Here is a 72089-nt window from a genome sequence, read left to right as displayed (position 1 = left end):
CCATATGTGTAAAACAAACATCCCATTTCAGTGAGTATATTATAAACAATAATACAATTCTCTAACGGCATAACATAAGAAAAATGGAATCCCACCTTGTTTTTACATCTTGACGAATATCCCTTCTTCCAGACATTCCTAAAGTATCAACAATGTCCAGGAACTTTTGTTTTCTTACTTGGGACTTTTTAAGGGACTTTACTGGTTGTCTTATCTTAAGCACAGCTGGATCAATCTTCTCAAGTCCTTCTTTTACAATAAAAACTAAGATGTGAGCACAAGAACGTACATGAAAGTATTTTCCTCGTTAAACAGGATCTTCTTTGCAATAAGTCTACTCTTCATAATTCTAGAACAAGCTTCGTTATTTTTAGCATTATCCAAGGTGATCTTGGATACCTTGTCTTCAATTCCCCAATCTTCTATCATTGCAAATAGCTTAGCAGAAAGGTTTTTGTTTGTATGAGATAGTGAAAAGGGGAAAAGTTAAAGTAAGTACACATAAAATAAAATATCTCAAGACTCAAGTAAATGCTTCACCTGTATGAGGTGGTGGAAGGGGACGAAAATTCAGAAGAAACTTCTTTAACTCCCCATTTTGATCAAGAAAGTGCACAGTTAAGCTTATATATCCGGTGGTCGTAATAGAAGTCCACATGTCTGATGTTAGAGACATCCTACCTGTAAGGGTAAGTCACACACATCAGTTATTATAATCAATTACCCATGCATAAAAGTATAAAACAAAACATATATATGGGTGATGGGACTCGATAGGATTTGAAATTGTGAATCATAGCGGGAGCAAGTTTCAATCGGCTTCGAATAACTTCTTTTTGTGCTTTATGTTTTTTGACAATATCGACTTTCCTAGTATTCCTTGGTATTGGTTTAGCATCCTCATTTAAATAACTACATATATATGTTCCTAAATTCTTGCAACTCCACCAAAGCAAATGGAAGATTTCTTGAAATGATTAATGCTGAAAGAAAATCCCGAAATTTCATATGATCAACATTGCGTACGCGGGTAGACAGCTGGATATTATTTGCAGATAACAACAACTTCCCTACGTCATGAAACTCACGCTCAGGGCACTTATGACTTCTCATAGTTTAGGTTCCACCTTTTTTGCTATCATATTTATATCCCTGTCCAAAAGCTTTGCACACTCCCTTCTTTGAAATATCTTCAGAAACTATGAGCTTAAAAAATTCCGAAACACCAGATCTAAGTTTGTGTTTATTTCCACCTGATGAAACTGATGCAGATGCAAAACCAACAGCTGCATAATCATTCACAGAGTCTACTATCTCAACATCATCATCCTCACTCTCATTTATAACATCGTTATAATGATCTTGTTCTTGTACATGTACACTTGACATCCTGGGACTTGGATTGAGCATTAGAGCAACAAGAAATATGTCAAAGACTCAAAAGTCAGACAGCATAGACTAGTCACAATACTTCACAGAATCAGAAACAAATACTCATACACATTGCATATTCAGAATCAGAAACATACTAAACCAAAACCTGATTAAGAACTCATCTATAGTGGGAAACTTCACACAGCCAATAATTATGATATCAATTAAAAACTAGATTCAAGAATTACTTTCATGACATAGAACACATATTTGTTAACTCAAAATTACTTTCAAAAACCCTCTCATATCATATATCAGTTCAGAAGGATTCTATCAGCTCACTCAAGCAAACAAATAATACGCAAACAATAAAATTCACATGGATTTTAATTTTAATCTACACAACCTTGTAGGTGAAAACCGTTTCTACTGATTTTGGTAATTTTGGGTGTGTGGATGAGAAACGAATCTAAACCCTAACAATGTACTGCACGGGAGTACTTTTGATTTGAGAGATCAATCTGTACAATCTTGGCCTAAACCAAGAAATGGTCGTTCCAGGCTTGCTTCAGTCACAAAGTGAATGAGAAGGGTTGGTATTAGGTAGGGAAGAGAAGAGAGTGTTGAGACCAGAATAGTTGATTCTGAAGGTGTGGTTGTTTATGACTTGTATATGAAAGTAGAACTGGCGAGCAGAATGGAAATCTACCAGGTGATTTACAGACACTGTGTTGTTGCCGACCAAAACTTGTTGTTTGGTGAAAATAGGTGAAGCCTATTTATACAAGTCATATTGAAACATACCCTGGTGTCGTAGGAAGTGGAAACGATTGAGTGGTGGAAGAATGGAGTAACGTGTAACGTGTAACCGTCAGACGTTATGCTTCCATGATGAGGGAAGTGAATTCGTGTAACCGTCAGTCATTACGCTTCCATGATGAACGAAATAAATTGTTTACACCGTTACTTTTACCATCACTAACTGTCCTACTTCATGACACTCTCTTGTAACGGACGCATTGCACGCCGCGAGCTGTAAACCGCCAGATCATTATCATGATGAGTATCCCCAGTTTGTGACATGTTTTATGTCTCGAGTGTTTTCGTGGAAAGCGTGTAGCAGGTTGCTATGTGTGGAAAGTCAAAGTCAAGAGACTTTTCCACAAGAAAATAGATTATGATGCTATTAGGCTTGCCTTGGTCGGCTGCCTAAAACTTTCCACAAGTCCGTCAGTTTGGTGGAACTTGAATGGCTGAGATTACATCTCATGAGTAAGGGTAGCCGTTGATTATGGCCGCATCTTGTTGTACAGCGAACTGGCGCCATTGGCATAGTAGCGCCTGGTGGATCCATGGCATAGCGGTATGCTAGTGGCATGCCAGTGGCGTAGCCATGGCATAGTGGCATGCCAATGGCGTAGCCGCGGGATAGTGGCATGCCAATGGCGTAGCCGCGTCATAGCGACATGCTAGTAGCTGTGGCATGGTGGCATGCCAGTGGTCGTGGCATAGCGACATGCTAGTAGCTGTGGCATGGTGGCATGCCAGTGGTCGTGGCATAGCGACATGCTAGTAGCTGTCGCATGGTGGCATTCCAGTGGCCGTGGCATAGCAACATGCAAGTAGATGTGGCACGGTGGCATGCCAGTGGCCATGGCATAGCGACATGCTAGTAGCCGTGGCATGGTGGCATGCCAGTGGCCGGCATAACGACATGCTAGTAGTCGTGGCATGCCAGTGGCCGTGGCATAGAGACATGCTAGTATCCGTGGCATGGTGGCATGCCAGTGGCCGTGGCATATCGACATGCTAGTAGTTGTGGCATGGTGGCATGCCAGTGGCCGTGGCATAGCAACATGCTAGTAGTTGTGGCATGGTGGCATGCCAATGGCTGTGGCATAAAGACATGCTAATAGCCGTGGCATGCCAGTGGCCATCGCATAGCGACATGCTAGTAACCGTGGCATGGTGGCATGCCAGTGGTCGTGGCATAGCGACATGCTAGTAGCCGTGGCATGGCGACATGCTAGTGGCCGTGGAATAGCGACATGCTAGTAGCCGTGGCATGGTGTCATGCCAGTGGCCGTGGCATAGCGACATGCTAGTAGTTGTGGCATGGTGGCATGCCAGTGGCTGTGGGACAGTAGCATGTCAGTGGCATGGCCACTCCTGTAGTGTTGTAGCATGGTCAAACTTAAGATTTGGCTTTGTGACCAAAGTTAAGGCTTGGCGGCATGGCCAAGCATAGGGCATGGCCAAGGTTAGGGCTTGGCGCCGTGTCCAAGGTTAGGGTTTGGCACCGTGGCTGAAATTAGGCGCCCTAGACAAACTGGGATTTGATGCCGTGGCCAAACTTTAGGGTTTGGCGGCATGGTCGCTCAAAAGTTGCCACAAGCTTGTTAGTTTGGTGGCGAACTTGGATAGCGGAGATTGCATCTCAAGAGGAAAGGTAGCCGTTGATTATGACTACCTTCTGTTTTGTGTCAACTCATGAAATTTCGTAATCAGAAAATTTAGATGTGGGACCCTCACTAAAATCGTTGTAGAATTTTTGTCTCGGATTTTGACGGTCCACCCCTCCATTATGATCGGAAAAGAATTTCCTATCTCTCCACGCAAGAATATCTAGGTTTTGATCCCGTTTAGGAGGTGAAAACAGCCCGACAGTAAAACTCAGGAAGAATTTACGAGGTATTCTGACAGTTTTCAGCCATGACCTAGCTCGTCTTTTATGCTTTATCTTTTAGCTCGTTACTCCGATTGGTTTGAATTTTTAGTATGTTATGCTAGACATCCATACAAAACTTTTGGAATGTAGCTCATACTAAAATTGTTTACCAAACGTTTCAAGTTGTTTGTACAATCTTTGGGAATCCGATTTGGCATGGTGACCACTTGACGCAATTTCCATCCTTTTAAGGCGGTGGCAGGTTTAGACCAACCTGATTGGTTAGTGAAAGTAGGGGTCCGGCCAAGCATAGGTGTGGCTCCCCTTTTTGGTGCGCGTGACCGGTTTAGTGCGACCTGATTGGTCGATGATAAATAGGGCCGACAAATATTGGCCCAGCCACAACTCATTGGGAGTGTGGCAGGTTTAAAGCGACCTGATTGGTTGACAAAGTAACAAGGGACGGTTGGGTATCATGGGGCGTGGCCAAGTGGTGCCGGCTAGCTTATGGCATGGCCGCGCTTCCCTCGTTGTTGCTCCTACTTCGCGGCTCTGTTTATTCTTTGCTTTCTGGATGAGTATTTTGTGCAAGGGACTTAACCTTGGTACTTGGAGGTCCGTGCACGTGAACACAAATCCGTCATGCCATACCAATATCATGGTACTTGGAGGTCCGTGCTACTCTGATGTGAGTGAACACAAATCCGTCATGCCATACCAATATCAAGGGTTCTGCCGGGGAATACAAGAACAAGAAAAGTACTCAACAGGCTCCGGCATTTTATGAGTAATGCAGTTAGGAGCTTATACACTCATTAGGCTCTATACTAGTGAAAAATTCATCTAGGAGCTTGAGTTTCAATATAACATGAAGACAGACATAGGCATATGTTCTCCAAATTCCCTGCGGAATACAGACATATCAATGTCTGTTACATCTGATGTCGGGTCAGGTAGATAGACTTTTACAAATTTAGCCCTAAACTAAAAACCACCATCAACACCAGGCTAATTAGCTTATGTCTCAACATCATTTCAGCTCAATCTACAATACACAACTAGGATAACTCTAATTTCATCTTCAACATGTACTAACCCCTGTAGATCAAAATAAACCTAAACCACAACCATATGTAGTTCTATTCCATATCAACTCAATTCCTACCTTCATAAGCATTCCACAAATACTCCCTAATTATGCAGATTAATCTCACAACAATCAAAAATAAAGTGATAATATCATAAGTAATCAACCCACAACAAAGTAATATATTACATGATAGAGCATGAAAACCTAATTAGAATCTTTGAAAACCTAATTAGAAACGTTGAAAACCTACAGAGAAGGATGATTGCAAACAGTCATGAGAGAAGGTAATAAAGAATTCCACCTCAATAGATGTAAAACCCTATAAATAGAAAATTAAGAAGAAAGTAAAGAGGAGAATCCAATTACCTGCCTGCTGATAAGTGCATAATTCATATGATTTTAGTATCCATTCCATACTTCTTTAAGCTATTATTCTTGCATATTTTCGTAGTATTACTCTTGTTTCCTATTATTTGTATATATTAGGTGAATCATCCAAAAAGTATCCACAAAGTGCTAAAAATATCTAAGAATAGAAGTACTCCAAGTATCCAAGTGCCCAAGTCCAAGAGAAGTGGAAGAAGTGCGACGAAAATGAGCAAAACACTGAAAATCAAGAGACGGGATAAAGACCAAACTTAACTCATTCAAATTCAGGATTTCTAATCACTATCTTGAAGATAATTGAAATAAGAAAAAAATGTAAAAACAATGAGGTCATTCCGAGTTCGGACGAAGAAGTTGTGGGGAAAACAAGTTTTTATCGAATACCGAAGACATGAAAAGTATGCAAACGGATTTTCAGTATGCAAATGGGTATGCATACTTATTTCCCTATATTTAACTGAAATTTAAGTATACAAATGGGTATGCATACTATTGAAGGCCAAAACTCACGGTTATGGTCTTTATTTCGTATTTTCGGGTCGGGTTCCTTAACCCACTAAGATACTTGGAGGTCAAGCAATGTAAACATATATAAATAGGTATTAGGCCTTTCAAAGCAAGAGGTTATCTTAACATCCCGTATCACAAGATAGGGTTCTTCAACATCCAAACCTACGGTTTACCGTTTTAGGAGGAAACCACCATTATCCATCTTCTTTGTAATATTAGTAGCTAAATCCTTTGTTGATTAAGGATGAATTCAATGTTCTAAGCGTGAAGCTTTATTATTAATACAAATATATTGAGAGTTTTTATCATCATCGTTTGTTTTTTACCATATCTAGGGTTTATGAGTGATTCTTAGATTGATTTGGGATACATACTAGATTGATCTATTGATTGTTCTATTGCTAGTAAAAGTTATGAGATAAGTTATCGTCGAATAAGTCTCTATACAAGTAAAAATCGCGAAACCTTACAGAGGGATTCTATGGAGAAATCGTGTGTGAAAACAACACCAGCAAGTAAACCTTGAGCTAAGAGTTTAACTACTGGGATTAACCGAATTCAAAATCTTAAAGCGTTCGATTGGATTACACCTCGAGTGAGATACTACTTGGTGGTTCGCTGAATAGAATCTGATATTGAAGAGCTATGTACCCGTAGCAAAAGGAGTTTTGGGGATAATACTGATATAACAGTTATTCTACGGTTGGTGATGAACGGTTCTTACGAATAATAGATAAGTATACTAATCCAGTTATCACTTGGTAACAACGAAGGATTCCTTAATCATATATTTTCTTTATTATTGTCTTTATATTTATCTTACAACCAAAACCCTCTTTGTATTTTACTTTATTTTGGTGATTCAAATAACCTATCAATTACACAGCTCTTTGTGAAAACGAACTCTTACTACCGCTATATTACCATTTAATTAATGAGAAATATATTTATTAATTTGTTATGCCTACGACAACCCATATATATGGGCTACGACAGCCTTTGATCTTCAGATCTACAGATTTTTCAAGCTTATGTTTTGTCTGTCAGGAGACTCGGGACTCAGGGAAGGACGAAAAAGAAGAAGACGAAAAAGAAGAAGACGAAAAGAAAAAGAAAAAGGCTGTTAGGGTTTTTAGATTTCATAGGAGGGAACACGCACAAACGTTATACTGAGGGGAGTGGGACATGAAAAAGCGGAGGTCTAACAACACCACCCAATATTTCGCTTAGCAATCTGTATGGACATAACTCGAATATACTTTTAAGAGAATCAACAAGACTCAATCAATTAAAAGTATATCAACGAGTTTATATATGTCTTCTTGATTTGATTTACTCTAGCAAGAACTGCGAGTTCTAATCAAATGCAAGGAATAACTTGGATGGTACGAAAGACCAATATCCAAGGATCAATCAATGATAATCAACAACCAAAGGTTGGATTACTCTAATTGATGATCTAACGCACAACCTGTATTATTTCAATTATAAAGATAAAACAATATAATGCGGGAGTAGAAATAATACAGACACCAGAAATTTTGTTAATGAGGAAACCGCAAATGCAGAAAAACCCCGAGACTTAGTCCAGATTGAACACACATTGTATTAAGCCGCTACAGACACTAGCCTACTCCAAGCGAACTTCGGACTGGACTGTAGTTGAACCCCAATCAGTCTCCCACTAATCCAAGGTACAGTTGTACTCCCTACGCCTCTGATCCCAGCAGGATACTGCGCACTTGATTCCCTTAGCTGATCTCACCCACAACTAAGAGTTGCCACGACCCAAAATCGTAAGATTTGACAATAAACAAATATGTCTTACACAGACAAGTCTATCAAAGGACCAATCTGTCTCCCACAGATAAACCCTAAAGGTTTTGTTCCGTCTTTTGATAATAATCAAGGTGAATAGGAACCAATTGACAATCCGGTCTTATATTCCCGAAGAACAGCCTAGAGTTATCAATCACCTCATGATGAGTGCTAAAAAGTGCATATTTTTATACCTTTTTTATTGGCATTTAACTCATCTTTTATGCACTAACGCTCCATTTTATCCCATATTCTGTGTTTTTGTTGTTTTCAAGAATAAATATTTTTATTAATTAATTTTGCATTTTTAGGTTGTAAATAAAGTTTGGATGAATTACGGAGCAAAAAGAGCAGAAAAGTGGTGGAAGCCAAGAGGAATCACACAAGGAAGCCGCGAAGAATGTTTTGCGCAAGACCAAAAGGCTAGAACTGGGCTTGAAGAGGAAGAATTGTTCTTAAAGAAGATATGGGCTTGGCATACCCAAGGCCCAAATCCCTCACCCAAACCCATTTCCAATATCCATAGACCACTTCTCCTGTAGCCGTCAGATTGGATCATCTCAGCATCCTACGGTCGCCTCATCGTCGTGCATCAAAATCTGAAGATCCTGCTTCACACTACAACACCTAACTCTAATCCGCGCCGTTAATTTTGATGTATTATACATCCAACGGTCGCTAAAAGATCCCTTCTATCTCGCCATCAGATTGATCTATCAATTCCACATCCAACGGATGAGTTTCGCAAATCATCAAGCTTGCTACCCCGCCACACACCCAAGCACCTAATACCTATACCCATCAACCAAACACTCCCCTCCTTCTTCTCCATCGACTTCACCTCCCTCACCCCCGTCTGCAGAACCACTCCCCATCGCCTGCACCACCATCATCACCTCCACCACCTTTCTCAACCACTCCACAACCAAACCAACTACAACCCATCTCCTTTCCCATCATTTCCCTACCTCTCTACCTATCTATTTCATCAATCTCTCTTCTTTTCTTTCTCTGAAACCCTAGGAGAGAAATTGATGAATTAGGTCGAGTTAGAAAATAAATTGGAAGGCATGGAGAGGAGAAGGAGAGTCAGAAGAAGAATGGGTCGACGCATGGAGTAGTTATCATTCCATCAAATTAGGTAAATCAGTAACCCTAATTTCTCTGATTTGGGGAAAAATTATTGTAATCCTAATTGAGTGCTTGTAACTATAAATAGATGTCGTAGGTGTGTGTAAAAGATATGCCTGGGCTAGCCAGTGCTTCACCCAAGAGGACTGGAATAGCCAGTGCCTCAAGGGTTAGTTCTTAGTTTAAATTATTTTGTAAATTTCAATTGTATTTGTCCCATCCATGCTCTGATCTTGTTGTGCTTGAACTGTCTAGGATTGAATATCCTTTTAGGTTGTTAAAACACTAAGAAAGCTTCTCTGCGGGTAGTTGCAGTGTGAGAGCCCCAACTAATACTAGGATTAGATTCATCTTAGTGTTCTTAGTAATCTTTCTAGACCAACCCTTAGATTAACAGCCGGCTTTGAACCGCAACTGTCATCTAGTTATTCAGAGAGCCTAAAAGCTGACTGATAACTAACAAGGGACAAGAACATAGTTGGAGGACTTAGCTTAGGAAAAGGGTGGATTCAAGATCCTAGTCCCTTCTATACTTCACTGCCTTTGTTTCTTTATCACTGCCTGTGTTACTGCCTTGGTTTCTTTGCCACTATCACTCTTTGTCACGCACTGTCACTGTCATCACTTAGATTAGCTTGAATAGCCTATAAAACTTCAACTTACACACCCTAGTCCATGTGGAAATGACCCTGCCTTGCACACTCACTACAACAGACCCTGTGCACTTGCAGGTATAACATGTAGGCCTTTCTGTCTCTCCTTATCCTTTGATCTTGTTTCTTATACAATCCATGGCCTACCACCTCACAACAATATTAATCATATGGTAGCGAAACAAGATGTTGCGGAATCACAAACAATGAGACGAAGATGTTTGTGATTACTTTTTATATCTTGCCTATCGGAGATATCAATCTCAAGCCAATCAATCTGATTGTACTCGTACGATAGAAGATGCAAGATCAGATCACACAACTACAATAAAAGTAGTATCGGTCTAGATTCACAATCCCAATGAAGTCTTTAAGTCGTTAACCTGGTTTTAGAAGAAGAAACCAAAGGTTAAAGGTGAATCGACTCTAGCACGCAAACTAGTATCACATGTAAGGTGTGGGGATTAGTTTTGCATAATACTAGATGTCTTTTTTATATAGTCTTTCAAATCAGGGTTTTCAATCAATGTTAGCTTAGTAACAAAGCATTCAAAATTCATCGTTATATGAAAACCTGATTTAGATTCAAGCTAATATTTCTCAACTGTTAGATCGAAAACTTAGCTTGTTACACACACTTGACAATGCACGCTTCTAGGTTTGTTAACCGTACCCAAACGTATGCACATGTTGGTTCAACAATAGTTAACCAAAAGGTTAGCCATATGAGCATTTCGTATCAACCATATTCTTCTTCACCATAACTAGTTCAAATGACTTCAAATGAACTAGTTAGAGAGTTGTTCAATTGCAAGGAAATTTTATGTACTACACAAGACACAATTGAAGCAAAGATGACTTGATTCACTTGAATCGGTTCATGAACTTTTATAGCCACGGTTTGCAAACTGAATTCCTTAGTATTTTTAAGTTTAAGTTCATAAACCATCTTCAGATATATATCCTTCTCAAGTTCTCATACTAGGTTCGCGGACTTAAGTTACCGGGCAGAGTTTACAAAATCCAGCAGAAATTCTCGGGTATGAGAACTTCGCTGGTTCGCGGACTTAGCTTCACGCAAGTAGTTTGTCAATTCCAGCAGAAATTCTCGGGTTTGAGAACTTCGCCAGTTCGCGTACTTGGCTCACGCCATTCTTCCGGTTCTCTTGATCAACAAAGTTCGCAAACTTTGGTTCAAGGAATAGGACTTATACATAAATATGTTTCCACAACAATGCTTATGTCCACCATTGGTTATGTAATCTAAACTATCATTTCAATCATTGAAACATTCTTAGAGGACGTTATATAGTTGTTACACCATTTCTCGTCAAAGAAATTTTCAAGATGATTGAAACATATCATGACTTTTGTCACATGGTAAAGATAAACTTGATCTAAGCGAAAAGCTTACCAACACATATTTCGAGATATAGATAGGCGAGGTATACTCGGATCGAAATACCAAATGTGTATAATCCAAGACTATATATATAGCATACGACTTCTTGTCTCAAAGAGTAGGAGATAAAGTAGATATACTTTTGAGTGATAGATAAGTTCAAGTCTTCACATACCTTTTTGTCGAGAAGTTACACCAGTTCCTTGAGTAGTTCTTCTACTTGTATGATGAATCGCCATGAAGTCCTTGAGCTCAACTACATTTTTTATCCTAGTCCGAGACTAGCTATAATAGACTAGAAATCAAGACTTATAGTTTTGATCACTAACATTGGAAAACATGCTTGAGATAGCAACGCATGCGAGTTCGACCGAGCAATGCTCTAACAATCTCCCCCTTTGTCAATTTTAGTGACAAAACTATCAATACATATGGAATACAAAAAAGACAAAGAAACTTTAGTAGCTCCTATTCCACATGTCTAATCTTCAACATTCCTCGAAATCTTCGTCACTTCCAAGTACTCCAATGATCCCAAAGGTTGTAATTTTAGCATCATCGTTGTTGAAGATCCGTAGATATAACAATGAGAAAACGTAGTTCTCGATCATTGTTATACAGTGTCATAGTATTATTATACAGCGTCAAAGTTCAATTGTATCACAACTTCAATAATAATACTATGGTGATATGTATCACTCCCCCTTAGTCAATACTCCATCTCACATGGAAACCACTCCCCCTTACACAATGATCCGGAAACCATATGTATTTGTAGTATGAACTACATATTAATTATCCCCATTTTTGTCAATAAAATTTGCAAAGGTACAAGAACAGGATCATAATGAAATTTCCGAGAGATATATTTCATGACAAAAGGAAAAAATACATACCAACTAATTTAGATGCAATCATAAAGTCGAAGCTAAATGCATTCATCAAGGAGTTTAAAGATACAAGATAACCCTTCTAAAATTCCACAGCCACACACCCCTCAAGATATGACCATTAAGCACAAGTTCGAAAGAACTCTCCCCCATTTGATGTCATTCCCGAAAGAACAACAAGAGCGACCTTTATTTCAAAAGAAAAGAAGGATTTTTATTGGACACCAAAAACCATAAGAATGATTTTCTATATCCAAAAACTCAATCAAATTAATCACAAGTAAACCCATGATTAATTTAATCGGAATACGCAATCAAATTAAGCATAAGAGGTGATCAATTCAATTGATTGTGCTCAACATAAGTGAACTTATGGAGACACGAAAATACTCAACTAGATTAATTACAAGAGAACCCATAATTAATTTAATTGGAATACACAATCAAACTAATCAAAAAAGTAATCAATTTAATTGTCATTTGTTTTGCTCGACATAAGAAAACTTACGGAGCAATAACTAAATAACCAAACAAGATGATTAATTTAGTTCAGTATGCTCGACATAACATATCTCACGGAACAACAACTAAGCTAAGAAAATCAACTTAGTTGTATAATGCTCAACATAAGATACATTACGGAGCCTCACAGTAATACACAAAAATATGGATCAGGGATGATCAATACTGCAGAATACACAAGGATTCATTCTATCTTCAATCACTATTTGCATAACGACAATTAATAGACATAATCCTTGAAAACAAAAGATTTTAACCTATCTTCCATCAAAATATTTGACAATATAGGCTTAACTTTTGTATTTGTCAAAAGTCCATTCATTCCTTTACCAGTACGTGAATACCGAACACGAACGACTTTACTTTTGACAAAGTATTGGACAAACATAGTTCACGGATGTAAACACCAATATCCCATAACAAATTGCAATATATCAAATCATAAAGATTAATACTGCAAAAACATCATCCTCCAAAAAGTTTTTAGAATTTAAACCAATAAACCTAAAAAAAATAAGAAGATGAAAAATAATAGCTATGTGTAGTCACAATCATTGCTATTCCAAGCACTAGTTATTCTTCCAACTAAACCAAAAAGAAGACTTACTAGGCAACAAACAAACTTCTATGATGCATTTTACTTACTTTGAAAATACTTCTCAGCATCCTCATGAACATAGGCAAAGTAACATGAAGTGTTAGGATGATCTTCATCTACAAGTGTTCTTTTCCTCTTAGATTCAACAACAAAACCTTTATCAAGGAATCCTTTTGCAAAACCACCATAGCAAGATGAAGAGGAAGACATTCTTGACAGACCAGAAACCAACCTAGAGTATGTGTACGAGACTTTTGAAACTCAATAGGTCAGGTATTTATTCTTGGGGAAGGGTTTCTAGGTTTTTTAGAACAGTTGACTCGTGCCAGAACAAGTATCCGTTCGAGTACAATATTTACCAAAAAAAAAAGCCCAAAAGATACTTTTCAACAAAGGGATCGAAAACTCCATAACTCAGGAGAGCAAATTTGAGCATAATTGAAGCAAGAAACAAGAAGGAATCTTACAAAAAATACTCATGTAAAAGTGTTACCTGATAATCCATCTAAGAACGATAAGAAGTTAGCTAGATAATCAGTGTCACTTTGGCAAAGAGTATACCTAAACATTTCTCACTCAGCTAGGATTTTTGTGAGTAAGATTTCAACCTTGTGATTACTTAACACAAGTATGAGTTATTAGCTCATACATGAAAATTATTTTTGGTTATCCTTTTCCGTACGAAATGTTGGAGGAGAACTATTATGATGAGAAAGATAATCATAAAATTCATCCTTACAATAATATGACTTAGAGAATTGATTCTTACCTGAAGGACATCGGCTTCTTCCTGATGCCTTGTTCTCATCAAATGTATTATTAACTCCCCTTTTTACGGTAGAAGGAATCTGATCTTCTCTCAGATTGTTAGGACATTTGTTCTGATTCAGAACATTTAAGGAACTCATAGAACTGACTTTCCTAGAGTCTCTCATTTGTCTGACCGGTCCTTTTGAATCACAAAAAGGACATACCTCCTGAATGTTAGAAAACACTGTCTTAACAATCCGTGGAGGTTTCCTCCTTTCATGTGAAGTGCACCATTTTTGACAAGAGGGTATAGGCACATATTTTCCGCAAGAAGAGGACACTGATTTTTCTTCTGGATCTTTCTCAGTCACAATAGTTGATGAAGATGGTCTAGAGAACTTTTTGAAACATCCTTGAATTGAGAGCTTGTTCAAGCGATGTTTAATTTCCAAGATATCCCTTTCAAGACTCGCCTTAAGAAGAGATAAAGGCAAAGCTTCAGAGTTTTTGGAATTGTAGTCCCTTATTTCCCCAAGAATAATTTTTACATGTTGTTTCAATCGATGAGCTTGAACTTTAACATAATTTAACATCAGTTCACATTCTTTAGCTGTTTATCGTTCATTTAGAGAGATAGGCTCTTTTGAAGGGTAATCGGAATAACACATGTCGTAGCCTGTCTGTCTTGTTTGAACACAAAGTTCATCTATATTTGATATTGAAGAATCTTTCTCTTTAATAGAAATCGACGAGACATAACTTTTATTTCTGGTGACGCGTTTATCAGAGATAATACTCTTTTTCATAGAGTCAGATCGCTACAAATACAAACTTGTAAGGTCTTGAACGTGTTTTCCTGCTCTGATACCAATTGAAAAAGTGGGGGTCTAACAACACCACCCAATATTTCACTTAGCAATCTATATGGAAAAACTCGAATGTACTTTTAAGAGAATCAACAAGACTCAATCAATTAAAAGTATATCAACGAGTTATATCTTTCTTCTTGATTTGATTTACTATAGCAGGAACTGCGAGTTCTAATCAAATGCAAGGAATAACTTGGATGGTACCAAAAGACCAATATCCAAGGATCAATCAATGACAATCAACAACCAAAGGTTGGATTACTCTAATTGATGGTCTAACGCACAACCTATATTATTTCAATTATAAAGATAAAAGAATATAATGCAGAAATAGAAATAACACATACACCATAAATTTTGTTAACGAGGAAACCGCAAACGCAGAAAAACCCCAGGACCTAGTCCAGATTGAACACACATTGTATTAAGCCGCTACAGACACTAGCCTAGTCCAAGCTAACTTCGGACTGGACTGTAGTTGAACCCCAATCAGTCTCCCACTGATCCAAGGTACAGTTGTACTCCCTACGCCTCCGACCCCAGCAGGATACTGCGCACTTGATTCCCTTAGCTGATCTCACCCACAACTAAGAGTTTCTACGACCCAAAATCGCAATCTTTGACAATAAACAAATATGTCTCACACAGACAAGTGTATCAAAGGATCAACCATAAACCCTAAAGGTTTTGTTCCGTCTTTTGATAATAATCAAGGTGAACAGGAACCAATTGATAATCTGATCTTATATTCCCGAAGAACAGCCTAGAGTTATCAATCACCTCACAACAATCTTAATCGTATGGTGGCGAAACAAGATGTTGCGGAATCACAAACAATGAGACGAAGATGTTTGTGATTACTTTTTATATATTGCCTATCGGAGATATCAATCTCAATCCAATCAATCTGATTGTACTCGTACGACAAAAGATGCAAGATCAGATCACACAACTACGATAAAAGTAGTATCGGTCTGGCTTCACAATCCTAATGAAGTCTTTAAGTCGTTAACCTGGTTTTAGAAGAAGAAAACCAAAGGTTAAAGGAGAATCGACTCTAGCACGCAAACTAGTATCACACGTAAGGTGTGGGGATTAGTTTTGCACAATACTAGATGTCTCTTTTATATAGTCTTTAAAATCATGGTTTGCAATCAATGTTAGCTTAGTAACAAAGCATTCAATATTCACCGTTAAATGAACACCTGATTTAGATTCAAGTTAATATTTGTCAACCGTTAGATCGAAAACTTAGCTTGTTACACACACTTTACAATGCACGCTTCTAGGTTTGTTAACCGTACCCAAACGTAAGCACATGTTGGTTCAACAATAGTTAACCAAAAGGTTAGCCATATGAGCATTTCGTATCAACCATGTTCTTCTTCACCATAACTAGTTCAAATGACTTCAAATGAAATAGTTAGAGAGTTGTTCAATTGCAAGGAAATCTTATGTACTACACAAGACACAATTGAAACAAAGATGATTTGATTCACTTGAATCGGTTCATGAATTTTTATAGCCACGGTTTGCAAACTACATTCCTTAGTACTTTTAAGTTTAAGTTCAGAAATCATCTTCAGATATACAACCTTCTCAAGTTCGCAGACTAGGTTCGCGGACTTAAGTTACCGGGCAGAGTTTACAAACTCCAGCAGAAATTCTCGGGTATGAGAACTTCGCCGGTTCTTGGACTGGGTTCGCGGACTGAGTTCGCGGACTTAGCTTCACGCAAGTAGTTTGTCAACTCCAGCAGAAATTCTCGGGTTTGAGAACTTCGGCAGTTCGCGGACTTGGCTCACGCCATTCTTCCAGTTCTCTTGATCAACAAAGTTCGCAAACTTTGGTTTAAGGAATAGGACTTATACATAAATGTGTTTCCACAACAATGCTTATGTCCACCATTGGTTATGTAATCTAAACTCTCATTTCAATCATTGAAACATTCTTAGAGGACGTTATATAGTTGTTAAACCATTTCTCGTCAAAGCAATTTTCATGATGATTGAAACATATCATGACTTTCGTCACATGGTAAAGATAAACTTGATCGAAGCGAAAAGCTTACCAACACATATTTCGAGATATAGATAGGCGAGGTATACTCGGCTTGAAATACCAAATGTATATAATCCAAGTCTATGTATATAGCATACGACTTCTTGTCTCAAAGAGTAGGAGATAGAGTGGATATACTTTTGAGTGATAGATAAGTTCAAGTCTTCACATACCTTTTTGTCGAGAAGTTCCACCGGTTCCTTGAGTAGTTCTTATACTTGTATGATGAATCATCGTGAAGTCCTTGAGCTCAACTACACTTTCTATCCTAGTCTGAGACTTAGCTATAATAGACTAGAAATCAAGACTTATAGTTTTGATCACTAACATCGACAAACATGCTTGAGATAGCAACGCATGCGAGTTCGACCGAGCAATGCTCTAACATGACACGCGGTGTTGGGAATGGAACTGCGGGTTACGGTGAACCTGCGGGTTTCCCGGGCTGGTATGAGTTAACCCGTTCCCATACAAGTCAATATTTTTTCAACCCTAACCCGGCTTGTTTAGATCACCATCCAAGCCAGGGGCGGGTTTTTACGGACGGTCCAGTCCAACCTGCGGGTTTTGAGCTTGATTTCCAGCTCTACTTTAGATTTAAAAACAATTCTAAAGATCTCGTCGATACTTTGATCTAGTCTTAGTGAATATTATATCAGAAGAGAAGATTCTCAAGAATAAACAAACTAGGTGCAATCAAAGTTTCAACAACCGTTAGTCAATCAAATCAAATAGAAAACTAATAACACTGCAATTATCTAGTTTCCCACCAACGGTACTCGTAGAGATTCTTGATCCCACAAAATTATTTAAACAAGCGGTCGTAAGAGATTTCACCTAATTAGGATACTTTCCTCTCTGAATAGACGGCTCCACCAGAAACAACAAGAAATGAAGTTTGCATGGCTCTTAGGATAGTTTTCTAGAAATGAAAACTTAGGTATTTATGGACCAAGGATGTTTGGACACCAAGGAATTAACCAAAAATATTCTCAAGATATGCAATAAATGCCCAAATGCGGTTTTCCTAATTCCAATAAATTCTTGTCCAATATTTCCGAAATCTCTGAATAGAAAATCTCCAATTAGTAAATGCACATTGCTAATTTTTATTTTCTAGAGCTATAAATTAATTGCTGATAATTAAAGCATATAAAATCAAAAACCTTAATTAAAAGATGGTTAATTTATTTCGACACAGGATAACCTTGAGTACCAAGGAATATCTTTGAACAATAAATGATAATAGTTACTGCTCGTGTTCAAAGTATGTTGACAACTTTTCGCTGCAAATCCTTATTTCATATTTACATGGATTGCTTCTTGGAATCGGTTCTACCATACTTCCAAACAAGTTTAGAATTGGTTCTACCAGTATTCCAAGACTACTATGTGATCGGTCGTACCAAGTCACATATATGGGTTCGGATCGGTTATACCATCACTAGGATCGGTTATACTAAACATGGTATCTACTTGTAATCGGTCACACCAGTCACTAGGATCGGTTACACCAATTACAAGGATCGGTCGTACAACTCTTATGATCGGTCACACCAATTACCATGATTGGTCACACAAATTACAAGGATTGATCATACCATCTCATGGTGATTACTTAGGATCGGTTACACCAATTACCAGGACCAGTCATGCCAAATCATAAGTCTAGGTATTGTGATCGGTTATACCAAGATACATAACCTGAGTTAAGATCGGTTCTACCAACTCACACATATTGGTCATCCAAAGACATGCAATGAATAGCCGGACCAATAAACCAACTGATTTCCCTTTTGATTCACGTAACAAGTTCATGAATGTACTTCCTTTAAACAAATGTAAAACATTGTTTCCTAGGATGAAATCTTCACTATAACCCATACACATAATCATAAAACTATATACAAGATTATGTCGATATCATATCTACGAAGCTCAAAAGATAAGCGTTATACTTTGTAGTATAATTCCTTAATACTATGATCATGTCACATCATTAGAGAATTATATAGAATATATATAGTATATACAGCTTCACAGTTATGTTTTCAATATGCACTACTTGAAAGATATGTTAGGAATGAAACAAGTTCAAGTCAGTATTACTAACATCAAGTGGAATGATGATGTCATCGTTGTAGTTCGTTACTCTTCTCATTCTTCAGGTCTTCGGAGTAATACTTGTATGTCTTAACATTCCTAGACTTTCTAGTCTAACCTAAACGAAGATGACTCTGGTATTTAATCAAGTGACTCTAGATGAGTTTTGATACTAAAATATGACAACCAATCTTGACATACCAACGCTTGGCGAGTTCAATCGAGCTATGCTCTAAAACCATGATATCCCCCATCATTTTGTTATGATTTTTGGTTTGTTAGATTATACAACTTTTATTATATATATGGTTCCTTCATTATTTTTGAATTTCAGATACCATTAGGATCTATTGAATAACTTAAGAAACAAGTATTAAAATCTCCTTGTTACTATTGCACTTTCATGTTGCTTGTAAGTTGGGGTTGAGTCGGTCATCGAAGTTTACATATGGGTCTCATAGTAATTTTGTGGGTTGTGGCAGTCACTTTTGTTACCCTTGGCGAGAAGATCCCAGTGTTGTCATCTAAAGTACTTATGTCGGGATTCCTTGTTGCAGGTGATCTTTTTATACTACTAGATTTTTCTGGTGTTACAATTCATTACACACTCAATTTTTAGTGGTGCATGTCTCCTATTGTTGTTCTTGTTTAATTTCTTGGAACAATGGTAATGGAACCTATAACATGTCGGGTACATACCATTTATTTGTTTAGGAGAAAGTATAAGTTCATATGGATGATTCTCTTAGTGATTTCGGTTATGGCGTATGCAGCAAAAGCTTGTGCAACTTGCTGGTGACCAAGCATACAAGTGCACTAACATTTCAAATGCTACTTGTTCATTGGATTCTATTCTATATTCTTTAAGGTACACTCTCTTGATGCAATTATTGATTCGAATTTCATTTGCTTGAATAGTGTTATATTGAACTGTAGAAACATTGAAAGTTATTCAATTTTGTTTGTTATATTTCATTCTCGAAATCTAAATTCTGGGGGAAACTAGAGAAAGTTGATTTCACTTTTGGATACGAATCAAAGGCAACTTGAACTAGTTGGCCCCATTTTTTTGAGAAGCATGTGCAATTATATTTATAAATACCTCTTAGAGTGGTGTTGTAGCAAAAGTGTTTCTGCAACAATCCTCGAGATTCGTGTATGATGATGAAGTTTAAGCCGTTAGATGATTTAGCAGTATTCTTCGTGATGTTCTGTTGGTAGATGACGAAGTCCAGCTACTTGTTGAATCAACTCCTTATCTTCAATAATTTTTGATAAATGATAGTGGGGGGTACCTGCAAAAGACACTCTGATGCCTCAACGAGTAAGAGCTCTGAGCAGGTTTTATGGAGAGAGAAGGATTAGAAATACGTACCTCTCTGGTTGTTATTCCTCTTCTATTTATAGGTTGTGGAGGAATTGTATTCAGTCTAGTTTTCGTCTGGATACGTTTTGACTATGTATCTGGACAAAATGTACTCCAGGTTCATCCTGGTCAAAACTAATTTCCTTATTTTTAGGATCTACAACCTCCAGGTTATACCTGGTATTCTTCTGTTCTCCCCCTTTTTGTAAGGATCTGTAACCTCCAGGGTTTGAATATACCTGGTCTTTAAATGATTCCTCCTTTTTCTGGGGATCAGTAACCTCCAGAGTTTGAATGTATACCTGGTCTTTAGAAGCTAACAAATTAGGTTAATAACTTCCAGTGGGCTTAAACATCAACCCATGAACCAAATAAATGTCTTATCTGGGCTGAAGAGTTGTTAAGCCCACTCAACGTGAATGGGTTGAAGAGTTGTTTAGCCCGATTAATGTAAATGGTCAAAACATAGGCTCCTCTTAATCCTCAACTTGTTTATGGGTTAAGAAGAGTCTCTTTGTTCAACTATTTCGGCCTTTTAATCAGACGCCCCCAATCTACTTGTTTTAGTGATATGGTAGTCTGCTTGTGAACAAGGTTGCACTTGGTGTTGCTGGACGAGAGTTTTCCGTAGTCGAATATGAAAGATGCTTGATGATTATATCACGAGTTTCAAGTTATGTATTTGCTGCTGTAACATGTCTTCTTGCTTGCAGCACAACAATTTTTTTTTACTGTGGCAACTATTGGACTGACTTCTGTAAATGTTGGCATGTCTCTTGGATAATATATCTCGTTTTTGAGACAAGAGTTCGTGGTTTCACTGACGCAAAACTTGGTGAGATTTTATGGTTGTGATGAGTGCAAGACTTAAGTCTTCGCTTGTGATTTGAGGCCGTAGATGCCAGCACGACGAAATACTTCCTGATCGTATTGTAGTTGTTGTATAACTTCACAGTTCGGAAATAACTGGCAAATTTCTTCAGCGGTGTGTAAACCTTTTTGCTTAGATCTGTATGATGCAGTATAAATATACTCCAATTTATGTTCGATGCCGAGACATGATCTGCACCTTTTAGATGGTTGTAAAATATCACAACTACTCATGCATTGAGAGATCGATAACTGATGTTCTTCTGATGCTTCAATATATCTTAATTTTTTTTTTACTTCATGTCCAACAAAGCCTCTTCATGCAAATATATATTTTTTTTTCTCCTCGTTTCAGCTCCAAGAAAACATCTTCATGATATAATAATTTTGACTCCATCAAAGATAGTTAGCAAATCGATTTGATTTTTTTATCTTCTTTTGCTCCCGCTCCATTAAAGCTCCTTTTTGAATATATATATATATGTATATATCCCCATATATATTTTTTTCCATTATCGCTCCTGCTCCAACAAAGTTTCTGCATTTTTTTTACTCCATCCAAGTTTCTTCATTTTTATATATTTTTTTTTATTTTTCTATTTAACTCTAGCTCCATATCGGCCAGCAAAACGTTATTACAAAATATATTTATTTTCCTTGTACAATGAACTCTCATTGACCTGATAATGGGGTTCCAATGCCCATGGAACAAGGTCCTTGCTATTCTTGAGCCTGCGCTAACCAATTTAGGTTTAACTTGCTCGCAAATTTGCGCAAGTATTGACTAAGACCGTGCAAGGAATATTTTTTGAAATACCTCTAATCAAAGCCAAGTTGGTTTGGTTCTCACTGCTCTGAGATGGGGTTCAATTTCCCATGGAACGAGGTCCTTGCTATTTTTGAGCCTGCGCTAAACCGGTTTAGCTTGCACGCAAATTTGCACAAGTTTTGACTAAGACCGTGCAAAGTCAAGTTGGAATCGGTGCTGGATATGCGAGAGTCATTGCCTAACATCTCTGGCCAGTATGCCAGGAGTTTATGTCCGATCTTAGATTCTTAGCTATGCGAGTGTTATTGTTAAACGACTCTGGCTAGTATCGAAGTGTGTGCATCATGCATTTGTTTATAAATTGTGAACTTGTATGTGAATTATGCAATTGTTGTAGGACTATGAAATACGAATATTACAAACAAATTAAGCAATCGTTTAGGTTTACCTTATGAGGCGTGAATGTATCCAACATCGCAAAAATGCATCCCGCAGTCAATTGTGAACTATTTCCAAGTTGCCAAAGTTCCAAGTTTTGGGATCCATTTTGCTGATCTTCACTCAATATAACTTCCTCTTGCTAGCTTATCTATCAAGTATGGTCTTCCCTAGACGCCCCCAGTTGTTCGACTATCATGAGTAAAACTCGCAACGGCGTGTAGGTCCATTTGTTTTAAACTCGTGCAAGTTTTAACTTGCATCCATCTGATGGACCAAGGGCGAATGTGCAAGAAAGTAACTCTGGAATTGGAGTAGAGACATAATGAAGATGTTTTCCTCTGATTTGTTGTGAGTATACAACTTGAGATTGCTGATATTTGCAAGGCTAGGCTAAGAGAATGTGTGCGAACTGAATATGCTTATTGTGCTGGCATATGACTATTGCCATAAACAACATCCATGGAAATTTTCTCTTATTTAAAAGCGAAACTTTCCTTCTGCTTATCGAGGTATTCCCCCCGACTTTAGTCGTCAAGGTATCTCTATCGCTCGCACCTTTTGTTCATCCAATGGCTAGATACCTATTGTCGTTCAGATTCTACGATGGAGTGATGCCTTTTGTAGCGATCATTTTTCTTGGATAGATTACTTGCTTCGGGAGATTTCCTTTCTGATGATTCAGGTGTCATATCGTGATCATTGTGTACCCGTCGCGCTCACCAACCCTCATGTGAAGATCGTGCATGATGGTGTAGAACAATACTTTTATTACTTGTGTGCTTCTCTTATACAGTGAGGACTTCCGAACCCTCACGATTTTTTTTCTTGGAGTCGTCATCCGTATGATGTCTCACTTTGGATGGAATTTCAGTTGTCCCCTTTTTCAGTGACAACTTTGCTCTTTTTTCCTTTTATGCCCTTACATAGTTATTTGTCCTTGCATATAGTTCTTAGAGGTTTCCCACCGGTTTTACGGCTAAGGAATTGAATACCCCAAATTTATCATAAGGCAACGCATTCTTGTATGCTTCAATGATGAGTCCAGCATCAACCGCGCTGACTTCTCCAACTTCTCGACGAACCTGCTGGTTAAAAGCTTCCAGACTTTCATTTGTTTCTTGACGCAATCCAAATAAGTGACTACTCCATTTTTTTGCTTCCTAGATTGATCTTTAAAAATGAATTTGACAGCATCCCAAAGTTCGCAATTGAATTTGACTCCAACTGGGAGAACCAAGTCAAAGCTTTACCTGTCAGTGTTACAGGAAAAGTTTTGCACAACAACTCATCGCTATATCCCCACAGACTCATTGAATCTTGGAAATGTTGGACATGTTCCACATGATCGCCGCTCTTCCAGTCAAATAGCTCATTGAACTGGGGCAGCACAAAGTTTGATGGTGCGTGGAACCGCCTTATTTCTTCGACGAATGGTGAGTCCATTGACCTTTTCATTGCTAAAACTTGTAGCATTTCTTCTCTGGATTGTTTTTGAGATAACACCTGCTCGATCATTTCACTTAGCTTTCTTTTATTGAGTTCCTCAATCTTTGATGAATCTCCTTCAGTCTCTCGATGGATTCGTTCATTTCTGACTAACTCCTTGTTCTACCTAGATTTTGCTTTCTCGTGCTTATATTTCTTCGAGCGTCGGTTTTCGTCATAATACTCCTTCCTCTTTCGCCCTTCGAGGTACTCCTTTCTTCTTCGATCGTTGAGGTATTACTCCCTTTCACGCCTATTGTTCTGCCAATTGCTAGGTCCAGATTGTCGCTCCACCTCCTTGTTGAACTGATTACTTTCGTAGCGGTGATTCGACCTTCGATCCTCAGTAGCTTTCCTTTCGGATGATCTATGTCTCCTGTCGTGATCATTCCGCTCCCGTCGTTCCCGCCAACCCTCATGTGAAGGTCGTGCATGCCGGTGCAGAGTGACACTTTCCAAATGTTGGGTACTACCAGTTAGTGGTCTCTTTTCTAAAGACGCTTTCAGTAGTTTGTTTTTCGCTTTATAACTCTTGCAATCTTTCTCGTAGAGTCAAATCCACGGGTGTTACCCCTGTCCTATCCGCTTGCACAAAACGCGAGGCCAAACGAAGGCCCCTATTGGCGAGGGAGTTCGGACGTGAGTTTAGCATATTTGTTTGGTGTGGATTACCACCGCTTGGAGATATGTTCAGATTGGCACCATCACTTAAAGGTGGAGTTGCGATACGTACCCATCGATTTTCTCTACTTATCCTGTGGGGATAAGTTCTTGCAGAGGGACACCTTGATGCCGTTTTTGCTTGTGACGTTTCAACTCCTTCCTGAAGTGGGTGATAAATGTTGTTATGATTCCCTCAGACTCTTGCATCCGTATTTTCGTTCCCATTATTTTGATTTTCCTGTGATTTTTCCATAGATCTTTTTTTTTTTTTTAGAATCCTTCTCTGCCCCACGGTGGGCGCCAAAAGATGTTGCAGCAAAAGTGTTTCTGCAACAATCCTTGAGATTCGTGTATGATGATGAAGTTTAAGCTGTTAGATGATTTGGAAGTATTCTTCGTGATGTTCTGTTGGTAGATGAAGAAGTCCAGCTACTTGTTGAATCAACTCCTTATCTTCAATAATTGTTGATAAATGATAGTGGGGGGTACCTGCAAAAGACACTCTGATGCCTCAATGAGTAAGAGCTCTGAGCAGGTTTTATGGAGAGAGAAGGATTAGAAATGTGTACCTCTCTGGTTGTTATTCCTCTTCTATTTATAGGTTGTGGAGGAATTGTATTCAGTCTAGTTTTCGTCTGGATACGTTTTGACTATGTATCTGGACAAAATGTACTCCAGGTTCATCCTGGTCAAAACTAATTTCCTTATTTTTAGGATCTACAACCTCCAGGTTATACCTGGTCTTCTTCTGTTCTCCCCCTTTTTGTAAGGATCTGTAACCTCCAGGGTTTGAATATACCTGGTCTTTAACTGATTCCTCATTTTTCTGGAGATCAGTAACCTCCAGGGTTTGAATGTATACCTGGTCTTTAGAAGCTAACAAATTAGGTTAATAACTTCCAGTAGGCTTAAACATCAACCCCTGAACCAAATAAATGTCTTATCTGGGCTGAAGAGTTGTTAAGCCCACTCAATATGAATAGGTTGAAGAGTTGTTTATCCCACTTAATGTAAATGGTCCAAACAAATAGTTGAGACGAATCATTGGTGCAATGGTAGCATGACCGACTTCGTGTCAGAGGATGTGTGTCCTACTCACGCCAGGTTCACTCATTTGTGTATGTTCTTTTCTTCTTTTTGGAGACAAATTTATGCTAGATGCCTTCATATTTGGAGACAACTTGTGCTAGTTTCCTTCGGATTCAGAGACAACCTGTGCTAGTTTCCTCCAGATTTGGAGACAACTTTAGCTAGTTGCTTCCAAATTTGGAGACAACTTGGGCTAATTAGATTGATTTTTTAGCAACTTGTTTATGTTTGGTTTTTTGTTGGAAACAACTTAGGCTAGTTGCCTTCAGATCTTGAGACAACTTGGATTAGTTGGTTCCATTTTTATATTTTAACAACTTGTTTTACACTTTTTTAGAAGACAACTTTGGATGGTTGCCTCAACTTTTGGAGATAACTTGGTCTATTTGCCTCCAGATTTGAAGACAACTTGACATGGGTTGGTTCATTTTGTTATAACAACTTGTTCCTCTTGTTCCTGTACACTTTTTGTTGGAGACAACTTGTGCTAGTTTTCTCCACTTTTGAAGAGAACTTGAACTAGTTGCGTTAGATTTGGAGACAACTTGAGCTAGTTGCCTTAAATTTGGAGACAACTTGAGCTAGTTGGTTCCATTTAATGTGGATGAAACTTCAACACCTTCTACAAGTTGATTCCACCTCGTGGCGGGGACGACGGTGGTGATGCTTGATGTTGGTGGTGGTGGTGGTTGGCAGTAGTGGTGGTGGTTGTAGGTGGTGGTGCTTGTTGTTGGTGATGGCGGTTGTCTGCGTTGGTGGTGAATGGTGATGGTGGGAGGGCAGTTGTGGTTGTCGAAGGTGGTAGTTGGTGTGCAGTAGTGGTGGTTGGTGGTGGTGGTGGGTGATGGAGGTGGTTATCGATGATGGCGATAGGTAGTAGCTGTGGTTTGGTGACGTTGGTGGTTGATGGGTTAAGTGAGATTTTGTATGTAAAAGAGAAACAATATGTAGAAAAGATAATTATGGTAATGTTGTATTAAGAGGATAAGGCTTCTAAAAAGTTAAGGGTATATTTTAAGTTTGAAAGAGCATTTTTTAATGGGCCTCGTACTGGGGTATATAGATAATGTTCCCTTGTTCTCTTTGTATGAATCATGTTTTGAGGCATACAAGGTAATGATAAAATCGAGTCACTTGTGGTAAAATCAGTAACCCCTTATCCATCATATTTTTATCACGACAATAATGCCCTTACTTCATTAGTGTTGATGATAATAATTGGTATCTAATATTAATGATTAGTAGTTAATGTTAATGATTAGTGGTTAACGTCAATGATTATATAGTCTTAGTTTCGAAGACATACTTTTTTTTTTTAGAGATAGTTAGTTTGGGGTTTGTTAAAGAAGAAAAATAAGAAATTAGGTTTTTAAGATTTGTTGAACTAATAGATAATTAAGGTTTGTTAATACAGAGGTAGACTTCTTAACGAGGTTTAATTTTCTTTTTATAAGTTGAATTTGTCAAAAAAATGATTTTTTTACAACCTAGATCTACTGACCAGATGAACGGTTCGGCTGATAAACCTATATTTTTTTGAAAATATACCTAGGTTCGGCTAACAAGCTATCAGCCGAACTTCACTCTGTAACTGACGAATTTAGGTTCGGTCGATTAGAATAAAAAATTGAACAACCAATCTTCACTCTTTTAGGTTCGGCTGACAAGTTATCAGCCGAACTTCACTCGGTAACTGACGAATTTAGGTTCGGTCGATTCGAATAAAAAATTGAACAACCAATCTTCACTCTTTTAGGTTTGGCTGATAAGTTATCAGCCGAACTTCACTCTGTAACAGACGAAATTAGGTTCGGTCGATTCGAATAAAAAATTGAACAACCAAATTAAGTGTGTTTTTTAACAAAGTGAAGTTCGGATATCATTTTCATGTTTAATTATCAGTCGAATTGTTCTTCTGTAACATTAAATGAAAAAAAAAAAAGATCTGGGTTCCAATATGCATATCTGAAGCTAAATCTCTTTGTGCAACGCTTCACACGACTCATTCATATTATGGATATAATCAATTATCAAATATTTATGAATCAACAATTAATCAGCCACGAAAATAAAATCTAAACAGTTTGATTAATGATTAAATTGGTTAGGAATGAAAATAATTCTGGATTTTGGTTAGTTTAGGTTTACGTTTTAAATTTAGGTAAAGGGTATTTAAGTAATTTAAAATCTTCTGTATCTCATGCTTCGGGGGGGGGGGGGGGGGGGAAATAAAATAATTCAAAACACCCTTTAAGTCCCAAGTCTTAGTCCTATGGTTTCCAATCTAGCATTCCACGTCAGCTAGGACTACCTCTCCTATGGGAGTGCTAATCTAGCAGCTAGATTAGCAGTCCACGTCATCTTATCGTTGTTTGGTTCAGCGCTTCAAATCTCAGTCGTTAGTTCGAAAAATAAATAGCCTAGCGTTGAACCATTCAACGAAAAGGTAGTTTTTTAGCGCTGAACCATTCAGCGCTTCAATCTCGCTGCTAGTTCAACTGCGATCACATATTAGGAAAGAGAACTAGTGTTAACAAATATACCACACTTTTTTTTTTTTTTGAGACTTTTCTGCTAATCTAGCAGCTATCTAGCGCATAGGACTATAGTTTAACCCAAAAACAAACCTACATTCTTTTCACTCATATATACCGCGTATCAGTTGTTTAAGAATTTCCGTGGAAAAATACATATTACTCACCAAAACACATTACTCAACAGAAAACAGCGGTAGTGTTAGTTTTGGCGGTCCGATTATTGGCGATGCCACTAAACTGCGCCAGTTCCTGCTTAACGTATGCCTACTTCTCTCAATTTGTTTCTTCTTTTTCAGGGTTTCGGTGTGATTATCCAGGTCTTTTGCTTCTATTTTTACTTGTCTTTTTTGTTTCGTGTTGCTTTTATTGTTAGTCTCTCCTGCTTTTTCCGACTGTTGATGTTCTTTATAAATTAGTCGAATCGCAGGATTTGCAGCAACTTCGAGAAACTTGAGTTTTAAAGTGAAAGCTAGGGTGAAAACTGATCGTCTCATTTCATCATCACTGTCGACATCACCAAACATGTCCTCTGATAATAAACACAAGAAGCTGAAGCAATCAACTACAGATGTTGTTATGGTATTTCAAAATCCAACTTCTTAAACTTTACACATTTATTCTCTTATTTATTTATTTTAATTTTTTCTCATAATGTAGAAAAACGATGAAGTTTTGGAAATAAAAAATGTTAAGGAGAGCGGTTCAATTGAACTCGAAGGATTGACGTTTCATCAACTGAGAACCATGTCAAGGTAAAATAGGAATCTTAATCTTGTTTTATGTTAATATTTCTAATTGTTTATCAAAAAAAAAGTTAATATGTCTATTAGAATTTTGATTAGGTTATCTTAGAATGCTGTATGTTAATCATGGAAACTTAAGATGGGGTAAAATACTAAGTTAAATTTTTGGTAGGAGTGAACTTGTGGATATCTAAGATGGTTAATTTTTATTTTATTTTATTGTTCTACCTAGGTATCGCGGGAATATTGTAAGATATTGTCTGCTGAGGTTTTATTGGAATGCGCTTTTTGATGTCTTACAAAATTTTCAGGAATTATGGTATCCCTGCTAAAGGTTCTAAGCACGACCTTCTGCTGGCCTTGAAGGAATTCATGGATAATGAGAAAGATGGTATGCATTTTTCATTTGTTATGTAAATTATTTCTTTCTTTTATTTGCCTCACTGTATGTTTTCGGTTACTTGCTTAGTAGATTTTGTCGATACCTTAGAACATGTGGATTCTGAGAAGAAACTAAGGGACCCTGAAAATGCTGCATCAGGAAGCCAAAACACTACCCCAGATGAATCCTCTGGAAACCAACAGAAGAAGAGGAGAAGAAAAACAACCTTAGAGAATGGCGCTAATATTGCTGTTACAGCAGAAACTGTCATAACAGAGCAAAAGTTATCTATCGCAACAAATGAGGTTCCAGGTAATCTGTATTTTACTAATTTTACGTGTCTCCAATAATTCTGTGCTGAGTTTGTTCATCGTTTTGACTTAATCACGTATCAGTTTAATTGATTTTGCTGGTAGCATTCCAAGCAATATAGAAATATAAAAGTCCTCATTCTATTTCTATGATCCAACATTTCAAGTTAATTCATAAATTGTTGCTTCTTGATGTTATCTAGTCTCGACGGAAACATCAAATTTTGCTCAGAATCTTGTTCTGTCTAGGTAGTAGGTTGGTTTTTGTTGAATTATTATGTCTTCACCTATCTATTGTAAGGGTACTGACCCCTTTTTTTTCACACACACAAAAAAAAACGAATTCCAATTCCTGCATATCAACAAACTCATGCTCTGTAGATAGCACATTTTCACACTCTGTTGGGTGTAGCGTTTGTTTTGATGCATAAAAGAAGAAAAGTCGATTGTAATTTCTTGTGAACGTGGTCTAGCACAGATGAGAATTGCAAGTGAATGCACTTATAGTCTTTTGTTCATGGTAATAGATACCAAGTTTGTCAATTTAGTGATGAACCACATAACATCCTTTTGTTTATTTTCTTGTCTGAACTCTGAAGGGATTTTCTTTATATATGAGTAAAGAAATGCGTCTCTAAGATAATGCTCAAACTACTTTTATTTGTAATAATTCAATTTTAGTAACGGTGTGATGCATGGTTAGTGCTAGATACAAAGCCTTCCCGAGCTCAGAAAAAGGGAAGTACCAAAAGTGTGAAACAAGATGAAGGATCCACTGCTGTGTCTGGAAATCAGAGTGAGCCTTGGACAATGCTTGCGCACAAAAAACCAGAACCAGGATGGATACCATATAATCCAAGAACGATGAGGCCTCCACCGCTTGCAGATGGTATAAAATCTGTTAAATTAATCTCTTGGAATGTTAATGGCTTAAGAGCTTTGTTAAAATTGGAGGGCTTCTCCGCGCTGCAACTCGCGAAACGGGAGAACTTTGATGTGTTGTGCTTGCAAGAAACCAAACTTCAGGCAAGTATATCATTGCACTAACTAATATAACTTTTTATAACACCAAAATTCACCATCTCGATGTCATTTATAAATTACTATTAACTAACGGTTTCTTCGTAATGCTAAGTTTATCCTTCCGGTTGTCAGTCTTATTTCTTCATCAGTTACTGTATGAACTTATATTTCGTTGATACTTCATCTTAGCGCACCTTCTCTTTGTTATTTTTACGTTCATTCAGGTGTTTCCTGAGCAACAGATTTAATGCATTTCTTTTTTACTTCTTCATGACACCATTTAGCCATGTGACAGTGTCAATATTTCCAAGTTCAGAGTTCTTATTGCTTCATTGTGCTAGATTGATTGTGTTGACGAACTTCGGTACTAAAAACAATTCCCCAGGAGGAAATTGTAAGCAATAGCAGCCTTGCATGTGAATGTTTTACTGCCTGATAGCTCCAATCCAGCATCCGTTGCTGCTCCACTTATTAGAATTTATTTGGCAACAGGAGAAGGATGTCGAGGATATCAAGAGGTGCCTTATAGAGGGCTACGATAATAGCTTCTGGACTTGCAGTGTTTCAAAGCTTGGTTACTCTGGTACAGCTATCATTTCCAGGGTACGTCTGGATTTTGCTACTTTGAAGTCCCTTCGTTATGAGAATAGAAAATGTTAGAATTTACTGAAAGACTTGCGATCTTCACCTTATCATTTTGTTTGAGAGTGTTTGCGTATAATTTAATTATGAACTAGAATCTACAGTCCTCAAGGTCCTATTAGACCAAGGAATATATGGTTACTTGTAGGTTTTGATCAGCAAAACTGGAATAGAGAAACATTATGCAGCAGAAATATTCTGGTAAGACCATGATCCCCAAAACTTGGCCAACCCTGGATTTGCTTGTAACATATGGAAAAGTTACTTGGAGTTTTTTTTGAGTTCTGACTGAATTATCAGTCAAATGTAACTTTGCCTAATATTTGATCACATAGGTAGTATTCATTTGCTTCAAATTATATCTGACATTTGCTTCCTAATTATCTCAGTTGTAAGACATGACCTTGTCGGGGTTGTTCAACCTTGTATTGATTTTGTGTTCAACTGTCATCTCTGGTAAAGAGTTACATGTCTCCTGCAGATAAAGCCAGTGTCAGTCAGATATGGACTAGGCATACAGGATCATGACAGTGAAGGACGCCTTGTGACAGTGGAATTTGATACATTTTACTTACTAAACGGATATGTCCCAAATTCTGGGGATGGTTTGAAAAGACTGGTACTAGCTTATGTTCCTCTTCCTTCATTTATTTTCTATCTTGTTATTTGAGTAATTTTCTATGACAACATACTTCTGAACTGATGTTACTGATCGAGTACTACTTGTGTAGTCGTACAGGGTTACACAGTGGGATTCATCTCTTGCTAACTACATGAAGGTATGCCCCCTTTCTCCAATCCAGCCTTACTTGTTGGCTTTTCTACCTTGTATGTATCCAAGGATGTCAAGTGGGGAAGCTCAGCTGATTTAAAAGGCTTTATTACCTTTTTCCCTTTAGTCACTCCATTGATTCCGAAGCCGAAGTGTCTTTAATATAGCTTGGCTTAGTCTTAATAATGCGTCTCTTCAATCACACATGCAATACATCTTTTCCCTGAAACTCATAATTGCTAATTTTGAACAATGGTACTCAGATGCCGTTATGTCATTCAAGCTATACACAATTCCCTGCTGATAATAACTATATCAACTATTGATTCGCATTGTAGGAATTGGAAAAGTCAAAGCCTGTAATTCTGACTGGGGATCTGAATTGTGCACATCAGGAGATAGACATTTATAACCCTGCTGTAAGTGACTGAGCTATATTATCTTTACAAGTTCTGCTGGTTATTTTCTCATATTTGAAATTGAGAGCTTTAACCCTTGGAATCAGAATTTGTTATTATCTTAGATGTCGTGATTGCTTCCCATCTGAATTAGATTCATTCTTGTAGTTTCTAACTCTCACGCCACTGTATAGGGAAATCGGAGAAGTGCCGGGTTTACAATTGAGGAGAGGCAATCATTTGAGACAAACTTCTTGTCGAAAGGTTATGTTGATACATTCAGGCGACAACATCCTGGCGTTGTTGGTTATACGTACTGGGGTTATAGGCATAATGGGCGGGTGACAAATAAAGGTAGTTTGAGATCTCAGTCCTTGATGGTCTACTTAACTAAATGACCAATACAAAGTGCATATCTCTTGCGAGGAACATTTTTATTGCAAAAACAAGTGAATACCTGTTTGTCCATGAGTTTTTCTTCCTTGCATGTTATTTCAATATGCAAAAATTGACTCCTTTGAAATAAATCTGGATTTCTACTAAATATTGTTTAAGGGTGACAAGTATTTTGATATTGTCTATATCTGACACATCATAATGGTTAATTGATTAGGCTGACAGTTCTGTTTCTACTCAGTGTTACTATGCTTCAGAACATTTAGAGTAGTTGGTCTTGGTGTAGAATGGTTATAAGTTTCCAATAAAACATGTATTGATAGACATGTGCAAGAATGAGGTCGTCATGCCGGTTTGATAAGCTGTGGTTCTTCAAGGTAGTGCCACATGGGTAAAATAAAGAACACACGTAAAATAATTAAAGAGGTCAAACTTGTGTTTAATTGTTAGTACTATAGTATCACTTTGACGATTTTCACAAGTGGTTTCCGATATTTATCTTTAATGGTTGCTAATTTGTTTGTTACTATTATTTTTTACAGGATGGCGTCTTGACTATTTTCTGGCTTCAGAATCTCTAGCAGACAAAGTACACGACTCTTACATTCTTCCAGATGTTCTTGGTAGCGACCACTGCCCAATTGGTCTCATTCTCAAGCTGTAGGATGTGTTTGTTGGATTAAGGTATTTTACGAACTATGTGATTATACTTTAGCATCTAATATCTGCCTACACCATTATAAATGGAAAAGACCCTCTAATAATATTGGTCGGACGTTGGGTGAATAAGTTCCACATGATATGCCCAGTCCATCATATCTTTATCCTCTTCCTATGTAAAGTAAGAGAGTGCTATAATTGTAACCATACACTTCGAATAGCAAAATAGTCATCTCAGAAAGCATGTGAACTGCACTTGTCTACCGACTCCACCAGAAGTTCATTGTTATTTGTGAATGACCTTGTCACTTATTTTCAGTCAATGAACTTTATTACTAAACATCTAAGGTTTTGTTTACCAGAAGACCAATATTTTACATTTGTGATTCACGGAACGGAGTCCAGCCTTTTCTATTTTGCTCACCCAGCCTCCTGTGTTGTGTAACATTGGATTCCTGATGCATATGTTACTTATTATGGTTAGGTCGACATTTATTTAATTCTACTAAATGTTCAAATACATCATCGCTCGCTACTATGGTCAAGTGATATTACTATCTGAAAAGTATTGCCACAATTAGTTGATATGACGTTGACAAAACTTACTGATTTATAAGGCACACAGTTTATACTTCATACGAATACTCATCAAGTGGGACTGAGGCCGTATTGTAAAACTAAAAAGTAAATGTTTGGTACCTCGATTTTCACCAACGAGGCACTGGTAATTCATAAGTCATATAACTTTATTGTCTGCTCTTTCCTGAACTTTGCATGTTGTTGCAGGAAAACGTTGATCATGAGTCCAAATTTTGAACGCAGCTGTTTCATTGAACTTTTTGCTAGTCAGTGGCTGTGATCTCTATGAGTCCAAATTTTGAAATTTCGCGTGCCTGCCTCCTAATCGCGAAGATTTATATGAAATTCTCCTTCGCTGCTCAGTTGGACCCGGGACCTGCTCCATTTTGCTATAGTGAGACTTGGGGGAACTCGCTCGCTGTGCTGATCTTTGACCACTGTATTTTTCTTGACATGGATGTCAAAGATGGCTTACTCCAGCAATCCCATTTTAGGTAAATCGTTTCTTGCAGACGAGGTGCTAAGTTTTTAATGTGTCTTAGGCGTAGAGTAAGACTTTTAGGCAAGTCTTGTTGGAATCAGTCAGGGGATTTAGATGTTTAGGTGGTCCGGTGAAATGGTTTCTAATTTACAGTTGTAATCAATTCCCAATCAGAATTTGTACTAGTATTTTGGATTAACTGTGTCCAGATATGCTTTCTCCGCCTATGCCCGTTCATGTTTATTGTATTCCTGGTGTGCTGTGAGTTTGGCATTGAAGTGTTTTGTTTTTTCCAATGCTAGTAAATCCTTCTTCTAGCTGGATGTACTGCAAGCTGGTTTCAACTTGTATTGGAGGTTAGAACTTCAGGTATGTGATAGTGGACTTGCATATCGAGGGAGGAACACAGAAAATTTCGTTATTAGCCGCGACATCTTATAAGCACCCTAATCAGTAAAAGAAAATGACTGCATAATGGTTGCCTTCCCTTGGAAAGATGCTTGGAGATGGAAATGTTTTGGTGCTTGTTATAAGGGGTGCCCAAATCAGGTTGCTTTGTTTTTTTATGAGGTCCAAAATTATTGCTGACCCCAAACCAGAAAAATAAGAAATTTCCCCCAAGTAAAACCAGTTCCCATTTTAGTGTAGATATGGTTTTTCATTTTTGGGTTTTTAGTTTGTAAGCTCCGAGAAGAGCATATCATCATCATCATCATCATCAATGGCGAGTCTCATAACAACCTTGAATATTTCATTTCACAATTCATCATCAACTACTCTTTTTCACAATAACTTCAGAATTTCATTCACACCAAAATCCCTTTCTTTTAAGCCATTACTTTCTTCTTCTTCTTCTTCAAATTTATCTACTCAAATTACAACACATAATCTTCTTCATCATCATCATAAACAAAAAAAACGAGGGTTTGCAATAATTACCCGTGCAGCTCCAACCACTGCCAACCTTATTTTTGCTTTTGTATTTCCACTCACTCTTCTCCTTGTCACCATTTTCACTTCCATTAAAATTGCAGACAAGCTTGACCAGGATTTCCTTGAAGAGGTATGTAGCAATTTCCCTTCTTTTTCTTGCAACTTCAGTAATGCTTTACAGAATTGTTGTAGGTCTATTGGTAATGAACCCAATTGGGGGAGTCAGTATTGTTTTATCACTTCTTATCAGGGTTGTATGTGAAAATCCCATCCTACACAAAAAATTCCATGCTTCTCTTGTATGGGTTTGTCAGAACTAGATAGAGTAGATAATCATGGAGTAGTATGGGTCAATGAAATCATGTTCCACTTAATTATTTGGTACTAATACGAAGTAGCAAATTTTGTATGAATTATGTTTTCTTTGTTGTGGTTGAAATTGAAGTTGAAGAATTGGGTTGAGTTGCTGTCCAGGTTTAAGAAACACAAGTATAGGCATACAGTATGAGAAAACAACAAACATCATGTGATTTGTCCGTAGATGCAAGTTTAAAGTTACTAGAGCATGTTTATACACTTCAAGATAAATTTGTCTTTGATTTTGGGAGCACATTGTGATAAAAGGAAGGTTTAATCTTCATCTACATGGCAGTATCTTCCTCTTAAGCAAAAATTAGTTGTTAGGTCATCTTTATGTGGAAATCAAATCTTAGCATAGATATACTGGGACATGATCTTGTATGATATAGGAAAGGCTCGGTAAAGTTTTTCATGAGGTGGTGCATATTGTGTTCACATGATTTCTTTTGCATAATAACCTAAGATTTTTCTATTTACTACTATATATTACATGAACAACTTTATAGGATTACGACAGTACTTTCTCCGTTTGGATTGTCTAAGATTGATAACTTTTACCATTCTAATTAAAATTAGTAAGTACGGGCACAGTTCGATACATGCTCCAAACTTGAAGAAATTCTGTTTTCTTTGATAGGTAATATGAATGTTGGACCTGAGAGATCTGGAGTTCATATAAACACGTTTAGCTTTAGGAACACACGTGAAAACGAGACCTCTAAATTGAAACGCGGATGCATGCAACTCAGACCAAATTGTTTTGTGTTCCTCTCAAGTAACATTTTGGAGCTTTTGTATCATGTTGGTATGGTATTATCACATATTTTCTTTCTCTTTTAAATATTGGGTAGCTATTTGTCAACAAACTTGGATTTGGATTTGGATTTTGTAATTATCTGTTTACATAATTACTAAATCAATTTATGATGTTCAGCTTGCCATTAATCAAGCAATTATGGAAGGGAAGGATGAAAAGGAAGATAGTCGTGCATCACTGGAGGAAGAAGAACCTGCCACAGTTACAAGAACTCGTAACCGTCCCAAACGTGAAGCTTAGAAGATTCGAATCCGACTGCAGTCGTTTCTCTTACAATTTTGTGTTGTGCGAAGATTGGATAATCTACCTGCATTCGCCTTATAACCAATCTGTCTTTAGAAAAGCATAACCTGCTATGGAATTCACATATGTAGCAGTATCAAAGAATGAAGGGATTGTAGACTGTGCACACATCACTAGTCTAATGGTACTATTCTCATTTATTCGGTAGCTGAGTGTTTGAATATTTTTCCAACTTCTATGATATAGCAAGCCTTGTTGAGAAATCGTTAAACTCTATATGGATTCTGGAGGCCGCTAGTGTTCATGATTTTGGTGCATCTAACCAAAGATAGTTTACTTATTTATTCCAAACATTTAATTCCTCGAATAGTTCTATTATTCAGTAGAAATTCGGGAAAAAGATAGCGTTCCTTCGCGCATAAACTTCGTTAAACAGTGGCTCTACCAGGGTACCAGACAACCAACGCCTACTCTTTCATTTGGTAAAAGCGGGTTAAGCATACGGAAAGATGGCTGCCATAAAGGGATCTAGTCTTACTGTTCAGGGACCAAATCAGTGGATGTTCCCACTTTAAGACCAGAATATTCCAATCGGATATTCGCAAGAGTATTGGCATCATGAAACAAAACACTTTTTTTCTTTTTGAAAGTTAATGTATTGAAGCAAAAAAAAATTACAGGAGGCTATTAAGTCTGTTGGCCGCCTTTATCTCAGTTATAGAAACTGTGATATGATGAGAAACTTCCAACAAACTGTTATTCTTAGATTGTGAATACAAAGCATTTGAATTTAAATTTAGAAAACTGGAATCATAAGCTAAATGTATTGTTCTAAGTATGATCAAGAACAATTATAAAGGAATTTGAACGGAATTAAATCGGAAATAAGATAACTCTGCCGTAGCAGTCAAGAACACTTCAACAATTCATTATCTACCCCAAAAGAGAGTTTTTCTTACAGCTTTAATGCAACTGAAGAAAGGATAACCCTAAACTAAATCAACGAACTCGAGATAGCCACGCGTCACTTACTGGTAAGATCGTTACTAACCAATGATTAAAAGGCCGACATATTTGTTCTAGGCACACAGGTTTGTGCTAAGGGCACCCTCGTAAGGCTAACGGCTAACACAAGGAAAAGTCACATGACAATGCCCTCCCCATCTGCAGATCCTTGTCCTCAAGGATTGAATTTAGGGAAATGGTGTGCTATGTGAGCAGTATCTTCCCAAGTAGCATCTTCAATGGAAGCATTAGTCCATCTAATAAGCAATTGAGGGACAGAGAGACCATTGCGCAAGATAGTTCTGGAGTCTAAGGCAGCAGCAGGGACAACCAAGAAAGTACCATCAGTATCAAGCACCGTCAGGGAGGGAGATGGACTGTGTGAGGCTCTAATGTGCTTCTTCAGTTGAGAAACATGGAAGACTGGGTGAATCCTGGCCTCAGCTGGCAATTGGAGTTTGTAAGCAGCTGCACCAATCTTCTGGACAATAAGAAATGGGCCATAATACTTGGATGCTAGTTTGAGATTCCTTCTGAGAGCTACAGAAGCTTGCATGTAAGGTCGCAGCTTCAGATATACTTTGTCACCTACTTCAAAGACTCTATCAGTTCTTATCTTATCATCATAAAATTTTATCCTTTCCTTGGATTTATGAAGAGTATCTTTAATAAGTCAATGACAACATCCCTCTGTTTTAAATAGTCTTCAACAACAACAACAGATGTTGTGGCAGAGGAAGGAAAAGCTAGATGCGGAGCGAGATAACCATATAATGCTTGGAAGGGACTCATTTTTAAGCTAGTATGGTAGTTGGTATTGTACCACCACTCAGCTAAGGGAAGCCACAGGTACCATTTCATTGGCTGATGACTACACTTACATCTCAAGTAGCTTTCAAGATAAGAATTCACCCTTTCAGTTTGGCCATCAGTCTGTGGATGGTAGGTTGTACTTAAATTCAGTTGAGTTCCCAAAGCCTTGAACAAGTCCTGCCAAAAGTGACTTGTGAAAATTTTGTCCCTGTCAGAAACAATGGATGCAGGCAATCCATGAAGCTTGAATACATGTGAAACAAACTCCCTTGCAACAGATGCAACAGTGTAAGGATGGTGCAGGCCAATGAAGTGGTTGTACTTAGTAAGTATGTCCACTACAACTAAAATGACAGACTTCCTTTCACTCATTGGCAACCCTTCAATAAAGTCCATTGAGATGTGTTTCCATGCATGATCTGGAATAGGCAATGGCTGAAGCAAACCGGCAGAAAAAATATGCTCCCCCTTGTTCCTTTGACAGGCATCACAAGTGGAGACATAGAAGAGAATTTCCTTCTTCATTGCAGGCCAGAAGAAGTAAGATTTGGCTCTCATATAAGTAGCATGCATGCCATAATGGCCACCCACAGCTGAAGAGTGTATGGATTCCAAAATTTTGGTCCTTGTAGTAGCTAAACTGCCAATGTAGAATCTCCATTTGTATCTCAAAATGCCATGCAAGTAAGTGTATTTAGAAGTAGAGCTGGGGGTGATAGCAAGCTGAGCAATTAAACTTTGAACTATGGAGTCATCAGCATAACTTTCAAGAATATCTTGAGTCCAAGCTGGTATGGAAATTGAAGTAGAGTGGCATGCAGTGGTGGAATGAGATCTCCTAGAAAGAGCATCAACTACTCTATTCTCATAACCCTTTTTGTATCTTATCTCATAATCATAACCCAAGAGCTTCATAAGCCATTTCTGATGTAATATAGTGGAAATTTTTTGTTCTAAGAAATAGTGAATGTTTTGATGGTCTGTCTTGATAATAAAATGTGTACCTTGTAAATAATGTTTCCACCTAGTAACTGCTTGGACAATGGCTAACAACTCCTTCTCATAAGTAGACAGAGCAGCAACTCTGGGTCCTAGAGGCTTGCTGTAAAAAGCAATAACTCTGTGGTCTTGCATAAGGACAACACCAATACCTAAGTCTCAAACATCTGTTTTCAAGATAAACTGCTTTGTGAAGTCAGGTAAAGCAAGCACATGAGTAGTTGTCATTGCCTTCTTGAGCTGAAGAAAAGCAGTAGTAGCAGCAGCAGACCAATGAAAGGAATCTTTTTTAAGTAAGTCAGTCAAGGGTCTACTAATAAGACCATAATCCTTAACAAATTTTTTATAATATCCTATGAGACCCAAAAAACCTGTTAGAGCTTTGATATTAGTAGGTGTAGGCCAATCCACCATTGCAGATATCTTTGCAGGATCATCCATAACTCCATTAGCAGTAACAATATGCCCCAAACACTCCAGTTCAGATTGCCCAAAACAACACTTGGAGAAGTTTGCAAACAACTGATTTTCTCTGAGAATTTGTAAAGTGGTCTGTAAGTGAAGAATATGGTCCTCCAATGAAGGACTGTAGATAAGAATATCATGAAAGAATACCAGAATAAACTTCCCAAGATGAGGTTGAAAAACTTTATTCATGAGTGTCTGAAATGTGGCTGGAGCATTTGTGAGGCCAAATGGCATCACTTTGAATTCAAAGTGACCATGATGTGTTCTGAAAGCAGTTTTGTGTGTGTTAGAAGGGAATACTCTGATTTGATGATACCCAGACTTCAAATTAATCTTTGTAAAGAACTTGGAACCATGCAACTCATCCAACAGTTCATCAATTACTGGAATAGGAAATTTAGCTTTGATGGTAATGTTATTTAGCTTCCTGTAATCAACACAAAATCTCCAGGAATTGTCCTTCTTCTTAACAAGTAGGATAAGAGAAGCAAATTAACTATTGCTGGGCTGGATAACACCAGAAAGTAACATTTCTTGAACCAACTGTTCAACTACAGACTTTTGAATGTAAGGGCATTTATAAGGTCTCAAATTGACAGGGATTGAATTAGGTTGTAAAGGTATTTTGTGATCCAAATCTCTTTGAGGTGGTAGAGACTTTGGCTCAGAGAAGACATCAGCAAACTGATTCAAGACACATGATATTTGTGGAGGTGGTTGTGATGGACCAGAAGTGGTAAAAATAGAGAATAGCTGACCAATCAACCCATGAGAGTGTTTTTGAAAGAACTTTTTCACTGCAGATCCACTCATCATGTGCAAGGATGGTTGTTGTGTGATGCTCTGTAATGTGATCTTCTTACCATGATGTTTGAATGAGATGCACAACTTAGCAAGGTTGAATAATAAGTCCCCCAAATTTCTCAGCCAATCTGCATCCAACATAATATCACAACCACCCAAAGGAAGAAGTCTCAAATCACCACAAAACTTGTGCCCTTGCATTGACTAATCCAACTTAGAACAAATACTAGAGCTGGCAGTTTTATCTCCATTGGCTACAGTGACTAGGAGACTAGCAGTTTGTTCAATGGGACATTGTAAGCTTTTATTTAGGCTAGAGTCAATGAAGTTGTGGGTACTGCCAGTATCTATTAGAATGGATATGCTCTTCTTCTTGCCAAAACCAGGAATTCTGATTGTATCAGCTGAGATAGTACCAATCAGTGCATTTAGTGATATTTCCATGTTACTCTCCACTAGGGGTTCCTCATCAGTTTCATGTTCTGTATCCATGCCAGTATCAGAAATTTCGTCAGCCTCTTCCCCTATTAACACACATAAGTATTGTTTTTTTACAAACATGTCCTCTTTTGTATATTTCATCACAATTGAAGCATAGACTTGTGCTTTTATTGCTTGCACCTGCTCAGGTGTGAGCCTTTTGAATGTTAATGATGGGTTAGGCTTAGGAGTGGCATGTGGAGCAGATGAAGTAGAAGGTGTATAAGTTGATTTAGAAGGAATGGTGGGTGGTGGAAAGGGTCTTAAGGTATTGAAAGAGTGAGATTTTTTTTTTGTATGTGGGTTTAGGAGCTTTATGTTGTAAGAGTAGTGTTTTCTCTTGCATTCTTGCAAGTGAAAAAACATTCATCAGTGTTTTTGGGTCAAACATGAGGACTGAATTTCTGAGTTCCTCCTTTAAGCTACCAATAAAACTAGCAATGAAATATCATACCATTTAATACTCAAATCCTTGTGAACACTTAGCAGTGAAGCTTTGTAATACTCAAATTCTTCAAAGTAAGCTTCTACAGTGGTCAGCTGGGGTAATTTATTGAATAAGCCAACTATATTATCATGAGCAGGGTTTTCAAAACGAGAGCAAACATGATTACAGAAGTATGGCCATGGAATGTGAGTTTTATTAAAGCAGAAATTATCATACCATTTAATTGCTTTACCATCAAGATGTATAGCAATCATCCGAGTTTCATTAAGATCTGGAATATTGTGCATCTGGAAGTAATATTCACACTTCTGAATCCATCTCTTTGGGTTGTCGCCATCAAATCTAGGAAAATCTTACTTCGACATTCGATGAAAAGAATTAAGATCTCGATTATTGTGGTGAGCAAAATAATTAGTACCTCCAGCTTGATTAGTGTAGCCACTATTAGATCCTTTGGTTTCATTTGAATCTCTGTGATTGAGATCTCGAGTAGAAAGAAAAATCTAGCTGAGATTTACTCTTCTCGGAATCAACTTTAAGTGACTGCATACTCTTCTCAATCTCCACCTTCATTTCTTGTACATCCTCCTTAGTTTATGTTGTACTAATTTGTAGAGCTAGATGATTAACCTTCAGATGTAAAGCATCGATTTCACCCTGTTGTTTATTGTTGGTATCTTGTAATTCTTTGCACGATTGAGCTACCATGGTAGAGGATAGGATGGAACCACTCTGACTCCAATTATACTGTTCTAAGTACGATCAAGAACAATTACAACAGAATTTGATCGGAATTAAATAGGAAATAAGGTAACTCTGTTGTAGCAGCCAAAAACACTTCAATAATTCATTATCTACCCCAAAACAGAGTTTTTCTTACAGTTTTAATGCAACTCAAGAAAGGATAACCCTAAACTAATCAACGAACTCAAGATAGCTACGCGTCACTCACTGGTAAGATCGTTGTTAACCAATGATTAAACGGCCGACAACTTTAATGCAACTCAAGAAAGGATAACGCTAAACTAATCAACGAACTCGAGATAGCCACGCGTCACTCACTGGTAGGATCGTTATTAACCATTGATTAAACGGACGACATATTTATTCTAGGCACACAACTTTGTGCTAAGGGAACCCTCGTAAGGCTAACGTCTAACACAAGGAAAAGTCACATGATACCAAAGTGTAGTGAATGAAAGCTGGCATATGTCTCCAATGTTGCTTGTGGTGCGCCTGATTTCTTGCTTGTTTTTCCAATCCATCAGCTACCTTGTCACTACTTCTATGGTTGAAAGAAAACCCAAAAAAAAAAAAAACTCACATGACATCGAAACCCTCTTAGCTTCAGAGATTATGACCTAGTTTCTTCATTGAATTGAGTTTTTCATCCCTTGCGCAAAATCAATTACCCCTTTTCAATCTCCTTCAATCCAAAAGTACTTACAGTTCATGCTTGTCGCCCATCTTGCTGCTACAAGAAGAGTCAGAGCTTCTGCCTCTTCCAACAAACACTTTCTTATTCACTTCAACCACAACACATAAATTGGCAACATAACCTAATCAGATGAACACTCCATAAGAATGAGAAATAGATATTCAAAGACAAACACAAATTAGATAATGCAAGACAAAATAGATATCAGTTGTAACGTACGCACTTTCCGCATGACGCATGCTCAAATATGTATCATCGAATGACATGAAGCTTCATCTCAAGCTTGTGTTGCGCGTTCAAGGCTTATTGGCACATAACAAAAATTGCACAAACATGGTGCATCACAAAAGCGAAATTGTACCTTTATGATGCAATTTGCAAGTTGAGCAGTGATCGAAAACTGGAATTGCACTATTGTGGTGCATAATATGAAACTCGGTGTCACGAAAGCAAGTGGACTTAGTACATGCCCATCTTCTTCCCCTTTTATAGTTGTAAAACTGTCAAATAAGACATATATAAGGAAGGGGTGTTAGTTGAAGGTGCATTAAGGGGAAATGCACCAATAAGCTATAAATCATAGCCAATAAATCATATATGATAGGAAAACATTTTTATATCGTGTTGCCTACTCGAGAGAGATTCATGATGCGTAGGTATCATCGTTGTTGTGTTGCTAAACCGATAATGCATCAAAAGTGATGCATTAGGAACGATGGATCAATTATGCACGGTCTCGGGCATACCTTGAGAAAAGACCCCTTGTCCTATATGGACTAGACTTTGTGTTAGAGCACTGCTCGGTCGAACTCTCATGCATTGCTATCTCAAGTATGTTTGTCAATGTTAGTGATCAAAACTATAAGTCTTGATTTCTAGTCTACTATAGATAAGTCTCGGACTAGGATAGAAAGTGTAGTTGATCTCAAGAACTCCATGGCGATCATCATACAAGACGAAGAACTACTCAAGGAACTGGTGGAACTTCATCGACTAAAAGGTACGTGGAGACTTGAACTTATCTATCACTTAAAAATTTATCTACTTTATCTCCTATCTTGAGACAAAAGTCATTTTGCTATATAGACTTTGATTATACACATTTGCTATTTCGAGCCGAGTTTATCTCGCTTATCTATTTCTCGAAATATATGTTGGTAAGCTTTCGCTTTGACCAAGTTCATCTTTACCTAGTGACGAAAGTCATGTTATGTTTCAATCACTTTGAAAATGGCTTTGACGAAAAATGGTTTGTGAATAACAACTATAGAACGTCCTCTAAGAATATTTCAATCATTGAAATGAGAGTTTAGATTATACAACCAATGTTGGATATAAGCATTGTGTGGAAACACATATATGTATAAGTCCTTATTCCTTGAACCAAAGTATGCGTACTTTGTTAATCAAGAAAACCGGAACAAGATCCGCGAACTTAGTCCGCGAACTGGCGGAGGTTCTCATCCCGAGAATATCTGCTGGAGTTTGTGAACTCCTTCCGGGAACTTAAGTCCGTGAACTAAGTCCGCGTACTTTAGTTGGTTATATCTGAAGACGATTATTTGTGAACTTATATTTATATTAACTAAGGAATGCAAATTTCAAACCGTGGCTATAAAGTTCATGAATCGATCCAAGTGAATCAAATCATTTTTGCTTCGATTGTGTCTTGTATAGTTATATACGATTTATACAATTGAATAACTCTCTAACTAGTTCATTTGAGTCATTTGAACTAGTTATGGTGAAGAAGAATATGGTTGATATGAAAGTGCTCATATGGATAACCATTTGGTTAAATACTGTTGAACCAACAAATGTACATGTTTGGGTACGGTTACACAAACCTAAAATCGTGCATTTCATTTGTGTGTAACAAGCTAAGTTTTCGATCCAACGGTTGAAAGATATTAGCTTGAATCTAATCAGGTTTTCATCTAACAGTGAATATTGAATGCTTTGTTACTAAGCTAACATTGATTGCAAATCCTGATTTGAAAGACTATATAAGGGAGAACTCTAGCAACTGGGAAACCTAATCCCCACACCTCATGTGTGATACTAGTTTTATTAGCTAGAGTCAATTCTCCTTTAACCTTAGGTTTCTTCTTTTAAACCAGGTTAACGACTTAAAGACTTCATTTGGACTGTGAAGCCAGACCGATACTACTTTCTTGTAGTTGTGTGATCCCGTCTTGCTGATTCTATCGTGTTGAGTACAATCGTAACGATTGGCTTGAGATTAATATCTCCGATAGGCAAGATATAAAAGTAGTCACAAACATCTTCATCTCATCGTTTGTGATTACACAATATCTTCTTTCGTCGCGTCGATTAAGATTATTGTGAGGTGATTGATAATACTAGGATGTTCTTCGGGAATATAAGTCTGGGTTATCAATTGGTTCATGTTCACCTTGATTTATCAAAAGACTGAACAAAACTTGTGGGTATTTCTGTGGGAGACAAATTTATCTATTATCGTAGACTTTTCTGTGTGATACGGATTTGTTTATTAAAGTCTTCGACTTTGGGTCGTAGCAACTCTTAGTTGTGGGTGAGACCAGCTAAGGGAATCAAGTGCTTAGTATCCTGCTGGGATCAGAGACATAAGGAGCGCAACTGTACCTTGGATCAGTGTGAGATTGATTTGGGTCCAACTACAGTCCAGACCGAAGTTAGTTTGTAGTAAGATAGTGTCTGTATCGGCTTAATACAGTGTGTGTTCAATATGGACCAGGTCCCGGGGTTTTTCTGCATTTGCGGTTTTCTCATTAACAAAATTCGGGTGTCTGTGTTATTTTTTTCCACATTATATTTTGTTACATAATTGAAATATCACAGGTTGTGCGTTGAAATCAATCAATTAGAATATCCAACCTTTGGTTGTTGATTTACATTGATTGATACTTGAACATTGGTCTTTGGTACCGTTCAAGTGATTTCTCTTGTATTCAATTAGACTCGCAGATTTCTATTTGCTTGAGTAATAATTGAATCGATAAAGAGAGATATAACTCTTTGATATACTTTATTAAGATTGAGTCTAGTTGATTCTCTTGAAATTATATTGGAGTTTGTCCATACAGATTGCTAATCGAAATATTGGGTGTGGTTGTTGTACCCCCGCTTTTTCACTTTGGTTGGTATTGACCTTGCAAAATGACTTACCTTTAGTTGCTAGTCTCGATACGGATGAACTACGATATTTGTTTGATCTGCTCGAGCTACGGAGTAGGGTAGGTAGGCATCCGCAATAAGTTGTAGCATTTATGGTCCAACACCTTAATGTTCATATCATCTAAATGCAGGGTGATTGTGACATTTTGGTAAATCATATTGTCTGGCTTGGCAAGAGATGATTGTTGCTGAAAATAAGAGGGTACCAGTACATCACCAACTTTTTCGTTCGACAACCTGTATGGAAAAAACCTAATACAATTGCAAGTGGATCTAAATTAAATAACCTTGAACAATATGTATATAGAGTTTTCTCTTATCTCTTCCATACTCAATATGTCTAGACAACAAAGTCCATGAACTTGATTGTGCGGAAGAGTACTTGGATGATCTCACAGTTCAATATCCAAGATCAATCAAGAGGATCTGAATTCTGTCAAGTATGAAACTTTTTATCAATCTTTCAATATATGAATTCAATAAGAACAAGTCTCGTTATTGATCACAATAAATAAAGACTTAAACTACCTAGATTGAATACGTATTACTTATGTTATTCCTGTTATAAGGATAAAACAATATAATGTGAAAAAGGAAAAACACAAGAACCATAAGTTTTGTTAACGAGGAATACTGCACTTCCAGAAAAATCCCGGGACCTCGTCCGACTTTGAACACCAAACTGTATTAAGTTGATACAGACACTAGCTTACTATTAGACTTCGCACAAAAAATGTAGTTGAGACCGAATTAACCCTCCAAGCAATTAAGCTGCAGTCGTTCTTCTTACGTCTCTTGAACCTCGCAGCGCTCTACATAATTGATTCCCTTAGCTGACGTCCTTTACAGACTAAGAATTTTTTCAACCTAATTTGCCTCTAGCATATAAGCCTATTTAATTTCTCTTTAGATTGTTTAGATTAAGGCTTTGAAATCTATTTGCAATAGACAAATCTAACAAACCTCACGAATCCGAAACACTTACACTCAATTAGCTGAGAAACCTGGATTACTAACCACCTCTCAAGAATAATCTTAAACCGATCAACAAAAAAGATTTTTCTATATTTTTATTGAGGAATCACAAAGTCTGAGACAAAGAAAACTTTGTGATTTTTATCTATCTCCTTCGTGATATGAGAAATCAAGATTCTCGATAATTAATAAGAACAAGATCAAGATACAAAAACTATTAAGGTAAGATAGTCGGACCTGACTTCACGAATTCCTAAGTGAAGTATTTAAGTCGTAAATTTGATTATGTTTCTTAAAGGAAACCTAGATTAATAGAAGACGACTCCAGCAAGAAACTAGGACACATAAGTGTCAAGGATTGGAACCCCCAGTTGTCAGAGTCTTTATATTTATAGACGTTCAAGAATATACGTAACTTTGAATTCAAGCTAAGATAACTTAAGATTCAAGAAAAAACCTTCTTAATTTAAATGAAATTTTTGTTAGGAATTCATGTAAGCATGTGATAAGTGTGTCTTGAAATTACACAGAAGAATATACACTACACTCCAGTGTTTTGGAACTATGTACAATGATAGTTCTTGGAAAATATGCCTTATGGGTTCCATCAAGACTCCCAAAAAAAGTTAGGATCGGTTCTACCATGTATCCCGGAGTATGTAGGGATCGGTTCTAACATAACTGTCAACATAAGTTAAGATCGGTTCTACCTGAATTCCCACCTTAGGTTCGAATTGGTTATCTGATAGATCTTCATAGAAAACCGGACCAAAACACCTATTGATTTCTTTTCGATTACGAAACAAGTTTCATATGTGTACTTTCTTTAAATATATGTAATGAAACATAGTTTTCTAGGATGAAATGACACATGTATCCAATACACAATCAAGTAACAAGTTACGTAGATTATGTCGATGTCGTATTTACGAAGTTCAAAAGATAAATGTTATACTTCGTAATTCAATATTCTTTCTTGACACTTTGATCATAATAAAATGGCCAATTCTAATACTAGAGTGTTAAATATAACCTCGCATGTTATATTTTCAATCTTGACTTGAAAGTAACGCTAAAACAAGTCAAGTCAGTATTACTTACCTCGAGTGGAAGGATGATGTCTTCATTGTAGTCGATACGTCTTCACGTTCTTCAGGTCTTCAAGGTAATACTTGTATGTATCAACATTCCTAGACTTTTTAGTCTAACCTAAACGAAGTTGACTCTAACATTTAATCAAGCGACTCTAATTGAGTTTTGATACTAAAATATGACAACCAAACTTGACATACCAACGCTTGGTGGGGTCAACCTAGCAATGCTTTAACATAATTCAAGCTAAGATAACTTGAAATTCAAGCAAACACTTTCTCAGTTTAGATGAAATTCTTGTTAGGAATTCATGTAAGCATGTGAGAAGCGTGTCTTGAAATTACACAGAAGAATATACATTATGGTTCAGGATTTTGGAATTGTGTACAATGATAGTTCTTGGTAAATATGCCTTATGAACTTATAAGCATAATCGTGTTCATCAACAATCAAGACTAAAAACCACGAATCACAAACACAAAGTGATTTATTGATCAACGTTGTCTTAGAAGTGTTTATGAGAGTTGTAGCAATGCCAAACATATTTGTGAAAATAGTCCATGAACATTTGTTTAATTAGTATTGGTTAGGTATGTATAGAGGTACGTATACATATGGACCAGTTCGTGAATTCAAGCAACTACGGTACGCGTACTAGGTCTGTATACCTGTAGTCATTCACGAATTCAGGCACAATTGGGGTACGTGTACTGGGTATGCATACCTACCTCCAATTCTAGAACTTAGATGTCTATGGTACGCGTATGTATCAAGTGTACAAGATTTCAGTAGTTATGAAAACTCTCTTTAAACAATTTGAAACATTCACAATCGCCGTAGATATGAAATATTATTGCTTGGGCATTTTTCAAATGATCAACTTGAAACAAAAATAGTTCTTGAACAATAAATTTTTCTTAACTAAGATTGCTAAGGATCTACTAACATCCATTGTTTGAATCATATTGCGATATGTAACAGTAAAAGCTTGACTCGAAATTTCTTCCTAGCAATATTAAAAATACTAAAATCATACGACATAGTCTCATAAAAGTAGAGTGGTAATGTCGTGATCAATAGGATGGTTCAGTTTTCACATACCTCTTTGTCGACAAAGTTCTGCAAATGTCTTTGTTTGATCTCCAGTCTTCTAGGGTTATTCAGTGATGTCTGATACTCGACTACCATACTCGAATCCTAGTAAGAGACTTGGTTTTAGTAGATTATAAATCAAGATATAGTTTTGTGCATGTAACTTTGACAACAAGCTTGAGATGGCAGAACTTGCGAGTTCGATCGAGCAATTCTCCAACTGTTGCCATACTTGATAAGGTAGTTGCAGTCCATTTCGTGGATGTCCCTACTTTTTTTCAAGCTACATGAGGTAGGTACGCACCAATTGTGAATTAAGCACTACCATGAAAGGAATCTAACCGGTACGCAAGTTAAGGAAGCTTGTATAAGCCACTTGTATCATAGGAACGATACAAGAAAATAATGACATGCGCCTGACTGATACACCCTTGGCACGAGCAAGATCACTGCATTTTTTTTGCTCAATGCCGAAGTGAAGTGAGGAAGCTGGAAATAGGCTTGCAATGTCTTATGTGCAAGTCCAAGGCATGCCTTATACATGAGCAGAACTCAAAAGTCAGTGATCCATGCAAATATTCATGGGCATTGGCCTTTATAAATTTGCACCCTTCGTAGAACAAGGGTAAGTTGGAACGGAGAGGAAGCTACGTTCAAGGCATCATGCTTGCAATGGAAAATCGACGTTCATTTGTCTGGTGAGCTTCCAAGCTTTATCGTTGGGTCACTGCGTTAAAATTGACGCATCAGAGATTTTGGGCTTTGACTTAGCGCATGAGACGAAATTTTTCGGTCTGTCACATCAGTCATGCCAACTTGCATACAAAATACTCAGAAATTGGCTTGAATAACTATTTTGTAAGAATGTATGTCGTTTGTTGAGAAGTTGGCATGAATAACATTACTATGCCCTCTATGTTTTCCTTTATAAAGTGTCTATCAATTTCTATGTGTTTCATTTTTCGGTTTTCATTCTGGTAAATCGTAAATAAGGATGCACAGGAACCGAGCCGAAAAACCAGACCGTGCCGGAACCGGTTGAACGGTACCTATTTTTGTACCGAACCGAGGAAGAGGTACAGGTACCGATCCTAAATCTGAGAACCGAGCCTAGGGAGGTACAGGTACACGGTCCTATTCAAGTCCCGTACGCCCGTCCTGATTATACCGAGTAATAATAACCATTGGATTTAGGAATTTAATCTATGATGGTATATACAGAAAAATCACTAGGGTTTCTCATTTTCTTTTTTTTTTCCATCTTCTTTGAAGCTCCTCTCTCTCTCCCAGCAAACACCACATCAGTTAAAGGGAAAAACAGCTTAACTTTGATCTTGAATTTAACCCCAACAACAACTTTATTAATCCCAAAATTGTAATCACCAAAACTTAGGGAAAAACAAAGTGCAACTATACGTAGTAATATCAAAATCAACGATAACAACAACCAGACAATTACTGGTTATACCAATCGAATTAGGAAATAAAATTGGGATCTTAGTTACCTTTACTGATGACCTAAAATTATTCAAGGTTATTTTACGTACCTAAATATCACATGAATCATGACGAAATCCTTTCCATTTTGTGAGAACTGAAATCATTAATCACATATACGTATCATCTGGAGTTGGGGAGTAGATGAAATCTATCCAAATTCGATATGGTTGGAGATGAAAATCGATAGAGTTTGGTACGGGGAGAAGATGAATCTGTGTGTAACGATCGTATTTGATGAATTAGTTGATGCACGTTACGGTTTGACATGATTTGTGTGTGACGAACTGAGAGGAGAAGAGAAGAGGAGTAAGGGAATGAGAGACGCAAAAACCATGGAGGCGCGTCTAAAGAAAGTACCGACAGGTACCGGAACCGTGTATAGTACCGTACTTGTCCCGAATGGTACCAGAACCTAGGACAGGGGTACAGGTATCGGTCCAAAATCTTAGAACCGAATCTAGGAAGGTACGGGTACTCGGCCTCGGCAAGAACCGAGCCGAACCGTACCGTGTGCACCCTTAATAGTAAATATGTAAACTGTAGAAAAGCAAACTAGTCTTGACTAGCTTTGGATGGAAAAACTAACTGTAAATTTGTGAGGCACTTTAAAAAATATTTTATCATTCTTTGACACTCGGGAGACTTTCAGGGGGTTAGTCCACGAGTGAGTTTGGGGGAGTTTAATGTATTTTAAATCTTGGGGATTTTGAGGGAGTGTAAGAGAGTGTGGGGAGTTTGAGAGAGTTTGGTGTTTTGAGTGTGGAGAGTTTGAGAGACTCTCCAGAAATCTCTACTTTTTTGAGAGATTTGGAGTGAGGAAAAAATACACTATAAACTCTCTAGAACTCCCCCCAAAACACGAACTCCCTAGCATTCTAATTTTAACGACTAACAGGGAGTTTGAGAGTTTCTTTCAAACTCCCCCACGACTAGGGCTGCACAACGGGTAGGGTGGGTAGGATATGGCATATACCCCCTACCCGTTTACTGGCGGTTAAGAAAAAATTTACCCGCCACCCTACCCGCCATTAAACGGGTAAGATCCTACCCAACCCATTCTCTGGCGGGTCGGGTAGGGTAGGGTGGCGGGTATAACCGTTTTTTTTTCCATGACTTTCTGAAGTCTGAAGTTCAGACTCTGGACAAGTTCTATTCTCAATAAACAAAAGTATAACCATAAAAAATGTACAAACAAAAGTATTCTCAAGAAAAGAGTTCTATTCTTTTTTAAATAGACGATGAATCCCAGCCCAATTCCATGTTCTTCACGTGACCTTGTTCTTCATATAACAATATCATCACCAAAAGCTCTTCATATTGACCTTCTTCTTCAATCATCATCTACGATGATGGAATAAGTACTAAGATCACCAAATAAATCTGCATACAAGTTATCTCTTGTTAGATTCAGTCATAATAGTGAATGATTTGATGCAAAGTTCAGTCATAATACCAACATCAAGTAATAATATCACAACAAGTTCTGTATTTGTTAATGTTTGAAAGACAAAATAAGAGGCTAGGAAATTGCTAAATTCTATGAGTTCGAGATAGCAACTATACTTCAAAAAAAAAAGTACAAAACAAGAAGAAGAAGAAACTGCTCCTTTGATAGGTTTAGAACTAACATGCAACTCAGAGCACTGTATTCCACATTGTAAAAATGACACTGTTACATGTGCCGGTATCAGTATGGAGAGCTAGAAAAGGCATAAACCCAGACATGATCATAGTGGTACATGCTACACGACTTGGTAACCATGTGCTTTACGTTGCTTTATATTTCAGAAATAATGTTATCCTAAATATAAAAGTGCTGAATAAGCAGGACATTATCTTATAACCTTAACATATTATGGCCAAACAAAACCATGTGCAAGCATACACAGGAATAATGACAGAGACCTAACTCTAATCATGTTCAAGTAGTCGTCGAAGTGTCCAAGAGGCACCTGGCTGTCCGACATGGAAATATCTAGAAGGTCGAGTGTCCTTATTAATCAGGTTGCTAAAAAGTTAAGATCTATCAGGACCAGTTATTTCTGTATTTTTTGTTTTCTGAGTTCACATCTCTTTGCATATATCACCCCTACATCAATAAAAAGACACCAAAGCTATATCTACAACTTCACGGTTTCCTAATGAGATACATGTCAGGTAGTTCTACAACACCTAATACAATACAATGCATTTATATGCTTGAATCATCCTTTACAGTCATCAAAAGATCTGATTTAGGCACTGCGAACTGTAAAGCAATTATGACTTCAAGCTACATGGCACTTGATTACAACAACATGATAAAATAGAAATCCTTGCACCGAAGGAGAACCAACAAATGTTGATTAAGAGGTCTCAGTATACTTACTAATGGAAATATACATATGGTTATACTATATTTTAAGAAACTGAAAACAACATAGACTTGACAAATGTAGGAGAATCAATGTAGGAAAGTTGTATATCTGACTCTAAGACGTCATCCTCCTTCTCTTCAGCTCCAAATGTAGATGGATCCATATCAATCGGTGTCCTTAACCAGTTTTGTAGGAGAATCAATGCTTCCACAGTTCGGGGTTTTAAAGAACTTCGGAAATGACCAAGTATTCGCTTTCCAGTACTGAAAGCAGATTCACTTGCAACTGAACCATTTTTGTTGTCTTTTGTTGGTGAGTAAATTTGTAAGAGATTTTATTAGTGATTTCTTAATTTTAACTTCATGTTTCCAATCTGCGGATGGAACTACGAATCTCAACAATCTAAGATTCTCAATATAAACACTATATTTTGCAATAGACTAGCCACAAAAAGGAAATAAAAACTCGTAATTTGCCATCAAAGATGTACTCTGAGAAGGATTAAATTCGACAATCAGATAGATTGAGTTTTGAAGTAATTTCCAAATGACAAGTAATTTCCAAATGACAAGTAATTTCCACAAGATGTGCTCTAACCAATGTAGTCAATATCGGCCGTATCGGCCGATATATCGGGGATATTTCGGATATCGGCCCAGAACGATACGATAAGAAGGATATCGGGGATACGATATTCGCCCGATAATATCGGCCGTATCGGTCGAATATCGGCCGTTTCGGTCAAATATCGGCCGTATCGGTCGATAAGAAATTTTCCTACATTTCTCGATATGAGACGGTATTGGTCGTTTTCTATAAAGTTTAAGGTTAATTTTGGCGAAGAAAGTCTTCCAGGTAGTAGTAGAGGTGCATGTAGCTCTCGAAGCAAGTTATTAAAGTTACTCTTTTTTTTTTTGATAAAATTGATGTTATCTATTATATCTTATCCGAAAATGTGTGGAGAAAATGTTTAATATAAAATTATAGTCTCTAAATCTAGAACCGATATTATACCGATATTTCAACGATAATATCCCCGATATAAAATCGTATCAGTGTATCGGTCCCGGCCGAGATGAACCGATATCCGATATTAACTACATTGGCTCTAACCTTTTTAACAACGGGGGACATTGAATCACCTGAAATTGAGCAGCAATGTTGGTATCCTAGATCTTAACTGCTGTGAAAAAGATCAGAAAAGTAGAAGGTGAATTAGGGTTTATAAATGCTACACAAAACTCACTGTTTTAAAGAAATCAATAATTGCAAGGATCAGAAATAGAAATCTGGGTTTAGTGAATTTTCACCTGAAAATTAGTTTGGATTTCAAATTAGGAGGAAGAACCACTCACAAAACCCTTCATTAGCTTTGCAAACTCAGATTCCTCGTATCCTGCAACATGCATGAAACCCTATGATTTTTCAATCAATTTAACACACAAAAAAAAATGAAACAAAATTCCTATTATCTTTTACTGAAATTGAAAAAAATAAAAATTGATTATACCTTTCCAAATGGTGAGACTAGTTGTTGCAATGCTGCAATTCTTTCTCCGATTTTTTCTTTCTTCACCTGTCGATTCATTATCAAAATCACTAATAAAATATCTGTTTATGAAATATAAATCCTTAATGAGACTAATTACAAAGAGTTTGCTGACATGCAAAGATGAATTTTTTTACCTTGACAGGTGCTCCAACTGAAGGTGGGGTTTCTTTTTTAAGCTTCTTATTAGTAGTTGTTGTTGTTCTTTTGGTTGTTTGAGAATTCGTACTACTCCCTAAACCTGATACTGGGATTGGATTGTTAGAAGCATACCCATTCTCTCCATCTTCTTGATTTATCTGTGCAAGGTTTCCAATTTGACCCCTCTGCATCAAAAGATTCAAATAAACATTAAAAATCTGTGATATAAGAGGTAAACTGGGAAAGAAAGTAAAAAAAGGAATCTGGGTTTTAATCATACCTTTGAAAATTAGTTTGGATTTTAAATTAGGAGGAAGAACCACTCACTAAACCCTTCATTAGCTTTGCAAACTCAGATTCCTCGTATCCTGCAACATGCATGAAACCCTATGATTTTTCAATCAATTTAACACACAAAAAAAAATGAAACAAAATCAACTTTGAAGTTAGATCTTACCTTGAATCAACCGATTAAAGGGTCCTAAACGAGATCTGTTAACAGATTTGATTTTGATTTGATTATGCTTCTGCGTTCTGGGAGTTTCTCTGCGTAGAGAGTCTTCTGGTCTGAGAAATGAATTCAGTTTTTACTTTTTACTTTTTAGGTTGAGGAAAACGAAAACCAGCGGCAGAGATCAATAGTATAAAGATCAACGGCAGAGATTAAACGACCAACGGCAGAGATCAATAGTATAAATAGGCGGGTATGCTGGTAGGGTAGGATAATTTCGAGCTTTACCCGCCACCCTACCCGTTTACTGACGGTTAAGAAAATCTTTACCCGCCACCCTACCCGCCAAATAGTGGATAGGATGAGATACGGTTAAAAAACTGGCGGGTAGGGTAGGGTAGGGTTGGCGGGTATGGATAGGGTATGTGCATCCCTACCCACGACTAACAGGGTTTTCTAGGGAGTTTGGGAGACTCTTCTAAATTCTCCCACGACTAACAGAGATTTCGAGAGACTCCTTTGAACTCCTCCACGACTAACAGGAAAAAACCAAACTACACCCAACTCCCCCAAAAGACTAACACCCTATTTGCTTCAAAATGAACAAAGTTTTCACTAAAACTAATGCTCGGAATGATGGGTGCCTATGCATTAGGACTGTTGTTTTATTACCAGAAACAGATCCAACGGCCCATCCATTTTATCTTTCGTCAAAATAAAACACACGAAATTGATCCCATCTTCAACTCTAAGCTACAGTAGAGAGAGGGAGAGAATCGATCCGCCATGCCTGCTCGAAGACGAGGTCCAGCGGCAACAAGTTCAATTTCTGAAGAGCCGGTGATTGTTCCAAGTCCAATTTCTGAAGAGCCAGTGATTGTTCCTTCAAAACTCCCTGAAATTGCATCAGTTTCAGCTGTATTCTTTGCCCTATTTTTCTACCTATTGTTTAAACATTACAAAATTGAACATGATTTGAAGAGATCTATTCTTATCAATTTAGGTCTTAGCTTCGCGGGTTTCATCATCACTCTGATTTTGATTCCTGTAGCCTCACGTTATGTACTCAGACGAAATCTCTTTGGTTATGATATCAATAAGAAGGGTACCCCTCAAGGTTTAATCAAAGTGTGAGTATTTCCTATTTCTTTTATTATTAAATTTCTTGATTTGTTGATCTGAAATTCCTTCACAGTTTGGATTCATTCTAGTGATTTAATACAAGTTTAGGTCATCCAATATTTCATCTCAGTGATAATTCGACAAAGCGCAGCATATATGCTTGTGGCAAAGAAACTAGGGATTAACACTGGCAAAGAAAGCAGTCTAACTTTTGTTTACCTATTTAATTATTTTGCAGGCCTGAATCTTTGGGCATTGTTATCGGGGTTGTTTTCTTGGTTGTGGCAATAGTGTTTCAGTATTTCAACTTAACACAAGACTCCAATGTATGTACCTACTTAGTCTCTGTAAAAACAAAAATATCTTGTGGCATTGTTATGCTACAATCAAATTCAATGTCAGTTATTATGTGCCAACCTATAAGTGCTTTATAAATTGGATAAGTTTGAGTTTCTTATTCTTGTCTAGATGTTGTGTTATTTTTAAATTAATATGTTAATATGTCTAATTTCAGTTGCCAGGTGCTAGTAAATTATAGCTTCGTGAATGAGAATTTGTATCTATATTCCATCGCTTGTAGTGTACGGGTCTTGCTGATCGGTTGAAGTTTCTGTCTATAAACTTAGCATGCAATCCTTTAAATTAAAGGGTTAAACACAAAAAATAAATTTATCCTATACATTCGTAGCAAATCATGTCAGAGGTTGTTGTTCAAGTTGGTGTGTTCTTGGATTTAGTTTTGCCAAAATAAAATTTTCATGCCAGTTCTTTTGATCAACTAAAAAATTTAGGAAGATATGTTAAAGAGCACCTCTTGTAATATCGTTCCTTTTCTTTTCTCTCTGTATGCATTCTTTCAAACTTTGTCCATTTTTTCATGGTTAGTTTTGTTGTTCTTGGAAGATTCTATATCTAAATACTGTGAACAATTATCTTGATTCTTGAGTATCTCATCATTTCAGTGGCTTGTGGAGTACAATGCTGCATTAGCATCCATCTGCTTCATGATCCTTCTTGGATTTATTGACGATGTCCTTGATGTCCCCTGGAGAATGTAAACAATTTCATCACTTTACTGGTTCTACTGTTTTCTATTAATTTTTTAGAAGCATATTCTTGATTTGAGAAGCCCAGGAACTTATGTGCTCTTGTATGTGATTGTGGACAACAGGAAATTGATGTTGCCTTCAATTGCAGCACTTCCCCTCTTGATGGCGTATGCTGGACATACAACTATCATCATACCAAAGCCTCTCATTCCATATGTTGGACTTGAGATTTTGGACCTTGGTAAGAAGCTTAGTTAATATAAGGCGACTTCTTTCTTATAACAATGATATGATAAATTCTGTAGTTTACCAATAATTAGTCTTTTTACAACATTGCTGCATTCGTTCTTCAAAAGCTATTGATAAACAAGAAGTATCAAGCTAGTAATTTTATTGACCTTGTAATGGACCGCCAGGTTTACGTTTACATGTTAATAGCTAATATGGAGTGCAATAGTAATAGTGTATGCGTTAGTGTTTCAACGGTTGCCAAGTTTTAAAGGAAAGGGTTGGCAGATTCCTGCCTGGCATGTCCTTGTCAAGTTTGTAAAAGTTTATATACTTCGACAGTGAAAATCTTAAAGTTGAAGAAAGTTAATCTTGTTTTTGTACTGATTTCTTAAGACTTATAGACCTGCTGTTCTAAGTCCCACAGCAGTCACATGTTCATCATCACTATTCTAAAACTTACTATCTCTCAGATCTGTTAAATACTTCCCTAAGATCTTGGCGCATTAGGGCTGCTGACAAAATGACACTTTTTCTGGAAAAGTTATATATGTAGTGGCAAAGTCGCTTCTGACAAGCATAATGTAGAAGGTAGCAGGGGTGTCCTATCAGTATCTAGTTAAGTTAATACATCTAAAACATTTATCTCAGATTGGAGTGTATTATTTTCACCAAGAATTTTTGGTAATATCCTTTTGTTTAATCACCAGCTTTTTTTCTTCCTCATTGCCTCAAAACTCTATGAAATGTTGCTGGGACTCAGTTAGGTTTCGTGTAATGACAGGTGGCATATATAAACTGTACATGTTCCTTTTGGCTGTATTTTGTACGAACTCCATCAATATTCATGCTGGTATTAATGGCCTTGAAGTTGGACAGACAGCTGTAATTGCATCTGCTGTAAGAAACCTCTACTCACCACAGTCTGGCTTGATTTTTTATAACATTGGGTTGCTAACATGTGTACCCTGTGGTTACAGATTATGATACATAATGTAATGCAAATTGGAGCATCGTCGGATCCTGAGTATAAACAGGCTCATGCTTTCTCCATTTACCTGGCACAACCCTTACTCACCACCTCATTAGGCTTACTTTGTTTTAATTGGTAATTCTATCTAGCTCCCATCTCCTTCCATGTTATGTTTCAGTGCTCTTGTGAAAATGTTATTTATGACGCTGTTTTCTGTCATCTTTTTCATGAAAATTCTAGGTACCCGTCTTCAGTTTTTGTTGGTGACACCTACACATACTTTGCTGGAATGTCTATGGCTGTAATTGGCATACTCGGCCACTTCAGGTAGGCCATCTTTCTTTTCTTCGGGTCCGGAATTGCTACGTTTACGTGGATTTAATTCAAACTGCGGATTTCCTTTCCTCCTTTGAATCATGTTTTTTGATATATGTTCAACGGTACAACTCATATAAAAACGTAGTAGCTAGAGCAATAACAGGTGATTGGATAACTAAACCTGTGGTTTTTATTAAACTGAATTTTGGTTTTTTATGGCTTTCTATTGTATGGAAATTTGACTGCACATATTTATCTTATTACCAAGATTGATTGCCTTTGCATTACAGTGAAACCCTCCTGATCTTTTTCTTGCCTCAAGTTCTAAACTTCCTTGCATCTTGTCCTCAGGTTAGTGAAAATAAAATTTTAATCACCGCTTAAAGCCTTAAGTTTATTATATTCTAATTCAATACTTTTAAGCTGAAACTCATCTGTGAGTGTTGATGTTTTAGCTTTTTGGATTTATCAACTGCCCACGACATCGGTTGCCTAGGTGAGCTTTTCATAAACTGATCCAATTTTTTTTTTTAAAAAGGTCAGATTGAGATTAGTAAAGTCCTGTATGTTGATTTTTCCCTTTTCATCTTTGTTTCTACAGGTTTGATCCTGAAACAGGACTACTAACTGGCACTAGAGATGGAACGCTTGTTAATATCTTCCTAAGATTGTTTGGTCGGTGCACGGAGAAACAACTTTGCATTAGACTTCTAGGATTCCAGGTTTGTTTTGCACAACAAGTTTAACTTACTTAACCCACCTAGTTGATGAAAAACATAGCTTTTCAATGTTTTCATGTTAATCCCTGGTTATTACGTCAGTCACTCATTAACATAATCTAACGACGTATGTGTATAGGCTTTGTGCTGCGTCTTCTGTTTCGGCTTGAGGCATTTTCTTGCTGGTTGGTACAAGTAAAGAGATGCAGAGCACTTGAAAAAGAAACACTCCGGGATTTTTTTCTCCCTGACACGAGGAGGAACTTATTTGCAAGGAGATGCCTGGCATCTTCTGTGGGCAGCCTGGGTAAAGAGGTTTCTTCTTGCAGTTTAACAGTAGTACTTTACTTATAACAGATACAGCTCAAGAAATGAATATCTACATAAACATTTTAAAAACGATTACATAAGTTTTGACCAAATTAACGAGAAACGGGAAGAAATGTTTTTACTGAATTATCCTCCCAAAAGAGAAACTTTTGTGTTTTGCATCACCAGCTGGCTGCTGGTGTTTGAATGTTCAAAATGGAGCTCCAATTTGTCCAAGTCGGCCATGAGATTTGAGATAATAAAAGACCCGTAGAGAGTTATTCTATGTCTATCTTCCCCCCTTTAATGAGCGCAGGAGAATGGAAAAATCAACAAATAAACTGAGTACAGCCGTTGGATCTCCTAACTTGTAATGAAAACCGTTGGATGATAGGAAACAAATTCCGTGTGACATTTTTTCGTTACTTCCCGACTATACCCCTCTTTTTTTCGTTACTTCTTCTTCTCACAGTCACAGCAGAAATCGATAACATGATCAACATCACAGAGTTTAGCTTCGTCTTCTCCCTCACTTCTCCATTAACATGTTTCGTATCCGGCATCAACTCTATCTCGCACAAAAGAGTTTAACTTCTTCTCCCTCACATCTTCCATGAAAACCCTAGAACTCAAATTATAGATTGCTTTCAAAAAAATAAATCAATCGATCTATTTTTAATTGAAGAATGGTGGTTCAGAGATTATCTAATTAGTTTCAATTTGGTTGAATTTTCATCTTCTTCATAAGGTATGTAATTCCAAACTCTTACTTATTTGATTTTTACTTGAAATAGGGTTTCCCCTGAACCAAACCAAGACAACAAAATAGGGGAAATTAAGGGTTTATCTCAATCAGATTGTTTGGAATTAGGGGTTTCTCAATTAGGGCAAAATAAATAGGTAAAAATTTGTGTTTGGACAGTAAGTGTATGGTTTCCAATTTGGTTTGACATGTGTAGTTTGGTATGCAATTTAGATATTAGGTGTTCGTGGTTTGATTGATATGCAATCTGATTGCTATTTTAGGTTTGCATTTCCCATACCAAGTATATCATTGCTGTTTCTTTTGTCCTGATTTGTTGGCTTTGGCACTAATTTTAGGTATGATGTACGGATTTAGGTTTTATCAATATAGGTTTTTAAAGAATTGTAGTCACATTCTGTTGCTGTGAGTTTAATTACTATGAAGGTCATTATTTCATACACCTATCTTGGTTTGCAGTTGCAGGCTGTAGCATTACAGCTGAGGTGTATTATGTAGTAGACTGGGCACATATCTTGGTTTATTGATGTTTGCACCACAGACAGTTGAGTAATGTAATGAACAATAAAGGGGGAAGATATGTAAGTTCTTAAGTGTTGCTAGATAGAGGGGTATAACTCTTTCACCTGTTTGTGCAAATGCCCAACAGAGTGCCATTAGTTTAGCAGTACATTAGTTTTACTTGCAGCTGCAGGCTGTATCATCACAGCTGTGGTGTAGTAAGTCGTAGTTTAGGGATATATCTTAGTTACTAATGACGTATCAGGTACTTAGTAGTGTTTATGCAGATACACTGAGTTGGTAACTTAATGTAAAGGGGAAATATATAATTCTTCAGTTTTGCTGGGTATAAGGGTATAATTCTCCCAAAGGTTGTTATGTAGATGTGTACAATGACATGCTTGCGTATTCATCCCTGATATATTAAGCGATTCTTTCTTGCTTGGAAAATTTCAGCATATAAGCATTTGTTTAGTGGTCTCTTAGTCCCATCTTCATGTTTTGGACAATAATTGCCTCACACAGTTGGTAATTCTTACTGCGTGATAGCTATGAGTCAATGGAGAACATACTTAATCTATAGAGTTTCGAATTCGAAAGGTTATTTCTAAGGTTACTAGGTTAAGTAATGTATTCCCAGGCAGGGCCATTCATCACAGAATTAGTTCATATTCCTGGTGTACAGAAACATTCATAATTGTGGCCAACTTCTGTTACAGGGTTAGAGTGGACTTGACAGCAAAGAATATTATGAGGGTGTATTGTGCAACAAATTTTCTTGAAATTACAGAGTATGGGGAAGATAACTTATTGGTAATTTGGTAGAGTCAGAGAGTTTCTTTCACAAAACAGTACTTTGTAACCGGAAGGATTGTGTTTTATCCCTTCATAGTTCTTAACCGTGTACTCCAAGAGCTGAAAAGCTCCAAACTGTGAGCAAATGTTTGAGTGCTCTGTCCGTGATTGCTTTCCGTGAGGTTAATAAGGTTATAGTCTTATACTGCAAAGCTAATTAGTATATTTTTGTTGGCAAAAAAAGAAAAAGTATATTTTTGTTGTAACACTAATTAGTGTATATATTTTCGAACTTTATTAGCTATTTGGTTTATTACCCTGTATGGTTTTTCGGATTTGTATATTTGTTGTAGGGTTAATTGACAAACGTGTCAGTAACAAACGGTTATGGATGTTCATGAGACACTGAGGCCTTGGAATAATCAAAGAAGTAGTTTCATGCTGAATTACTCATTAGCTGGGTCGATGCATCTGGGATTCAACTATGGGTCATTGCTAGAACGAGTACTATAATTGTTGTTTATCCGGATATCTTAACTTATGTGAAAAAATTGTTGAATTATTAACTTCGTATTGAAAAAGAAAGAAAAAATCGTTTTACTGATGCATTTTGTTGTTGTGTCATAATTCTGCAAAGATGAAAAGTAAGTATGAAAAGAGTTAGTGTTTGCCGACGTGCAACGCACGTGCACTCTACTTGTATGGATAATGCAAGTAATGTGGCCCATCAACAGCAGGGATGCTCCAAATCACACCGCAAGATTAGGTCGAGTCTGATATTTGTTGGGTGCAATAATCAAAAACAAGGAAATATCAAATAAGCAAAAGTTATTGATACTTAGCTCCTTTATAATGGAAGTGATCGATTTGATGAAACGAATGAGCTCCCTATATCTCTGCAACAGCAACAAGGCAAAACTTGAGTGAGTCACGTGTTCAACACGTTGCCCTTAAGACATTAGCGCCCGGCTACACTCAAGAGTGATGCTATAGCCCTCACAGGACGGATATCTCCAGGATAAAACACCCTACTACACCTACAACTAGCATATGTAGTAGATACTCAACTTGAGCTTGGCAACTCCGAAAAAACCGTTAAGGAAAATCGCGAACTCTTAAGAAAAACGCTATAAAATATTTTCCCTTAGGGTCCCTCTAAAATATAGAGCAATCCCTTTCCCATAGATTTTACAAAAGTAGTGAATTTCTTTATATAATGGAATAAAACAATTTAAGAAGAAAAACTCCCCGATGTGGGACTAAAAGGTTTATATAGTTTCTTAAAACTACTAAAAATTGGAAACTCCACGATATGGGACTAAAAAGTTTCATTCACAAAATAAAACAATAAATTATAATTTTTTATTAAAATTTTAAAAAATTATTTTTTTATTAATCGTTTTCCAACAATCCCCCACATGAATGAAAACTCAATAAAACATGAAAACACAGATAGATCTTGGTAAATCAACATCCAACCTCACGATCCAAACAGACTGATCGTGCAAGTGTTGAAATCATACTAGTCATTTCTACGTCCTCTCCCTCACACAAAAGTGTGTTGACCCCAGGGTCATACTATGGATTGCATAAATCATAATAGTATTGAGAGCTTTCATCTTTAGTTCTCACATGGTGAGACTATAGGTATCTTTCACCAAAGTGAAAAAGCATGAACTAGTGAACCCTTAGTGACCTTTAGGTCCTAAGTTCCAGTAATACCAAAACCATCAAAACGAAAATCACATAAAAAGCGCAGGAAATACCATTTTAGGCAGAGGTGTCCATGAGGTCTTGAACCTTTGCTTAGTGAGATATTACCGGAATTACTTGCTAGAGACAGTGAACTATGTCTTGAACTGCTAGCATTTGATGTAATTCGTGATAACAACCACGGGTGATATCTCCAAGATTGCTGCCAAGCTCGTGCCGTTTTGTCCAATTTGGCCCTGGACATATCCTGTTTCTCAGAATGCTCTAGAGAATCAAAGCTCATATTCTCATAGGAAGCGGCCCACTTCCTCATTCAGATAGGTGAGTTTCCATAAAGAGTGTTACTGCTACACCCCACTTCAATCTTAAATTGAAACTATAGAACTCATTAAGACTTCTTAAAAGTCATCCTTCACATGCAGTCACACTATCACGTCTACACCATAGGGAAGGGACAGAGAATAAAATTCTCTGATAGTGTTTACCTTTACCCACCACAAATTAGTTGTCTCATTCGAAACCTTGATCTTGGGATCTCCAGTCAGCAAGGTTGAGTATCCTTCATGGCAAGTTTAATTTATGAGCTTAAGCCCCATCCCCTTCGATGTTTCTAACTATCTTTGGATGAACCTTTCGTCAAAGTTGCGCGATATTCTCCTTGGACTTTATCCAATCAATGGAAATAACGCCAATTGAGATTAGTTATTTTAGCTTTATATTATAGCTTGGCTAACACAATATAGATATAGCTGGCACAGGCCTATGCCAGAGAGGAATGTCTTCTAAAAGCATCTTAGGCACTCGCCCCCTCTCGTGCTTTATCTACTCAATACTCTCAGATTCCATAATGAATTGAGCAATATATGTTGTTTGAAATCTTCCAAAACAAACCTGATGCTAGAGTGAAACATATCCACTCGTAGACTTAGACTCCTCTGAGTCAACTATCCAGTTTGTCACAAAGTCCTCAAGGACAGCAAGATACCTTTCATAAATCAAAAAGGTAATAGAGTATTTTAGGTACCATAATACTCTACTAAGTGCATCAATGCTATTGCTCTGGACTAAAATATATATACTTAACTTACTCACATATAGGCAATGTCTGGACTCTTACAGTTCATTAAATTCATCAGACATCCTATAACTCTTGAGTATTCAAGTTAAGATACTCCATTACCCTTTTTCTTGTGTCTACAAGAATAATCGTACGGAGTACAAGCAGGCTTACAATCACACTGATTGTATCTCTTAAGCACAAATTCAAATAATGAGAACGACTAAGACTAAATGTTAGATTATTTCTAATCCTCATCCCTAAGATTACATCAACAGGGCCTAAGTCTTTCAAGTCAACGTTCTCATTCAGCGCATGTTTTTAGTGGAATTAATCACATCTAGTTTGTATCAAGTATAAGCATATCATCAACATACAAGCATACAATCACACAGGTATCCTTAACAAGTTACTTGTAAATATACTTGTCAGATTCATTAACTTAAATCCACTACACATTATCACATGATCAAATTTTCCATGTCACTGTTTACGTGCTTATTTTATAAACCATACAAAATTTTGTTCAATTTACAAACTTTGTCATCATAACCTTTCACTACAAAGTCCTCAGGTTGGTCTATGTAAATTTCTTTATCTAATTCACGATTTTAGAAAAGCTGTCTTAACATCCATCTGATGTATCTCTAATTTGTTTATGACAACAATAACAATTAGCATCTCAACGGAAGTAAATCTCGTCACATGTGAATAAGAATGAAGGAAATATACACCTTCTTTTAGTTCATAGCCTTTAGATACCAACTTAGCCTAATATTTTTCTACAGTTCCATATACCTAATGTTTCCTCTTAAAGACTCATTTACATCTTATGGTCTTACTCTCTGGAGGTAAACTATAAACCTCCCAAGTCAGGTTCCGACGGACTGAGTCCATTTCACTAAATGAAGCTTCTTACCAGAATGGGGTTTCAGTAGATATCAAGGCTTCTTTACAAGTCTGGGGCTTAGACTAAGCTAGGCATGTTATGAAGTCGGCTTCATAAGAAGTCTAGGGATCAACAACACATCTCTAATGAGGTACAGGTTTAAGAATAAACATCTTCAAAGAACTCAGCATCCCTAGATTATGTAATCGTAATCACACCAAAGTCAGAAAAAATCACACCAAAGTCTGAAAAATCAGAACACACAACCAAAAATCTATATGTAGAAGTATACTCAGCATACCTTATATGAAGACACAATCAACATTTTTGGTTTCTATCTACTTCTTTTAGGAAGACGAATGGCAAACTTAGTCAAACACCCCCACACTTCGACGCATTCATAAGAAGGTCATCTACCTATCCATAAATCATATGGAGTTTTATCTGATCCTTAAGGGTACTCTATTCAGGATATACTAGTTAACATGACTGCCTCCCCCCACAAGGCCGCAGGTAATCCTGAACTAATCAACATGACAATTATCATCTTCTTAAGGATACAGTTGTTATGTTCAAGGCTTCTAATTGGTTTTGAACTTCAAGTTTATACATCTTAAGGCTTCTAAGGCATCATCCTTATCCCTAAGCAAGTATACAAGACAGTACCTCGTACAATCATCTACGGAAGTTATAAACCATCTTTTACCACAGTGATTTTAGGTTGAACTCATGTCATCTAGGCCTAACTGAATTAATTCTAAAGGCTTAGAATTACTCTGAACATTTGTGCTAAAAGGTTTTAAAGCAAATTTGATTCTTCACAGATTTCACTTTTGTGTTCAAAGTCCAAACTAAATTTGGGTACGCAGCCTATGCTATCCAGTTAAGCATTGACTTATAAGTTTACGGTTACAAGCTTACCACATAAAACAATCAATCACATAAAGAAAGCACAAGAATCAACTATGTTCACATCATCAGTTTTTTCCGTTAAGCTTATATAGACCCAAAGTCCTATAACTCTTGCTTAAAAAATAACTGCCTTGTTACAACAAGTTTTCCAGAAAAAATTAAGATCTTAAATCTTTTTCCATCTACAATAGAACAAGATACAAGATTCTTGCATATGCTTGGAACATGAAAACTTCATTCAATGTGAGAGTATTACAGATATGAGCTTCTGCTCGACCTTTTCCTTTTATGCAACCTCTATTGCAGATGAGTTACTCAAAAAGAGTTTCTCGACATCCCCTATCCTCTGATAGGAGGTGAACAGGTCTCTGTTTCAACAAACATTCTTGGTGGCTCCAGAGTCCACCTTCTGGTCTCTCACATTGGTTGTTAAAATAACTTCCGACATCATGTCAATGAACTCGTTCTAATTTGTTTCAACTAAATTAGCATTAACTTTCTACTTATTAAGGTTTTATGTTGTCTACACTTTACTACCGTATGGCCCGGAATTTTACAAACATAACAATCACCCTTAATTAAAGTAACGCCGGATTCAGTTTTACGAAACATACCTTTCTTATGAAGACTACGGTTAGAGTTGTGTTTGATATTCCCGCCTTTGTCAGCTTTGGAAGACTTGTGTTCATCCACATGCGCCTGGTAGCCATGTTCCTTTTCAATTTCATGTCACAATCTTCGTTTATACTCTGACCACGGACACGGTAATTTCCCAATCACCTAATACACCACATCTCACAAACCTTAGTTCCGAAACGGAAGATAAATATGAGTTTTGAAGATAATATCTAGATTTACAAACTTCGTTTGAACCACCATATCAAAAAACTCATGATTACCCCATAAAAAATACTTTAGTTAACAACAAAAGTTTGCCCGTCAGAATTTTTCAGGAACATTTGTCTGTTTTGTAAAATATCAAAAAAATACTTTTACAACTCCAAAAATTCTGAAATTTTACGTGGGTAACTATCAGGATGTCTACTACGTTGTGTCAAAAGGGTTCATCGAAATTCCTTCTAGGTTAAGAGATAATCTCGAAACTCTACAGCTGACCAAAAAATTATTTTTGTTTTTCCCTCCACAATTAACATCCATGATTCACAAACCAACCAACCATTTTCGATTATTACAAATTATAATGTCTTAAGATTGTTGGGTGCAATAATCAAAAACAAGGAAAAATCAAATAAGCAAAAGTTATTGATACTTAGCTCCTTTATAATGGAAGTGATCGATTTGATGAAACGAATGAGCTCCCTATATCTCCGCAACAGCAACAAGGCAAAACTTTGGAAAAACAGAGTGAGTCACGTGTTCAACACGTTGCCCTTAAGACATTAGCGCCCGGCTACACTAAAGAGTGATGCTATAGCCCTCACAGAACGGATATTTCCAGGATAAAACACCCTACTACACCTACTACTAGCATATGTAGTAGATGCTCAACTTGAGCTTGACAACTCCGAAAATCGCGAACTCTTAAGAAACGCTATAAAATATTTTCCCTTAGGGGTCCCTCTAAAATATAGAGCAACTACTTTCCCATAGATTTTACAAAAATGGTGAATTTTTTTTATATAATGGAATAAAACAATTTAAGAAGAAAAACTCCCCGATGTGGGACTAAAAGTTTTATATATTTTCTTAAAACTACTAAAAATTAGAACTCCACGATGTGGGACTAAAAAGTTTCATTCACAAAATAAAACAATAAATTATAATTTTTTATTAAAATTTTAAAAAATTATTTTTTTATTAATCGTTTTCCAATAATATTTTGTTGATATCCAGTATGGTGCAGGTTCCCCCAAAACATATATTGATCAATCTTGAAAATTTGTATTTTAGTATTGAATCTTATTTTTTGTGATCAAAGTGTATTCAAATCAATCTTACTACTGATCAGATTCCCAGCCTCGCTTATCAGGGTACAACCTGCGAGAAAATGTAAAATTGGTCGACTTCACCGTCATTTTAAAGCACCACTCTTTGAAAGCACACCCACGTAGTATCTCTTACAAATAACGCGGTCTGGGCTCAGAAGTCTCGAGTCTCGCATGGTAATATTTTACAGACATGGAAAAACTGCAAAGCACTGTAATAGCAAAGTCAAAACTGTGGAAAAACTGTAGAGCAGTAATAGCAACATCATCGACAACCACACTAGCATTTCGACTCCGGTGAAGAGACATGATTTCCTATTATCCTATATCTGAATAACCGTCATGGAGTTCAATTCCTTGTGATGATCAATTAGATAATTAAACAGCTTTATCTAATTCCTGTTTCACAAATACATGGAAGTTAAACTGTGGTTCCAAGATTGCTTTTGGTAGTCTCCCCACCAGCAATTCAAATACAACAATTACAACAATGGTTTGATCGATTTGACGCTTTTTGAGCCAGGTGAAGAAGGGTAGGTATCACAGTGAATTCAACTGGAAGTTGTTTCATGTTGTTTATAATCAGAGAAGGGAAGAAAATAAAATCACAGATTGTACAAGCAGTGCAAGTTTGAAACTAGAGCATAGGATATTGGAGTAGCTACCCCATCTTGGGTTCATTTGTTTTCAAGTTTCAGTAAGGTTTTTATTTTACTGAAAATCCATCCAAGAATAAGTTCCCCCTCTCAATTCCCCCCATCTCATGGAGTTCTGATCACACTTATTTAGCCTTGATGCTCATGCAAATTTGTGCAAACATGGTGATCTGAAACCAAATGCCTGCCTTCAAGTTAGCAAAAACTGAACTGACCCTATGAAGCCCACACCACACATACCCAAGTTCTATCTTCAGCTCCAAAATTTATCTTTCCATCTGCAGATTAATGGGCATGCTTGTCATTCAATTAATATCTATAAGAACTATGAAGGGCTGATCGCATTGTGTCAAATTTACAATTCTTCAGAAAGGCCAAACAATATAACTGTGGTCATGCCATCCGTCTTCCATACTCTAATGCAGACTTCAGTTTTCACTATATTCAAAATTCATCTGGTAAGAATTGTGAACGAGTTAGAAATAAGATAACCCAGAAGAACATCATAATAGTAGTACCACCTGCTATAAACTCTGGTTCAGAAAAGCAAAAAAAAAAAAAAAAAAAAAAACCTTCTAGTTCTAAAACGCCAAAAGTAGACAACAAATGAAAAATTTGCTATAATCCAGGCAATATAAGAAACACGGAACAAAATCAGTTAAATGTTCATATTAGGAAGACAACAGCCGACACACATTATAATCTCAGCATGATTTACTCGGAAAGCAAAAGAATGGATGAAGAAAGAAAGTAGGACGATATATTTAGTTGCATATAACATGCAAAGTTCCATGATTCAAAGAAAATTGTCAAAAATACATGGAAAATAACATTTAGGGGCAAGTATACATATGTTTATCATCTAATTGATCATCATAAGGACCAGTTTAAGATCTTGATGAGGGCACTTCTTCCAGGAGCAAACTACACATTTCCATCAAAACTTAGTTTGCTCGCTGACTATAACAGTGATACATAAACGAAATACCGGATTCCTTTGAGTATACAAACATGAAAAAAAGAATTGTTCATCACACATACAAAATACAATTTGGATTTAGTAAGCTCAAGAAACCTGTTTATCCCAACTGCGCCATAGATTATTGCCAGCTTCAGCAGATCCATGATGACCGATTTGATGAACAGGGTTCCAAGGTCGCTGAACAAAAGGTTTTTTATCAATCAGAGGACGCTCGTAAGCGAAGTTTACCCTTTTCCTCCCTCTGCCACCATTCTTCCATCCTCCGCCCAATTCATACTGATCATCACTTTGAAACCTTGACGTTTTATACCTTGACATATTCTGGGTGGCACCTTCTCTCTTTCTCCAATTCCCTTCCCACTGGCCCCAACCACCCCCTGTTCTTCTAGAATCAAAACCATCAGATTCTTTACTATTGTTACCCCATTGCTTCCAAGCCCATGATTTCTCACCCCATTTTTTATCCTCGGAAGCTAGACTATCTCCAGGAAGATTCATATCCCATGGATTTCGTTCACTACTGGTACTCCTGTCTCTGTAACCTGTTCCAGATGATACATTGTTCCTTGCCCTGATTGGATCCTCCTCAGCGTCTCCCCATCCAGTTCTACTACTTTCCACAGGCTGACTACACTCCCAGGGATTTCTATCTTCATTGGTTGAATTATAATTATTATCATCTCTAACACCAGTTCCAGGAGATGAATCGTTCGCAGTCCTGACCAGATCCTCGTCTGCATCACCCCATCCAGTACACGGAACAGGTTTATTCATGAATACGAGGGTACTACCTTCAAAACCAGCCTTTCCTTCTCTTCCCCAATTATCAGGAGCCATGGGCGCTCGGTCCAAGTCCAATATTAGCTCAGGATCAATTTTGGAGTGCCAATCGATGTCATCAATGTAAGTATTCGGATCAGGCAGAGAAATGTCGCAAGGGAGACCATTAATTTCCGCCCAAAAACGAGATTTTGCATTATGAAAGGCCTCTTCACCGGCAGAATCATTCCACTGCACAACATTGTCATAGTAAGACATCATTTTCTTGGCTTCCACTATCTTCCCCCATGGAACTGAACCTACCATTGTACAGAATTTCTTCTCCCATTGTGGTACAGATGGTTGCCATGGACCTGAAACACAATAGTATTAGAAGCATTTAACATTCAATCCCAATTCAAAAACAAACTGTCAGGTATATAAGGAAGAATAAACATAGTATTCCAGTGAAATTCCTATTTGCTTAAAAGAGATAGAAATTGAGAGTGTAAGCTATTCTTAGTAAAGTGGAATCTAATAGTTGTAGAAGAAACATTAAACAGTCAGAAAAAAAGAAAGACCCAAAAATAGAAAAAACAACAAAAAAACCACTTTCTTCCTAAGCAAAATAAGACCCTCAAAAATGAAAAAAAGAGGCTTATTATTAGTCTCCATCTAGTTTAGGTCATAAAGATTGAACATTTCTAACAAAGGGAATACTAAAAACCAAAACCCTAACCATTAAACCTTCAATCTATCCAATAAAAGTCAAAAAAACAAGCCATTTCTACTACTGATTCAAATCCCCAGTAGTACAAAT

The 72089-nt window shown here is 37.2% G+C and overlaps 3 protein-coding genes across 10 annotated transcripts in view; 2 read left to right on the top strand and 1 right to left on the bottom strand.

The window, feature by feature from the left end:
- The first annotated feature begins 28174 nt into the window (after positions 1 to 28174).
- Positions 28175 to 37094, top strand: LOC113322113 (DNA-(apurinic or apyrimidinic site) lyase, chloroplastic-like). Of its 8 annotated transcripts, none has more exons than XR_003346968.1 (15): positions 28175 to 28304; positions 28463 to 28625; positions 28704 to 28798; positions 29101 to 29180; positions 29259 to 29483; positions 30186 to 30508; positions 30998 to 31108; positions 31629 to 31766; positions 31879 to 31926; positions 32258 to 32338; positions 32512 to 32671; positions 33256 to 33397; positions 34160 to 34446; positions 34736 to 35496; positions 36661 to 37094. XR_003346968.1 is itself a non-coding variant. In XM_026570135.1 (13 exons), exons 1-12 carry the CDS (start codon positions 28273 to 28275, stop codon positions 33375 to 33377), a joined length of 1626 nt encoding a protein of 541 aa, XP_026425920.1. In that variant the 5' UTR covers positions 28185 to 28272; the 3' UTR covers positions 33378 to 33397; positions 34160 to 34681. The 8 variants fall into 8 exon arrangements, 1 of the variants encoding a protein (XP_026425920.1); XR_003346969.1 differs by having other exon boundaries at positions 28185 to 28363; positions 28474 to 28625; positions 29331 to 29483; XR_003346966.1 differs by having other exon boundaries at positions 28185 to 28363; positions 28474 to 28625; positions 29262 to 29483.
- A 19186-nt stretch (positions 37095 to 56280) lies between these two features.
- Positions 56281 to 60443, top strand: LOC113322057 (UDP-N-acetylglucosamine--dolichyl-phosphate N-acetylglucosaminephosphotransferase-like). Its single transcript, XM_026570071.1, has 11 exons — positions 56281 to 56708; positions 56939 to 57026; positions 57663 to 57754; positions 57872 to 57990; positions 58762 to 58877; positions 58958 to 59085; positions 59191 to 59277; positions 59559 to 59619; positions 59724 to 59764; positions 59870 to 59990; positions 60127 to 60443. The coding sequence occupies exons 1-11, from the start codon at positions 56365 to 56367 to the stop codon at positions 60184 to 60186; spliced, it is 1257 nt and encodes a 418-aa protein (XP_026425856.1). The 5' UTR covers positions 56281 to 56364; the 3' UTR covers positions 60187 to 60443.
- A 9825-nt stretch (positions 60444 to 70268) lies between these two features.
- LOC113323181 (bifunctional endo-1,4-beta-xylanase XylA-like) overlaps positions 70269 to 72089 on the bottom strand; it is a 2188-nt gene continuing 367 nt past the window's right edge. The window contains exon 2 of the mRNA XM_026571456.1: positions 70269 to 71643. Within this exon, the coding sequence (XP_026427241.1) occupies positions 70595 to 71643 (1049 nt within the window). The 3' untranslated portion in view covers positions 70269 to 70594. The remainder of the gene's footprint in view (positions 71644 to 72089) is intronic.

Source organism: Papaver somniferum, chromosome 11 (assembly GCF_003573695.1).
Source record: "Papaver somniferum cultivar HN1 chromosome 11, ASM357369v1, whole genome shotgun sequence".
NCBI lineage: Eukaryota > Viridiplantae > Streptophyta > Magnoliopsida > Ranunculales > Papaveraceae > Papaver > Papaver somniferum.
This window is presented reverse-complemented; position numbering and strand designations above follow the sequence as displayed.

What these genes read in the sequence shown, in the direction of transcription:
- LOC113322113 (XM_026570135.1), top strand. Translation starts at nt 28,273, where the DNA reads ATGCCACTAAACTGCGCCAGTTCCTGCTTAACGTATGCCTACTTCTCT. An exon ending in CAACTGAGAACCATGTCAAG is followed by an intron (nt 28,799 to 29,100) that starts GTAAAATAGGAA and finishes CAAAATTTTCAG; the next exon opens with GAATTATGGTATCCCTGCTA. An exon ending in TGGGCGGGTGACAAATAAAG is followed by an intron (nt 32,672 to 33,255) that starts GTAGTTTGAGAT and finishes TATTTTTTACAG; the next exon opens with GATGGCGTCTTGACTATTTT.
- LOC113322057 (XM_026570071.1), top strand. Translation starts at nt 56,365, where the DNA reads ATGCCTGCTCGAAGACGAGGTCCAGCGGCAACAAGTTCAATTTCTGAA. An exon ending in CTTGATGTCCCCTGGAGAAT is followed by an intron (nt 57,755 to 57,871) that starts GTAAACAATTTC and finishes TGTGGACAACAG; the next exon opens with GAAATTGATGTTGCCTTCAA. An exon ending in GGCATACTCGGCCACTTCAG is followed by an intron (nt 59,278 to 59,558) that starts GTAGGCCATCTT and finishes TTTGCATTACAG; the next exon opens with TGAAACCCTCCTGATCTTTT.